This window comes from Barbus barbus (assembly GCF_936440315.1).
Source record: "Barbus barbus genome assembly, chromosome: 29".
Lineage (NCBI taxonomy): Eukaryota > Metazoa > Chordata > Actinopteri > Cypriniformes > Cyprinidae > Barbus > Barbus barbus.
In genome coordinates, this window is record NC_136757.1 from 166,750 (window position 1) to 238,838 (window position 72,089).

A 72,089-nucleotide genomic window follows, 5' to 3' on the forward strand; every position below is an offset into this window, starting at 1 on the left:
CACCCTATCCTCTTCCAGCAGTCCGCTCATCTGAGACCTACAACACAAACACTGTACATTGAGGATATTTATAACAAGTTTCAAATATAGATGTATTGAATTAAAAAAAAAAGACTTAATGTCAAATACTCCACAATAATTTCAGACTTTCTCATCTGATGTGGAGAGACCAGCTTGTCTGAGCGTAGCCTTTAGGAGGCGGATCTCAAGTCTGGCCTTGGTTTGCTTTGGTCAGAGTCAGTTGTTCCTCTGCCAGACGAAGCTGTGCTTCTGCCCTTTCAGTCTCTTTTTGCAGAAGTGCCTTGTAATCATCATCTTTGTTTAATGAAGGGCGCTTCAACACTGCTCATTGCAGAGCAAGATGTGCAATTGAGCGTTTAAATGGAGTTCTTAAGAGGCGCTTTGCATGCCTTAACTACCTGAGAGCGGAACCACAGAAAGCATGCAACATAACCCTTGCCTGTATTGTCCTGCACAACATCGCTACTAAGCGCAATGTCCCTCTCTGTACTGACAATGATGCACCTGAGCCCAGTGGTGTAGTGGTGCCTGAAGAAGTGGGTATACTCTCCCATCCCCCAAGGAAACGCCAACTAAACCTGTTGCCTTGACTTGCCTGTACATGCTACTATACCAGGGGTCTGCAACAGGGTTTGAAAAAAAAACTTTTTCACTCACCATACAATTTTGCAAATACATTTTTAAGTTACCGGCCATTAACAACTTCTACTAGCCAAAAAACATCAGCAACATATATAAAGGTTTTATATAAAGGGCAGTTTTTTTTCTTAACCTTATTAAATATGTCATCAACCTTTGTTTCATAAAAAATCCAGTTAATATAATACGACATGAATAAAATGGAAGAAGCAGAAGTCAATAGCATTTATTTGCATTTACACAGTTTAATGATACTGAAATGTAACATGAATGCTTTTTCCAAAATTACAACTGCATAAATAATGCTATGTGTTTAAATTTTTTTTTTTTTTAATATACAAATATGTTGGGGGAAAATACAGTAAGCTACTTTTAAATATGAAAGTAAACCGCCAGTAGGTGGCAGCAAGTGAGCCATTGAGTTATTTATTCAAATGATTTGATCAGATGACTAATTCATTCAAGAATGAAGCAAGAGCCTCTATGAATGGTTTATTGAATCAATGACTCAAATGATTAATTCAGTAAAGTGTGTTGCTCTGAGATGCGCGACTGCTGTGATCTTTGTTCGGAACTTTTTTTTTTTTTTTGTTAGGCTAACCAAATCGAGTAGAAATGGTCAACATTGACTGTCTAAATCGGGATCCTCAAATCTGGACCATTCCTGCAGAGTTTAGCTCTAACCCTTATCAAACACACCTGAGCATGCGAATCAGAGTCTTCAAGATCATTAGAAAATCACAGGTAGTCAGGGCCGTTGCTAGCTATAGGCAGAGCAGGCGATTGCCTAGGGCCTCAGTCTTTCTGGACCGATCATTCACCAATTTATTTCGAGTTTAAAAGAGCATGAGCGCCGCTGCACTGATGCTACCAAACACAAAGCTTTGAATTTGTGCAAGTAAATGACATCGTGTTGGGAGCTGACTAGCAAAATAGCTACAAAAGTTAAAACAAAGAACTTTGTATTCAAATTAGTGCTGTTAAACGATTAATCGCATAATTGCTTGTATTTATATATACACTATAAATATACACAGTACACACACATATATTATGTAAAAAAAAACTTTTATTTTGAATGCGATTAATCTCGATTAATTATTTGACAGCACTAATTCAAATTCAAAAAGCAAACACACTAGACCATTTTTTAATGTTTCAAAACAGTACCTCAGATGTGTGAAACTTCTAAATTGTGCTGATGTATAGGCTATTTAAGGTGGCAATGCAATAGATAGGCTAAAATCATATTAATATTAATAATATGACAATATCATAGTTAATATTGGTTAAATGGGAGGGAGAAACCCTGTCCATACCCAGCAAGTAAAAAAATATAAAAGCACTGATGTTCATTTACTGAAGTGGTATTCAGGAACTGTGAATAAATTACAGAAAAACTTGCTGCAAAATAATCATAATTTTATCATGGCTATAATAACATCATCAACAAACAAAAAAAAAGATTACCTTAGATAAAGTTTGATTAATATGTACATACAGTAGGCTACTGGTCAAAAGTTTGGACACATTACAGTTTATCATGTTTTTGAAATAAGCTTATGCTCATCAAGCCTATTTGATAAAAAAAAATACAGCAAAAAAAGAAATAAATAAAAAATAAAATATTGTGCAATAGAAAAGTAAAAAATAAAAAAATAAGAGCATTTATTTAAAATAGAAATCTGTTGTAACAATACCATTCAAAAGTTTGGAATTCAATGGGTCAGTATTTTTATTTATTTTTTTCAAAGAAATTCATAAGGATGTGTTAAAATGAAAGTGAAAAAGTGAAAGTGATGTGTGGCCAAGTACGGTGACCCATACTCGGAATTTGTGCTCTGCATTTAACCCATCCTAAGTGCACTAACACACAGTAGTGAACACACACACACCGTGAACACACACACAGCAGTGGGCAGCCATTTATGCTGTGGTGCCCTGGGAGCAGTTGGGGGTTCGGTGACTTGCTCAAGGGCACCTCAGTCGTGGTTTTGAGGGAGGAGAGAGCGCTGGACATTCACTCCCCCCACCTACAATCCCTGCCGGCCGGAGACTCGAACCCGCAACCTTTGGATTACGAGTCAGACTCTCTAAACATTAGGCCACGAATGATGCTGAAAATTCAGCTATGACTCATAGAAATAAATATTTTAAAGAATGGCAAAAATAGAACACCATTATTTAAAGTTTCACAATATTATCGTTCTTTCTGTATTTCTGATCAAATAAATGAAGACTTGATGATCATAAGTGACTTTCAAAAACATTAAAAATGTTCAAACTTTGTTACTAAGTAAAAATATACAAATTTAATGTTGTATAAATAAAAAGGTTAGGAATCACATTTGTTTCAAGTGCTTTTTATTGGGGGTGGGGGGCCTCCAACATGAATTTTGCCTAGGGCCTCCTAATGTCTAGAACAGGCCCTGCAGGTAGGTGAGTTTGATCAGGGTTGGAGCTAAACTCTGCAGCAGATTGGACCTCCAGGGTAAGATTTGAGGAACCCTGGTCTAAATTATACAGCACTTAACGTTAACTACTCATTTGAACTCTTGCATAAAATCAATGCCAAATTTGGAATTGTATTGGTTTTCAGGGGGAAAAATTAACTCTCGTGTTGCTTAACTAGGCATCATATGTTATACATAAAAAAAAAAACCGTCTCGGGTTACGTATGTAACCCTGGTTCCCTGAAGGGAACGAGACGCTGCGTCGAACGCTACGGGGAACGCCCTCAGCGTGACCGCGCTCTGAACCAGAGTGTAAAATGTCCAATGAAAGGGCGAGACGTCATAGGCGGTGACGTCACTGACCGGAAAGCATATAAGCACGTGCGGTGGAGCCGGCGTTTGCTTCCAGGAATGAAGCAACCGCTCGCAGGGATACAGGAAGTATGGCCTAGAGACGCAGCGTCTCGTTCCCTTCAGGGAACCAGGGTTACATACGTAACCCGAGACGTTCCCTTCCAGGAACTCGAGCTGCGTCGAACGCTACGGGGAACGAGATGCCAACGCCACCAGACTTCCAAATACCTGCCCTGTGTGTATCACTGGGAGCACAGCGAGGGCGAGAAAGAAGAGCCGGGAGTGGCCGTAAGATCAAGGTGATAGAACCGAACAAAGGTGAGGGGCGTGGACCAACCCGCAGCTTTGCAGATATCCTGCATAGAAACCCCTGCCAGAAAGGCCTTGGAGGCCGCCATACTCCTAGTTGAATGGGCCTTAAGCCCCAGAGGCGAAGGGATGCCTGAAGATTCATAGGCCAAGGAAATAGTATCCACAATCCACCTGCTAAGGGTCTGCCTAGAAGCAGGCCGACCCCGCTTAGGAGGACCGAAGCAAACTAGCAATTGGTCCATCCTTCTCCACAGGGCAGCTCTGTGGACGTATGCGTCCAGTGCTCACACTGGACACACACAGTTATGCTTTCGCTGGTCAGGCTCCCGAAAGGGAGGAGGACTGAGGGCCTGCAGCACGACAGGCCGTGGTATAGAAGAGGGGATCTAGGAAATAACCCGCTCGAGGGTAGAAAAACGCTTTGGCCAGACCAGGGGCAAAGACGAGATAAGAAGGGTCCATGAAGGGCCTACAAATCCCCACTCTCTTAAGAGACCACAGCCAGGTCCCCGTAGGGACACGTCGTACAGGAGGCCTCAGCCTCAGCGCACCGTGGAGGAAACATGTAACCAGGGGGTGTCGACCCACTGTAAGGCCACCGAGAAGGGCATGGTAGGCCGATAAAGCCGCCACGTAACCTTCAGGGTGGAGTGAGTTACCCCTGCGGAGAAACAGGCCTGCGGGACCTGCAGCACTGTACCAAACGGGCAGTTAACTGGGTCAAGGTGGCGGTCTCCGCACCAAGAAGTGAAATATTTTCACTTCAGGGCATAGTTTCCTCGTAGAGGGAGCTCTGGATTGGAAGATGGTCTCAGCAACCTCGGTTGAGAGACCGGAAGCTATGAGCTGCGCCCCCTCAGAGGCCAGAACTTCCACGCGTAATGCGCGCGTCGCCTCGGCAACGTGCGCTGCAACAGCGAGCACTCACTCAGAGGGGGAAGAACCGCACACGCGGGCTTCCACGAACGAGAGCGCTAGATCTGGGGAATGCAGGAGGAGATAGGGCGAACCCGTCTCCAACCTGTTCACCAGATCCCTGTTGCCATCCAGAACTCCCGGGAGCAGAGCGATCGGGGAAAAACCGTACAGACGAAGCCTCGGCCAGGTCTGTACCAAGCGTCCAGTCCAAAGGAGCTGGAGGAACTAGAGGGGCATAGCGCTGACTCTCGAGTCGCACAGCCAAAAACCTCCATATCTGCTTCACCACCTCGGGGTGAAGCATCCATTCCCCGGGCCTCAGCCCCTGCCTCGACAGGATGTCTGCTTCCACATTGAGATACCCAGGGATATCGATGGCTCTGAGCGAGCGAAGTTTGCCCTGGGACCACACAAGGATCTGGTGCGCCAGCTTGTACAAGGGGCGCGAACGCAGACCTCCCTGGTGGTTGATGTAAGAGACCACCGCTGTGCTGTCGGTGCGCACCAACACATGGTGATCTCTTAGGTCCGGGAGAAAGTGCTTGAGTGCACGAAACACGGCCAACATTTCCAAACAATTGATATGCCACGTTAGATGGCGACCGCTCCACAGACCGCGGGCAGGGTGGCCACTCATGACCGCTCCCCAACCGGTGAGGGATGCGTCCGTCACTAGCATTACGCGGCGACAAGAGGCTCCCAGCACCGGGCCCTGAGACAAGAACCAAGCTTGGCTCCACATGTCTAAGGCACGTAGGCATCGCCGCGTGACCTTGATCATGCGAAGCGGGTTTCCCCTCGGGGAGAACCCCTTGGTCTTGAGCCACCCCTGTAGGGGTCTCATGTACAGCAGGCCAAAAGTAATCACGTTGGACGCAGCTGCCATGAGCCCCAGCAGTTTCTGAAACTGCCTGACAGGAGTGACTGGCCCTCTTTCACTCTCTTGACTGAGGTGAGGATCGACTCGCTCCGAGCAGGAGACATACGTGCCTGCATCGTGGTCGAATCCCACACCACGCCTAGATAAGTGGTTCTCGTTACTGGAGAAAATCACACTTTCTTGACGTTCAGTCTCAACACCTTCATGTGCGCGAGATCGACATCTCGATGCCGAGTCGCCACCTGCTCTGATCGAGCCAGAATCAACCAATCGTTGATGTAAAATGCGGGGTACGAGTGCAGGGCCAACGAGAAGAACCCAATATCGGTAAGCTTTGCCCCTAAAAGCAAACCTGAGGGACTTCCCGTGAGAGGGAAGGATGGAGACGTGAAATATGCGTCCTTAGATCCATCGTGACAAACCAGTCCTCGGACTTGGTCTGAGACACGACTGATGAGTGTAAGCACCCTGAACTTCAGTGACATGACTGAGCGGTTCAACTGACGCAGATCTACCATCCTTCCTTGGAACAATGAAGTACCGGCTGTAGAACCCGGACTCTCTTCCGTGAGGAGGGACCACCTCGATGGCCTCCTTCCCCAAGAGAGTGTCTACTTCCTGTTCCATGATCAGAGCCTGCTGGGGGACCACGCACGTGGGAATCACCCCATTGAAAGGCGGTGGCGGAGCGCCGAACTGAATACAAAAGGCCTTTCTCTACAGTACGCAGGACCCAATGAGATCCAATTGGCAGTAGTTTCCACGCTGCCTAAATGGTCTACTAAGGGAACCAGTCTCTCGAGACTGGCCTCTGATGTACCCAGAGCTGCTGGCACGGTGCCCTGAAGCGGAGGACCGGCAGGGGACGGCCGAACCAGGAGCTCTAGGGACCCCCGCAGGGGTGGCGAGCTTCTCAGCTCCGCTACACTTCGGGGCGGAAGAAACTGAGAACACCGCTCGCTGGAGCCAGCTGCGCCCTGGAACTCTGGCAGGGTTGGCAGACTGCTCTCCCGAGGGCACTGGGGGAGACGGACACCCGATCTGCCCCAGAGGGGTCTGCCCTCGTAAGTCCTAGGCACAGCACCAGGACTGCCTCAGCCTCAGCCCCCTAATGAATGACGGTCCTCAGACCCGCGTCATTCCTAGGAAGACCAAGCTGAAGAACCAGACCCTGCAAGGCAGGACCCAAAGAGACACATCGGCAGTAGTTCCCACGCTGCCTGATGGTCTCCTAAGGGAACCAGTCTCTCGAGACTGGCCTCTGGCGTGCCTAGAGCTGCTGGCTCGGTGCCCTGAAGCGGAGGACCGGCAGGAGACGGCCGAACCAGGAGCTCTAGGGACCCCCGCAGGGGTGGCGAGCTTCCCAGCTCCGCTACACTTCGGGGCGGAAGAACTGAGAACATTGCTCGCTGGAGCCAGCTGCGCCCTGGAACTCTGGCAGGGTTGGCAGACTGATCTCCCACGCCCGTAGGCTTCTTGGCCGAGAACCCCCTTAGACTTAAGAACGGTCCGCAGATCCGGCTTAGCCTTAGAGGTCCCCGACCCAGAGCGTTAGCTGCCACGGCCCCACCTCGGTGGGGTGTGAGTAGCCACGCTCTGTTTTGCGCCTCTCTAAAGAGGGGCTGGCACGCGGCGAGGGCTGCTCCCGCCTAGCAGCCCCCTGAGCTGGAGAAAGGCGAGGGAGAAACCGCTGAAACGCCGCCGCTTGTCTACGAGCCTCCTGGTACCTGTCGACGACGTAATTGACGTAGTCGCCGAACAGGCCAGAAGGCGCAAGCGGGGCGTCCATGAGGAAAACCCTATCTTCTCCTTCATGTCAGATAGGGTCGACCACAGACAGCGTTTCTAGGGAGCTCAGAGACCAATTTATAATTCAATCAAGTTGAGCCCAATCCCTCATCCAGCTCTCTAAGCAGGTACGTCAGCTTGGTGCGCCTGCAACACTCTCTCTTTTTTTTTTTTTTTTTCGGTGTGCAGACACGCACCAGCCTGACCTGCAGCCGCGAGCCTTCAGAGACAACGCCACGCAAGGGGACAGATAGCTCGCGAGCGTCTGTTCCACCCGGGGCATCGCTCTGATATGAATGAGAATAACGCACGCGTCGCCTCGGCAACGCGCGCTGCGATCCCCGCACTCACACTCGCCGCCGTGCCTCAGCAGCGGCGGGAATGTGAGATGTACAGCGGAGAGAAACACAACCAGCCCCCTTTTTTTTTTTTTTTTTTAGAGCTGACTGCGCGCCGTTCTCATTCATAATATGCTTGTGCAAGCACTGTTTCATTGACGCGTCCACCTCCTCGGAGGAAGACAGGTCTAGGAAAGGAAGAAGACACGGGCTCGCCCGTCTTCATTCAAGGCTAGTGAAACTCACTCCTCTCTTTTTCTTTTTCAAAGAGAGCCTTCAGAGAGCAGGCGTAAGAAATGAAAAAGCTCACAAACGGGCAGTCAGCTCCCTCGAGAGCTGAATCTGCGCGCTCTGCTCTGAAGCAGACCACACACAGACTGCGTGCATCCCAAGCAGTGATATAATGTTGTGTAGGGAGGAACACACAGCCCAGAATGCGATCTGCTATCGCCCCAGTGCTTGCACATATTGCTGGAGCCTACTTAAGTGATTGTGCAGGACAAACAACACTAAATAAGACTCACAACATGCAAAGACAATACACACAGACAGAGAAGCGGTTGCTGAATGACAAAAAGCAAACGCCGGCTCCACCGCACGTGCTTATATGCTTTCCGGTCAGTGACGTCACCGCCTATGACGTCTCGCCCTTTCATTGGACATTTTACACTCTGGTTCAGAGCGCGGTCACGCTGAGGGCGTTCCCCGTAGCGTTCGACGCAGCTCGAGTTCCTGGAAGGGAACTGTCTTTTTACCGCAGTATGTTTCATCTTTGTGCAGTTATGTTAATTTGTTTTGATTTCTTAACAATATTCTCTCCTACCGGCTGCGCGAGCCTCACCTGGCGCGTTGTTTTAGGCTACTTTCAGTAGATTTTCTCTGTATTAGAGCTGTTTTGAACTTACTGTTTGAATGCATTCGTATACTGGATGACTGAAACGTTAACAGGAGATCATCAGTTTAAGTCAGGACACTAACTGTTATACTGAATGTTGCGCATCAGAACGGATTTAGAAGTGGGTATACGCAAAGCCAACTGATAAAGAAGTGGGTATACGCCATATACCTGCGTATACCCTCCACTACACCACTGCCTGAGCCCCTTGGAGACCCTAACCAACCTCCTGCATTCTGCCAGAACGAGCAAACAGGACGTGCAACAAGGGACGCAATAGTTAGACACTATTTCTGATTTGGATTTGTTTTGGATTTCAAAAATCAGTGATTGCCATTCTTTGCATTTTTTTGGTTATTCTGTCATCATTGCATGCATCACTAATAAATATTCTAAAAACTAAAATATTTTCGATTGTGATGAATATATATATCAATTAGTGACAGAATAAAATTGATTGTTTTTGGTCAATTTTGACAGCTGTTTGGGGGATTATTTTATGAGGCCAAACTCTTTCTACTTTGCTGTAGGCCTATACTGAAAGGCTGAATACGTTTAAAGCCTACCTAATCACTGTAGCCTGACGGATGAACAAATAAAATTAAAACCATATGAATAAATAGGATATCTTGTAAGATACTGCATGATCCAAATATAGTATTATTTGATACATTTTTAAAGTTTTCATTACATTTTGGGCATGAAATCCACGCTGAATCCACCCTTCTGATGGGATCAGTTTAATCCAGATTTTTTGGATCAAAGTGATCCAAATCCTACAAAAAATTCTGAAAAACCCAAACTAAAGGTTTGATCCGGATCAAAACCAAGATTGGATTACGTGATCTAATCCGATTATGTAATCCATTTTTTCTTTTGAAAAACCCATTTTCAAGATTTATTCCAATCCGTTATCCAAAATCCTAGTGGATTACTTTTAAAAAACCGGGGCCAGATGATCCAAGATCTTGAAGTAATAATCTGATTAATTCAATTTATGTGCATTTTGAACAGTTTATGGGTTATTTTTTTTCTCATTTTAACCCTCTCACACAAGAACGTTTCTCTGTCGCTCTGCGTCTGTCTCCTAACTGCGCGACGCTATCCGTAAGCAAGAGGGGCGGAGCTAAGAATGCACTGCTCCGATTGGTTGTTGCTCATTTCTTAAACTAATTTCAGATATACATATTTATTTATTTACGAAGAATTTACGACATATAGATGGGTATTAATATTCTAGTCAAGCAATCTTATGAACAATATGAACAATTATTTAACCAGGGTTACACTTGCATGTTACTATTACATTATTGATCAAGTTAATATTTAATAAAGGCTACCTTTTTAAGCTTTGTTCAAACATTGAGGAAACTCTACTGACAAAAGTTCATTTTTAAGACTCAACACTCTGGTTCTCAGATTCCCATCCTCCAGACCCATCAAGAGTTTCTGGGTAAAGTCAAATGGATTACAATTTCAGTCTTCTCTGAGCTGAAGAACATGGCAACTGTTGAACTGTCACTAACGGAGAGGAAACGAAGGGATAAATCATCAGCGTCTGGTTCATCAGATTGTTCTACCTGAAGACAAAAACAGAGTAATGTTACTCTAAACTTTCAAAGGCTGAATGCTAATAAGCGACATATGTTTACATCTACCCCAAACCATCATATCCCACACAATCCTTCTGTCACTCCTATTTGCACTAATATTTTGGATCATTTTGAACCTGTAACTTTGCCTTTTTTGCAAGATATCGTAGGTCAGCTTAAACCATCTGGATCTTCCCTGGATTTTCTTCTCCCTATGTTTTTTAAAGAAATATTTGAGGTGATTGGATCTAATGTTCAAATGATAATGGACACTTGCCTTGTGAATGGGTTTGTACCAGACTAGTTAAAAAGCCCAACTTAGATCCAACAGTTTTGTCAAATTTTAGGCCAGTTTCTACCCTTTGTTTTATGTCTAAGATTCTGGAGAAAATATTATTTCATCAACTGCAGAGCTTTCTGAACGGAAACAACATTTTTGAAGCATTCCAGTCAGGTTTTAGAAAATACAATCTATATCTTCCATTATATGTAAATATGAAAGCATTTTAATCTATGTATTTCTGCATGCCCTCTATATGCGCCGTTTTTGACGAGTGCACATGTGCATAAATGCCTAAGGGAAGCCCGGAGTATGATGCTAGAGGGAACCCGCGATGAATCAACCATCAAATAAGCCCAAGATAAGACTGCTTTTGATGAGAATTATTGTTCTGATAGCGTCTGATAGTTTAATACATAAAACAGCCTATATTAGAATATCCGTTTAAAATATAGGCTAACTAAGAAAGAGTTTATTACTGTTGTTACTTTTTATTGGAGCTGTTGTTTTGTTTTGTTTTGTATTTTGTTGGTTTTATTTACTTTTTAAAATTCATCTCTTGTTCTAAAAAAATAAATAATTTGTGATAAAAAATATTTTTAAATGAATAGCTTGTGATCACAGTAATGTCTTTTAGTGGTGACTTGTAAAATTTCTGCAAATTTATGTATAATAATTAGCAAAAGCAAACAATTCAAAATATATCAGACAACAACAAAAATATATACAAAATTACAGAGTTTTAATCTATTTTAGAATGTTTAAATATATATTCACAATATATATATATATATATATATATATATATATATATATATATATATATATATATCATAAAGTTGTGAGGACGAAGTTGAAACATGGAGCAAAATGGACTTGAAATTGAACTGAAAATGAATGAGTCCCTATGGACCTCTGCTGGATATATGTGGTCATTGTACATTCTTTCTTTAACTATAATATCTTAAGACTTTCCTCTAACCTGCAAATGCCAGTATTCTATGCCTAACATATGGGCCAATATCCAGAAACCTTTTATATTTAATTTAGGTCATAATTCAAGGGATTTCTTCATTGAAAAAAAAAAAAAAAGCCATAAACCAATTTATGGCATAGTTGAGTATTTGTGCAGTAAATAGGTAAAAACCTACCAGATTTCCACAAAAACACAGCAGAAATGTGTAGCTGACAAGTAAAAAATATATATATGTATATATATATATATATATATATATGTATAAATGTATAGTTTTTGTCATGACAATAAAGCAAACTTAAAATGTTTTTTAAAAAAATGAGAGAGAGAGAGAGAAACAAACACACACACACACACACACACACACACAGATAAAGACACTCTCACACACACAAACAGAGAGAGAGAGACGTACACACACAAACACACAGAGACAGAGAGACAGAGGGAGACAGAGAGACACTGACACACAAACAGAGAGAGAGAGAGACCATACAGTTGGGTTGAAAACTCACAGAGACACACACACACAGACATTCACACTCAGAGAGAGAGAGATAGACCATACAGTTGGGTTGAAAACTCACAGAGACACACACACACAGACATTCACACTCAGAGAGAGAGAGATAGACCATACAGTTGGGCTGAAAACAGCGCTGAAGAATATCAGAAAGCACTTAGCTGCCAAAAAACAGAAGCGCTGGTACAGATCTGGCCACTGAGGTTGCATCAGCATACTGATTTAATTAGCCCTACTAAAAGTACATTAAAAAGCAACAAATTGAGTGATGCCAAAGTGGTCATTCATGCATGCAGTGTAAAACCAGATAAGTTAAAAATAGATCAAATTAAAATTAAAACTGATTACATCAAAACTTTTAAGTTATTTTAACTCAATTGGATAAGTTAAAGAAACATCCTTTTTTAACTAAATGTTACAAGTCATTTTAAATGATATTAACTTAATCTTGCATGTTACTATTACGCTATTGATCAAGTTAATATTTAATAAAGACTACCTTTTTAAGCTTTGTTCAAACATTGAGGAAACTCTACTGACAAAAGTTCATTTTTAAGACTCAACACTCTGGTTCTCAGATTCCCATCCTCCAGACCCATCAAGAGTTTCTGGGTAAAGTCAAATGGATTGTCCAGCTCTTTTGGGGAACTTAGATCCAAGGCGTACGTTAGTCCAAAAAGCATGACAAATGCATGAGCCGATGTGGGGAAATCATTTACTAGGTTACCCAAGGTACAATTTCAGTCTTCTCTGAGCAGAAGAACATGGCAACTGTTGAACTGTCACTAACGGAGAGGAAACGAAGGGATAAATCATCAGCGTCTGGTTCATCAGATTGTTCTACCTGAAGACAAAAACAGTAATGTTACTCTAAACTTTCAAAGGCTGAATGCTAATAAGTGACATATGTTTACATCTACCCCAAACCATCATATCCCACACAATCCTTCTGTCACTCCTATTTGCACTAATATTTTGGATCAGTTTGAACCTGTAACTTTGTCTTTTTTGCAAGATATCGTAGGTCAGCTTAAACCATCTGGATCTTCCCTGGATTTTCTTCTCCCTATGTTTTTTAAAGAAATATTTGAGGTGATTGGATCTAATGTTCAAATGATAATGGACACTTGCCTTGTGAATGGGTTTGTACCAGACTAGTTAAAAAGCCCAACTTAGATCCAACAGTTTTGTCAAATTTTAGGCCAGTTTCTACCCTTTGTTTTATGTCTAAGATTCTGGAGAAAATATTATTTCATCAACTGCAGAGCTTTCTGAACGGAAACAACATTTTTGAAGCATTTCAGTCAGGTTTTAGAAAATACAATCTATATCTTCCATTATATGTAAATATGAAAGCATTTTAATCTATGTATTTCTGCATGCCCTCTATATGCGCCGTTTTTGACGAGTGCGCATGTGCATAAATGCCTAAGGGAAGCCCGGAGTATGATGCTAGAGGGAACCCACGATGAATCAACCATCAAATAAGCCCAAGATAAGACTGCTTTTGATGAGAATTATTGTTCTGATAGCGTCTGATAGTTTAATACATAAAACAGCCTATATTAGAATATCCGTTTAAAATATAGGCTAACTAAGAAAGAGTTTATTACTGTTGTTACTTTTTATTGGAGCTGTTGTTTTGTTTTGTTTTGTATTTTGTTGGTTTTATTTACTTTTTAAAATTCATCTCTTGTTCTAAAATTATAAATAATGTTTGATAAATAATATTTTTAAATGAATAGCTTGTGATCACAGTCATGTCTTTTAGTGGTGACTTGTAAAATATCTGCAAATGTATGTATAATAATTAGCAAAAGCAAATAATTCAAAATATATCAGACAACAACAAAAATACATGCAAAATTACAGAGTTTTAATCTATTTTAGAATGTTTAAATATATATCATGAAGTTGTGAGGAAGAAGTTGAAACATGAAGCAAAATGGACTTGAAATTGAACTGAAAATGAATGAGTCCCTATGGACCTCTGCTGGATATATGTGGTCATTGCACATTCTTTCTTTAACTATAATATCTTAAGAATTTCCTCTAACCTTCAGATGCCAGTATTCTATGCCTAACATATGGGCCAATATCCAGAAACCTTTTATATTTAATTTAGGTCATAATTCAAGGGATTTTTTCATTGAAAAAAATAAAAATAAAAATCATAAACCAATTTATGGCATAGTTGAATATCTGTGCAGTAAATAGGTAAAAACCTACCAGATTTACACAAAAACACAGCATAAATGTATAGCTGACAAGTAAAAAAAAAAATATATATATATATATATATATATATATATAAATGTATAGTTTTTGTCAAGACAATAAAGCACACTTTTAAATAAAATAAAAAAAAATGAGAGAGAGAGACACAAACACACACACACACACACACACACACACTCTCTCACACACACACACACACACACACGTTTGTTTTTGTGGTTTATGGGGACTCTCCATAGGCGTAATGGTTTTTATACTGAACAAACTGTGTGTGCTATTGCCCTACACCAACCCTACACCTAAACTTAGCCATCACAGGAGACTTTGTGCATTTTTAGATTTTCAAAAAAACACCATTTAGTATGTTTTTTAAGCCTTTTGAATTACGGGGACATAGGCAGTGTCCTCATAAACCACCTTCATATTGTAATACCTCTGTCATAACCATGTCATTATACAAATTTGTGTCCTCATAAACCACATAAACATGCACACACACACACACACACACACACAGACACAGACACACACACAGACACAGACACACACACACACACACACACACACACACACCAACATTCACACTCAGAGAGAGAGAGATAGACCATACAGTTGTGCTGAAACCAGCGCTGAAGAATATCAGAAAGCACTTAGCTGCCAAAAAACAGAAGAGCTGGTACAGATCTGGCCACTGAGGTTGCATCAGCATACTGATTTAATTAGCCCTACTAAAATTAAATTAAAAAGCAACAAATTGAGTGATGCCAATGTGGTCATTCATGCATGCACTGTAAAACCAGATAAGTTTAAAATAGTGATTACATCAATATACCAAGATGGCGGCGCGAACACATCGCGAGGCTCAGCGTCTTACCAGATTTAGGAAAATAGTGTTAATTTACCTGGTTATTTCACTCGTGTTCGCGTGATTCAGCTATGCGAACTACAGCTATACAAAACAGTCACTTTTGGACATCCACAAACAGTGTTCCAACATAGTTTTAGATCATCCTTTCGACTTCAGCGAACTCCCGCCGGAGCTACTGAGATCACCACGGACAAGCAGATCACTCGTACCGGCCGGAAGTGCTCGGCGTCGGCGTCGAGACCGTAAACAAAGATGGGGAAAGCGTGGAGGGCTGCGTGCTAAGCTAAGGCTAAACCCACATCGACCAGCTCTGCCCAGCATCTTCCTTGCCAATGTACGGTCTCTGATGAACAAGATGGACGAACTAAAGATCTGGACCCTCACACAGAAATGGCTCATGGACTGTAATGTTATGTTCTTCACTGAAACATGGCTTTGCAACGATGTCCCAAACAGCGTGGTGCATATGGATGGATGCTCTCTCTTCAGGGCTGACAGAGTAGCAGCAACCTCTGGTAAAAACAAGGGTGGTGGAGTATGCATTTATGTAAATAAATCATGGTGCAAAGACTCTGCCATTGTTGATACCTACTGCTCTGCTGAGCTGGAGTTCCTGATTATCAAGTGCAGGCCATTCTATCTACCACGTGAGTTTACTTGCATTGTTGCTGCTGCAGTTTATGTACCTCCGGACGCTAATGCTAACGTGGCTATGAAAGAACTTTGTGCTGCTATTAGCAAATTACAAACCCTGCACCTGGATGGAGCCTTTATCGTTGCTGGGGACTTCAATCACTGCACTTTTAGATCTGTTCTCCCTAAATTTCATCAAAATGTCTCCTGCACTACAAGGGGACATAAAACATTGGACCACGTTTATACTAATGTGAGTGATGCCTACAAAGTCACACCCCTCCCCCACCTGGGTCAGTCTGATCACCTCTCTTTGTTCCTGCTCCCCAAGTATACCCCAGTCATCAAACGTGTGAAACCTACAATAAGGACTGTTAAAATCTGGCTGGAAGGTGCTGACTCCACTCTTCAACATCAATTCCAGCACACAGACTGGAGTGAGTTTGCTGCCCAGGCCACCACAAACTCTCAGATTAACATTGACATTTATACCAACTCTGTCATGGAGCACATCAACAGCTGTGTGAGCAGAGTGACCACACACAAAAAAAATAACAATTTTCCCCAATCAGAAGCCCTGGATGAACAGAGAGGTTCGCCTCCTGCTCAAAGCAAGAGATGCAGCCTTCAGGTCTGGAGACCAGGAGGCTTACAGCTCAGCCAGAGCCAACCTGAGGAAGGGTATCTGCCAGGCCAAACTCACACACAAACAGCAGATTGAAGAACACTTCAATTCTTCAGACCCCCGGCGTATGTGGCAAGGCATACAATCTATCACAGATTACAAACCATCTAACTCTGTGCCCCCCTCCAGCTCTGCCTCCCTCCCAGACGAGCTCAATCACTTTTATGCTCGTTTTGATCAAAATAATAAGGAGATCTCACTCAAAGCTGAGCATCAACCCAGTGAACTGCCTCTCACACTCTCCACATCAGATGTCTACTCCACTCTGCGTAAGGTGAATGCACGGAAGGCAGCTGGCCCTGACGGAATACCTGGTCGTGTGCTTAAAGCCTGTGCGGAGCAGCTAGCTGAGGTCTTCACGGACATTTTCAATCTGTCCCTGGCCCAAACAACTGTCCCCACTACCTTCAAAACCTCCACCATCGTACCAGTACCGAAACATTCCACTGCCTCGGTCCCAAACGACTTCCGTCCTGTTGCACTCACCCCCATCATTGCCAAGTGTTTTGAGAAACTGGTTGCATCCCACTTAAAATCCTGTCTCCCTGCTACACTAGACCCATTCCAATTTGCCTATCGCCACAATAGGTCAACAGAGGACGCCATCTCAACAGCACTTCACTCTGCCCTCACCCACCTGGACAGTCAAAACACTCATGTGAGAATGCTGTTCATAGACTTCAGTTCTGCATTTAATACAGTAATCCCCTCCAAGCTGATCTCCAAGCTCAGCCAGCTTGGAATCAGCACACCCATCTGCAATTGGATTCTAGATTTTCTGACTAACAGACCTCAGTCCGTTAAGTTAGATAACCTCTCCTCCTCCATCATCACCCTGAACACCGGCGTGCAACAGGGCTGCGTACTGAGCCCTCTCCTGTACTCCCTCTTCACCCATGACTGTGTTCCTGTTTATGGCTCCAACACCATAATTAAATTTGCAGATGACACCACGGTGGTAGGTCTGATCAAGGATGACGATGAATCAGCCTACAGGGATGAGGTGCAGCACCTGGCTGTGTGGTGTGCCACCAACAATCTAGAACTAAACACCCAGAAGGCAAAGGAGATCATTGTGGACTTCAGGCGGACTAGGAGTCATGCACACACACCCATCTACATCAACGGAGCTGTAGTGGAGCATGTGTCGAGTTTCAAGTTCCTTGGCATCCACATCTCTGATGACCTCACCTGGTCCCATAACACCTCCACTCTGGTCAAAAAGGCACAGCAGCGCCTTTACTTCTTAAGGAGCCTTAAGAAAGTTCACCTGAATCCCAGGATCCTTGTGGAATTCTACCGCTGTACCATTGAGAGCATACTCACGAACTGCATCTCAGTATGGTACAGCAATTGCTCTGACCGCAAAGCACTCCAGCGGGTGGTGAAAACTGCTCAACGGATCACCGGCACCCAGTTAACTTCCATTGAGAACATTTATTATAAGCGCTGTCTGGGCAGGGCAAGAAACATCATCAAGGATGCCTCTCACCCTAACCATGGACTTTTCACCCTCCTTCCATCCGGCAGGCGTTACAGGTGCCTACGCTCTCGCACTAGTAGGCTCAGGAAGAGCTTCTTCCCCGAAGCTGTGACACTTCTGAACGCCACACCACCAATCTAACCTGCACCTGCTTATTACTGCACTGGTCACAGTACTTTACACACATGCATTTGCACTACTCATATTTTGCACAGACTGCACATTGTTAAAGTTATTACACTATAAACTGTATAAAGTTGTTACCCTACAAAGCACAGTAAACTATTTCTATAAAATATTGCACTACTGCTATTTTGCATAGAATACATTGTTCTATCAATATTTTGCACACTCATCCAGCTGTATTTATTTATTACCACTGTTCTCACGTTTCTGCTGTTCATAATGTGTATATAATCCTACATTGCTCTGTTTATAATGTACATACAATCCCTACATTGCATTCCTATTTATATTCTGTATATACTCTGCTCAATACTGTATATAGCAATTCCACTGTACATTCTGTAAATCATATCTTCATTTACAAAAACAGAGTAATGTTACTCTAAACTTTCAAAGGCTGAATGCTAATAAGTGACGTGTTTACATCTACCCCAAACCATCATATCCCACACAATCCTTCTGTCACTCCTATTTGCACTAATATTTTGGATCATTTTGAACCTGTAACTTTGCCTTTTTTGCAAGATATCGTAGGTCAGCTTAAACCATCTGGATCTTCCCTGGATTTTCTTCTCCCTATGTTTTTTAAATAAATATTTGAGGTGATTGTATCTAATGTTCAAATGATAATGGACACTTGCCTTGTGAATGGGTTTGTACCAGACTAGTTAAAAAGCCCAACTTAGATCCAACAGTTTTGTCAAATTTTAGGCCAGTTTCTACCCTTTATTTAAAGTCTAAGATTCTGGAGAAAATATTATTTCATCAACTGCAGAGCTTTCTGAACGGAAACAACATTTTTGAAGCATTCCAGTCAGGTTTTAGAAAATACAATCTATATCTTCCATTATATGTAAATATGAAAGCATTTTAATCTATGTATTTCTGCATGCCCTCTATATGCGCCGTTTTTTGACGAGTGCGCATGTGCATAAATGCCTAAGGGAAGCCCGGAGTATGATGCTAGAGGGAACCCACGATGAATCAACCATCAAATAAGCCCAAGATAAGACTGCTTTTGATGAGAATTATTGTTCTGATAGCGTCTGATAGTTTAATACATAAAACAGCATATATTAGAATATCCGTTTAAAATATAGGCTAACTAAGAAAGAGTTTATTACTGTTGTTACTTTTTATTGGAGCTGTTGTTTTGTTTTGTTTTGTTTTGTTTTGTATTTTGTTGGTTTTATTTACTTTTTAAAATTCATCTCTTGTTCTAAAAATATAAATAATTTTTGATAAATAATATTTTTAAATGAATAGCTTGTGATCACAGTCATGTCTTTTAGTGGTGACGTAAACTTTCTGCAAATTTATGTATAATAATTAGCAAAAGCAAATAATTCAAAATATATCAGACAACAACAAAAATAAATACAAAATTACAGAGTTTTAATCTATTTTAGAATGTTTAAATATATATTCACAATATATATATATATATATATATATATATATATATATATATATATATATATATATATATATATATATCATAAAGTTGTGAGGAAGAAGTTGAAACATGAAGCAAAATGGACTTGAAATTGAACTGAAAATGAATGAGTCCCTATGGACCTCTGCTGGATATATGTGGTCATTGCACATTCTTTCTTTAACTATAATATCTTAAGACTTTCCTCTAACCTGCAGATGCCAGTATTCTATGCCTAACATATGGGCCAATATCCAGAAACCGTTTATATTTAATTTAGGTCATAATTCAAGAGATTTCTTCATTGAAAAAAAAAAAAAAATCAAACCAATTTATGGCATAGTTGAGTATTTGTGCAGTACATAGGTAAAAACCTACCAGATTTCCACAAAAACACAGCAGAAATGTATATAAATGTATAGTTTTTGTCATGACAATAAAGCATACTTAAAATGTTTTTAAAAAACTGAGAGAGAGAGAGAGAGAGAGAGATTGATTTTTAGAAAAACTTTACTACACAATAATCATTCACATAAATTGTACACATTATTTCATCTCAATTCATCAGAAAATAGTAAAGCATTGTTTTCAACTTCACAAAGTACATCTCCATAAATCCAGATCTTTTCAAAATCCAGTACATTTTTCATATGAAAATAAAAGGAAAAATCATGCTTAATTCTCGCTTTTACAAGACCTTTAAACACACTCACTATATTACATTCATTTCCATATTCAATTTTCTGTTTTCTACTTACATAAATAGACATTTTTGCTTGACCAATAATAAAATTGAGCAAACGCCCCATTTTTCTCTTTGTTTTTGAATCCTTAAAACCATAAATAAAAACATTTATACTAAATATTTCACCAAAATCATTAAAAATCACTTTCAACAATTCAAACAGAGGCTTCAACCTCTCACAATGTGCAAAACAATGAAATATTGTTTCCCTCTGTTCACAAAAAGCACAATTTTCTTTTACAAGCGGATTAAGAATAGAAATAAAAGCATTAACGGCAATAATGCCATGCATGATTCTCCATTGCAAATCTCCAATAAACTTTGTCAATGGTGGCTTGTATAACGTACCCCACATTGGTTTAAAACTAGAATCCCCACTTAAATGACATCGCCAAGGATTGTCAGAACGATGCATCAATTGTTCCTTATTTAACACTTTTACACACATTTTATAAAAACTCTTTCCACCAATGGACATAATATTTCGGTCCTTCCAAACTTTTGACATTGTTAAAGGACAATTAGTATCTGTATCTGGCAAGTCTGGAGAAAAACTCATTACTGGAAACAAGTCCTCAGCATTTGACTCACTTTTTAATGTTGAAAAGTCATAGAGAAGCGTCCATTCCTCTTCAGATAATGAGTCTCGACATTTTTTCAACATCTGTCCAACTATTCTTTCGGACCGAAGTCCTAGTCTTTGAGTCAGTGCAACAGAGTTACTTAAATTCCATCCAGTCACTTCCACCAAGTCCTTCATTGTTATAATCTTCTCATTCTTCAATCTTTGTTCAAACCATGGTACTATTTCACAAGACAAATTCAAACGAGATCCATTAATCAATGGTTCTAGCATTAACCAATGCAAAGATTTTCCATCAGTGGACCTAGTTATTTTCATCAAACTCCATGATTTTTGAACACCTTCATAAAAACAGGATATTTCTTTCAACCCCATTTTGGAAGAATTTGTCCAAAATAATTCTCTCTTTAATCCAAACTTTCCAACCACACTTAGAAGCTTAAAAGCTATATTTGTCCAAGACAGTTTCTGATACAATACTTTTTTAACAAACTGCAGTCTAAAAGCGGCTTTCCGACTTGCAAGGTGTATTAAACCTTGTCCTCCCTCCTCCACAGGAAGGTACACAACACTCTTTGGAAGCCAATGCAATTTGTCCCAAAAGAAATTAACAAGAGAGGTTTGAATCTTCTCCAACAAGCCCACTGGGGGTTCTAATACTGCCAAACGATGCCATAACATAGATGCCACTAAGTTGTTGATTACAAGAATTCTCCCTCTAAATGACATTTTTCTCAAAAGCCATTTCCACCTCCCCAGTCTTCCTTGATCTCTTTCTAAAACATTTCCCCAATTTCTTGCATTGTGGTCTCATCACCCAAAAATATTCCCAAATACTTAAAACCTTTATTTGCCCATACCATTCCATCAGGCAAAATCGGGTTTTCAGCCTTCCAATCACCCCTTAAAAATGCTGAGCTCTTTGACCAGTTAACTTTTGAAGAGGAAATTTTACCAAAATTTTCAACAATTTCCATTAGTCTGTTAATGTCTTGTTGATCATTAACTAAAACTATTACATCATCAGCATATGCTGACATTTTTACAGTTAAAGCACTATCCTATTTGAAACCACAAATACTCTCCCTTATTTGACTTAACATAGGTTCCAAAGCAATTGAATACAACATGCCAGACATTGAACATCCTTGTCTGATTCCTCTTCCTACCTTAAAAGAAGCACTCAAGCCACCATTGATCTTCAATATGCTTTCGATGTCTTCATAAAGGACCTTTATCATTTCTATAAACCCAGGAGGAAACCCAAAAGCTTTAAAAGTATCCCATAAGTAAAAATGTTCCACCCGGTCAAAAGCTTTTTCCTGGTCCAGTGAAATCCAACGTGATCTCATGAAAATACGTATCTATTTGTATGTAAAATTTATCCACGGAAAACGTATGCATGTGACGTTTAAGCAGACGTCTATACGTACTATATACACGTATTTGAGCTTCAAAAACGTAAAGGGTCTTACGTATTTTCATATAATTAACGTATAAATGCTTACGTATAACCTACTGCATACTTTAGAGGTGATAGGCAGAGCGTGGCAAGATTGTGACAAACAAAAGATATGATAAATATGCGATTGCGCCTTGTAATATCTCTTTTAATAATAATAATAATAGCCAAGTTAAGTCACTGTTATTTATATATCGCTTTTTACAATGCTGATTGTGTCAAAGCAGCTTTACAGTATTAAACAGGGAAATATAGTGTGCTGAAAGAAGCGGTGTTTCGTTCTCCTCTGGCCAGACAGCAGTTTGATTTAATCTCATAGTAATAATCAAGGATATTAATAATCAATATAGCGAGGACTCATACTACTACTACTAATAATAAATACATTAATTGGCGTTCAAATCACGTTCCTTTAATGTGTAGGCTACAGAAGACATATTTTAATCGCCGACGCTAAAGAGCCCTTTAGATCCGATCTAAGTGCCCCAGACCCCCCACCCAGATACAGTTATATGTCAAATAACTTGTTCTGCGTTTGTGAAAATAACAAACAAGTGAACAAACAAGTGCGTGTCATTACTGCATAAAAATAATATATTAATGCAATAGCCTACCTATAATAGCCTATTATTGGTATTAATAGGTATTATTGCATTTGTTAAGCTATTTATTGTTATATTGTTAGTCTATTGTACAGAATAGGCGTGATTTTACGTAAGTAATAATTAATGTAGATTACATGGTTTTTGACGTATTGATGATCATTTGTATTTCAAAAAAAAAAAAACGAGGTAAAAGTGTTTGAAATAAAGCACGAAATGTATACACACACACGCGCGCGCACACACACATTAGTCTTGGCTTTAATTACAGAAAAAATACCATGCTGGGTAATTGCATGTTTTTTTTTGTTGTTGTTTTTTTCTTCTTCATATATCTATCTATATATATATATATATATATATATATCGTTATTGCAGAGCAGTAAAAAAATCTGCATACATTTTTATGTTGTACTTTTAAACGTGCTGTGTTTAGGTACAAAAACAGGTATAAACAACGGAATAACAACGTTTGAAGCTCATATTTCATAACACTTCTCAGCAAACAAAGTATTAAACATGAATTAAGCAGATACGCAAATAAAAGCGTTTTCATAAGCACATTTCTTGTTCAACCTGATCTCACAGAATTCCGTGTAATGTCCACGGAGCCTTAACGCCAAAGTTTATATTTTATATTTGTTTATTTATTGATTGATCGATCGATTGATTGTTTATTTCTTTATTATTTTTATTTATTAATAACACCATCAATCGGTGGTGCTGACGTCATTGTAAGGCGCGATCCCAGGGTGCACTGCGGTTTCCGCTCGGTAAGTAGAAAAGTTAATTAATACAGATGGGAACAATCCTTACATTTACGGAACAAAAACTGTTTAATCAGGTCAAGAAGTTGTGTTGAGAACCTTTAGAATCGCAAGGTAGCAGTTTCGTGATGCAATAAATGACAGCAGATATTATAAAAATATGACATGCTGCACCAAATGTGTAGTAGGCTAGCTAAGATATGTTAGCTAATTAAATTCAAGCTTGTTTATTTTTTCATATAATTATGCAGGATGATATCATAGGAGATTGTGTGATGTGTGTTCAGATACCCATATTACAGTACGTTAGCTCAATCACAATACTTTATCCATTTATAAATGCTCAGATGAAGAACAGTGTTGCCAGATTGGTGTGTTTTCCAGTAATTGATCCAAAACCACACAAAATTATATAGTAAACACACAAATCTTACCAATAATAAACTATACAAATTAACTCATAACTACAACAATATTGTGGCTCATCATATGGCATAATAAAGCAAATTAAGTGTTCTCTAAAGAAGACTACGTTGTAAACTGTTTTCCATGTCTGTCATTTGCCTTAATAGGGTACAACAGAAATATCAAAATGCCACCTGTCCAAGCCCTTTTTATTCCACGTATGACAACTCAAAACTGCACAATCTGCCAACACTGATGAAGAAAATACTGCTCAAAATGTAAGGAGTTCAATATTTTTTCTCTCTCTCTCTCTCTTATCAGGTCTTTTAAATTTGCCAGCTTCCAACATTCTCCTTTATTTTAACCTCCCTCCACACACACACATACACACACACACACACCAAAGGCACTTTTAAGAGCCACGTCCGTCTTGTTAACCTGTACTTGTCTCTCTGTAGCTCACTCTCTCTCTCTCTCTCTCTCTCTCTCTCTCTCTCTCTCTCTGTTCTCATCTCTAGTTGTCGTATCTGTTCATCTTTGTTGTGAGTCTTTCTGTCTGTTTGTGTTTCTGCCCATCACCACGAGTGATTCAGAACTCCAAGAACAATTTATGAAGCTGGATAACCTGGTTGATCATCAAGAACTCAATGATGAACTCCGCAGTCTTGATGACTTGCTTGGTGAGCTGCAGGAAGAGGAGGAAGCAGCTCCAGTAAAGACACCTGAACCAAGGGTGCATTGGAGAAAGAGAGACATTGATGGAAACATTGTCTATGCAAGGCCACGATCAAGCAGGAATCAGTCAAATAAGGGTCAGTATAGTTTTTCATTCATTATCTATTGAATATCTACATTGATTAGGCACTTATGAATGTATCAAACAAGTAATATGTCAGGGAAACTATCAAACCAGAACCAATCATTTGATTTTTGACATGAAAATAAATTGATTACATACAGTATTTGTGTAAAGCAGTATAAACTACACTAAAATATTGGTCTTGGTAAGGCTATGTTTGTTCTGAGTGTGTTGTCAGAAGCCAACCAGCTTGTTTCTTTTTTAAATGATCTGCTTCTACAGCAAGCATTCTTATTTGCTTTCATCATCTATATGACACCTTATAGATAACTGTACTGTCCACATTTAGGTTTGGGAAATAAAAAGTCTGCTAGTCCTTCTCTCTAGCTAAACATTAAACAGTGAGCTTTGGCCATTTCAGGCTGGTTATAAGGGAGGTAAAATTGTGCAACAAGCCTTGGGAGAAGTTGAAAATGTTGTAAATGTTTTTTTGTTTTTTGTTTTAATCTGGTGCAGCTGATCACATTCGGAAAACTGATCCTCCCATCAATGCTCCTGACACTAACTGTGAGGTGACCTTTGCTCCAGAGACTGTTGGTGTGTACTTCATTGTGTAAATTTACATTTTTTAAATTTGGCAGAATACTGGCCTTTTCACAGTCAAAGGCACTCCATGCAGTGCCTTACGTACTTAAAATGGCGCCGCTGATGGCAGCTATTGTGCGTTGCTCCTCAGTGTTTGTATTGTTTTTGTTTGTTTTACCTGTTTTTTGTTTTTCAAATAAGATCAGCTTTACCAGGGATGATCTGCTGAACATTCGGCGGAACACACCACAAAATCTTCTACCGGTTTTTGATTTTTCGGACGTTTTGCTGGACATTGTAGTTGGCGGAGCCGTAGCTCTGGTCAAACGCTACAGGAGGCGCAGACGGGGAAAGCGAGCCGGCGCGCTCGTGAAACTTCGTCAGCGCAGATTTAGAACGGCGTTACCTAGCATCCATTTGTCGAATCTCCGCTCTCTACCCAACAAAACGGACTAACTCCTTCTGCTCTCCTGGACAAACAAGGACTTTTCTAACTCTGCTGCTCTATGTTTCACGGAAACCTGGTTGAATGGCGACATACCGGACAGCGCGATTCATCTGCCTAATTACCAGCTGATCAGAGCAGATCGGGACACAGAATCAACGGGGAAATCGCGCGCCGGCGGGACATGCTTTTACATCAATGACAGGTGGTGTACAGATGTAACTGTGTTAAAGAAGATGTGCTGTTCAGATCTAGAAACGCTCTTCATTAACTGCAAGCCATTCTATTCGCCGCGGGAGTTCTGCTCGTTCATTCTCGTGAGTGTTTACATTCCACCGCAAGCGCACGTGAGCACAGCTTTACAGAAACTCGCTGATCTGATCACAGAGAGTGAGCAACAACACCCGGACTCTGTTTTAATCATTCTCGGGGACTTTAATAAAGCAAATCCCTCCCGTGAACTGCCAAAATACAGACAGCACATCACATGTCCCACCAGAGACAGTAATATATTGGATCACTGTTACACAACAATAAAGGACGCATATCACTCGGTTCCACGAGCAGCTTTAGGACTCTCTGATCACTGTTTGGTTCATCTTATTCCATCCTACAGGCAGAAACTTAAGTCTGCGAAGCCTGTATTAAGATCTGTTAAAAGATGGACTAACGAAACAGAGCGGGATTTACAAGCCTGTTTCGACCTGACTGATTGGACTGTTTTTGAAGCTGCGGCAAATGACCTGGACGAGCTCACAGAGACTGTAACATCTTATATCAGTTTCTGTGAGGACATGTGCATTCCTACCAGGACTCATCTATTCTACAACAATGACAAACCATGGTTCACTGCCAAACTCAGACAGCTCCGTCAGGCCAAAGAAGATGCTCACAGAAAGGGGGATAAAGTATTGTACAAACAGGCCAAATACACACTGGAAAAGGAGATCAGAGTGGCAAAGAGGAATTATTCTGACAAGCTCAGGAACAAATTCTCTTCCAGTGATCCGGCTTCAGTGTGGTTAGGATTGAAGGACATCACTAGTTACAAAACACCACCCCCCAGCACTCTGGAGAATCAACACCTGGCAGACGACTTAAACGAGTTCTTTTGTCGTTTTGAACAATCACTCCACACCCGCCCAGAACACCCTCCACACAACCATTCACACCTCCAGCAACCCCTCTCTCCCCCACACCTACAATTCAAATCAGCGAAGATGATGTGTGCCAGGTCTTCAGGAAGAACAAAAGAAGGAAAGCACCTGGTCCAGACGGTGTGTCACCAGCCTGTCTGAAAACCTGTGCTGATCAGCTGGCCCCCATCTTCACACAGATCTTCAATAGATCACTGGAGCTGTGTGAAGTCCCCTCATGCTTCAAACGCTCCACCATCATCCCCGTCCCAAAGAAACACAAAATTACTGGATTAATGACTACAGACCTGTGGCCCTAATGTCTGTAGCCATGAAATCATTCGAAAGACTGGTTCTGGCTCATCTGAAGGACATCACTGGACCCTTACTGGACCCCCTGCAGTTTGCCTACAGAGCAAACAGGTCTGTGGATGATGCAGTCAACATGGGACTGCACTTCATCCTGCAGCATCTGGACAGACCAGGGACTTATGTGAGGATCCTGTTTGTGGACTTCAGCTCTGCTTTTAACACCATTATCCCGGAAACCCTTCAAAATAAACTAACTCAGCTCTCCGTCCCCACCTCCGTCTGCCAGTGGATCAACAGCTTCCTGACAGACAGACAGCAGTTAGTAAAGCTTGGCAAATTCACATCCAGCACTCGAACCATCAGCACTGGAGCTCCTCAGGGCTGCGTACTCTCCCCACTGCTCTTCTCCCTCTACACCAACGATTGCACATCTAAAGACCCCTCTGTCAAGCTCCTGAAGTTCGCAGACGACACCACACTGATCGGCCTCATCCAGGACGGTGACGAGTCTGCTTACAGACAGGAGGTTAAGGAGCTGGCTGTCTGGTGCAGTCTCAACAACCTGGAGCTTAACACGCTCAAAACTGTGGAGATGATCGTGGACTTCAGGAGAAACCCCCCTGCTCTCCCCCACTCACCATCATGAACAGCACTGTGACTGCAGTGGAGTCATTCAGATTCCTGGGCACCACCATCTCTCAGGACCTGAAGTGGGATATTCACATTAACTCCATTGTCAGGAAGGCCCAGCAGAGGTTGTACTTTCTTCGCCAGCTGAGGAAGTTCAACCTGCCACAGGACTTACTGAAACAGTTCTACTCTGCCATCATTGAATCCATCCTCTGCACCTCAATAACTGTCTGGTTCAGCTCAGCTACCAAATCTGACCTCAGAAGACTACAGAGGGTAGTCCGGACTGCTGAGCGAATCATTGGTACAACCCTCCCCACTCTCCAAGAACTGTACTTATCCAGAGTGAGCAAAAAGGCTGGTAAAATCACTCTAGACCCCTCACATCCAGCACACTCCCTCTTTGAACTGTTACCATCTGGTCGACGCTACAGAGCTCTGAGCACCAGAACGACCAGACACAGGAACAGTTTCTTCCCTCAGTCAATACATCTCATGAACACTCAATAAATAAACGTAGAACACACAACTAATACATTATCCATTCACCACACTCACTTATTTTATTTTTATTTTCTCATTTCTAATTTGCACATACTTGACCTGTACATACATAGTCGCCTATATTATATATTATATATTGTGTATTTTTTTTTTTTTTGCTGCTTTGTACATTGGTTATTGGCTATTTCCTGTTATTTTGTTTCATTACCTGTGTCCTGTCCTGTTACTGTCTTTCTGTTGCACTGTGGAGCTTCTGTCACTACAACAAATTCCTTGTATGTGTAAACATACTTGGCCAATAAAGCTCATTCTGATTCTGATGCAGTACACTTTAATGTATATATTAAAGTGTTGTTTTTAATTATTCCATACTATTTTAACAGTGTTTTCTGCAAGATCTCCAGCACTCACTGAGCAATACCTCAGATGATGAGGCATCACCTCTTGGAACCTCAAGAGATCCTCTCCTAGCTTCCTCGAACTGGAGCACACGACAAAGTCTCTTTTCAGAGAGGTGGAGGACAGAGAGACCCTGTCTGGTGAACACCGCTGCGGCACAAGAAAATGTGGCAAAACGCATCTGCCAACAGTGTGGGAGCAGTCCAGCTGTGGTCCGGTATGGTGACTGTCGACTACGCCCCTTCTTCTGTGCTGAATGTGATGTCAGCATGCACACCAGACATGTTCTCCATAACCGAGATGCCATGACTCCTGGACTCTACCAGCCACTGCCTCCAACAGCTCGTGTTGTAGATAAGGCTCTTTCCCATTGTGGTAAGTTCTGGTTTGTGAGTGTACAACATACATATCATTCTCAGAATCAATAGGCCTCATAAGCTTTACTATTTAAATAATGCCTTTTTGTCTCTTATTGTTTGATATTGAATTGAAGCTTTTTGAGCATCTCTTCTATACTTTTTCAGCAATGTACTTCATTACCATTGAACCATTGCACTGTTATATTTCTCAGTCAATACAAATGATCTTAATTCACGTGTTTGATCTTTTTCAGTACGGCTTGTACCTGTGGAGATTCCTGACAAAATTTGTGGTTGTTCATCAGAGTCATTGAGGGTCAGCAGGGAAAACTGTTGCTGTGATCACAATGAATGGTAAGGGTGTGAAGATAAAAATCTATACATGCTCTACTCCCAAGTTTGGCACAGGCCTGTATGTAAAATCTACATATGACTTCTGAGTAATGTTTAAAAAGTATACAAAGTAATGTAAAAATTGTTTAAAGAATCCAAACCCTCATTAATCATAAGGTTTACGTTAAAGTGGATGTGTTTTTGATTTTTCCAGGACAATATGATCTAAGCATGCCTGAGTTGAGTTGTGAGCCATGCCAAGCCACTTGGGCTGCTGGAGTGGTCGACCTAAATCGAAGTGCCTACTGGCCTGCGACCCTTTACTTTGCCACAATTTATGCCACAGATGTCTTTTTCTCATTTGAAGAAATGAAGATGGCAGCACCAGGACTGTCCTACCAAGCATTTGTAAGAATGCTGGATCAGCGAACTGTCCGCTTTGGTCGTGTGAGTTTTGAATTTATTTATCCTACAGTATTGTTAATCTCTTTGTATTGTGGGATGAAACACTGTTTGATGCTAATATATTTGTTGAACATTATTAGCTGTTGGTTTCCTTAATTTTAATAGACTGGCAAGATCTCTACTGACAGTTTTCTGAAAAGTTTTTTTGAGTGGGAGGCTGTGCGATATGAGGTGGACACAATCTGCAAGGAAGAGCCCTTCATCTGTCCTGCGTGCACCCCAGATATGCTGGCAGTTTCAGTAGATGGAAACCGCAAGCATTACCGTTTTAAGAATGCAGCTAGGTATTTCAAATTGTGTATAATATCACACTGTTGAAACAATATTTATAAGAATAAATATCTCTTTAATGTGCACCAAGTACAATTTGATTACAAAGTATCATAAACTTTTGTGCACCTGTTCTGTATTTTTTATTATTATTATTATAATTTTTTTAGATCTGAAGAACAGGCCATCTTTGTACAGGGGTGAAATTTTTGTCTATCCCCTGTACCTGCAAGAAAAGCTGGCCAGTAGGCAAATAACTTTTTTCTGTATGGATGTTACCTGAAAATATTGGGCCTACCTCCAAAGAGTTGCAAAAAGCTGCCCAGAGCTCCAGCACCTTCTTAACATGAAGCCCTTCCTTTCAGTATTCAATGCCAAAGCCCATGATTTTAAATGCGAGGTAGGGGAACTTTGCTATGTGATTAACAAAACTGAACATCTGCAAATGAATGTCAACTTTCTCAGCATTATGATTTTTTTTATTCCTAATCGGGTGAAATGGAGTGGTGCATATCAGGATGGGGCTGGTTTAACACTAGGGGAGGAGGTGGAACAGTGCAATGCTTTCCTGTCTAGGATTGCAGTGACCACAAAACACATGTCCAAAGCAGGTAAAATGACCACATACTGCACTAGTTACACTATTAAATAATAAGTAGGAGGAATATGGTAACATGATATTCTCTGTTTGCAGGACGCACAGACATGCTTACTCTCATGGCCATGCACTGGAATCAGCAAAAGTTCAACAATTTGGGCACCACACTGACCCGCCGTTATCAGAAGGTGATAACATCAGTAGAATTTGTTTTAGATGTTCAGTAATGTATGTTATTCGTGTTTGAAGCTGTGCATTGAACATTTGGTTCTTGTTTTTGTACTATCTGTGATTGCTTGTCATTGCAGACCACAAAAGCTCTGCAAAACCTAGAGTCTATGAAAGTCGAACTGGCAGTGACAGAGAGCCAATTGGAAGACTGGCTCAATGATGTAAAGGAGTGGCCAGACGGTGAGGAAATGACGTGTGTGTGTGTGTGTGTGTGTGTGTGTGTGTATGTGTATATGTGTTTATATATATATTATATATATATATGTTACTGTTGTAATTTTTCCCACACACTGAAACTCTGTGCTTAGAAACCATTTTGTCTGGTGAGACCACTTGGCCATGGCAGATACCACACAGTGGTATGTATACTAGTCTTCTGACAATTCTTATACATACTGACACATTACCCACAATGCTTCAAATGTCAGTCTTCAACCCCATATGATTTTAAAGATTCTTTGAAGGTTGATGTATGACATAAGTTTTTCTCATGCGTTCCAGACTCTGTCGATCTCAGGACAAAGAGAAAGGCATTCGACATCATGTCATTTAAGGAGATTTCAGGAGGAGCAGAAGATTCTTGTTGCAGAGATGGACAACCACTGGAAATATCTTTCAACGCGTGCTGATACCCTCAGAGAACTGTCCTGCTTGTTTGCCAGTGAGACACTGAAAAGTACGTATTTGTAATATATGGCACAAACTTAAGCATAGGGTTGCCCCTGACCAAAGATTTTGCTGGAAAATGGACTCTCAAAATACTCAGTTCCAGGTCCAGGGCTGAGAAAGAAGTTCTTTAAGCCATCATAACTGTTAGACTATTTTGATTTAACTGTTAGTAAGAGTTTGATTTTTACTAAATGCCATATTCCTGTAATTACATAGAGGACGTGTCCTGTCTAATCATTAAAGTAAAAAGTAGACTATTAATGAAAACATATTTCATTGTATCATCATATGTAGCTGTATGAGCCATCATTACACTTTGCCCAAATCTCTATCCACACTGTAATACAAAAAAGTTGAGCCAACTTAAATTTTTAAGGCAACCAGATTCAGCAGATTTTTGAGTTTTCTCAACTTGTTGTTTTAATTTTATACAACAAAAAGTTGAGAATGTCCTACAAAAATAACTTGAGAGAACTCAAAAATCTGCAAAAAGCTGGTTGCCTTAATTTTAAGTTGGCTCAACTTTTTATTTTTTTATTTATTTATTTTTTTTTAATACAGAGCAATTGGTAGCTGAAAGTTGGGAATCTTGCTTGGAGTTGTCCTTGAAACTCTTTCAATTTTCAAATTTTGAATGTCCTGCCCCACATATGTAATTACAGGGACATTAATTACAAATTAATCCAACTATGACTTTTCTGAAAGACTAACATCTTTGCGTTAGTATTAGGGGGCAGCTCTATTAAACATACACAACGATGACTGTTTATAAAGTTTCTAAGGGAGGCTTAATGTTATTTTGTTATTTCATTCTTTTAAGATTCGCAATGTGGCCTAAGTGAAGAGAGTTTGAAAGGTCTGCAGAGCATCATCCACAGAAAGCAACGTAAAGCCAGAGAAATGAGGGTGCGAGCAAGAGACTGTTACCTGCAAGTTTTGTCTGGAGCAGAGAACATCAACTTCTTAAACAAACTGTCAGCTGATGACTATGACAGTGACTCCGACATTTCTGATGATGAACTGTAATCCAAGAGACAGTGACACCTTTTTCTTCTTGACAGTGACCTTGACCTTAACCCTGAATCTAAAGCATGTAATAAAATCTGCTGTTGATCACCTTATAAATATAACCAAAGTGTAGTGTCTGTCTTTTCACTTGCATACATAAAAATGAATGCCTGCATGCCTCTACAACCAGTCAGCGGTGGTCATGCAGTGCATTATTGTAAGGCTAAGTACTGTACTGTATTAAAGTATAGATTTGAGGTACATGTCCTCTAGATGACTTGTTTCCTCTCATGCCTCTGTGTAGTTGTGCTAGGCTACAGTTCAAACAAGATTTTTTTTTTTTTACTGATCTTGCAACTCATTTTGACATTGATGATCATATGACATTAGGGTTAGGGTTAGGGTTAGGGTTAGGCTATTTCCAGACAGATGACATTTGTATACGTGTATACACAGGCTGTTCAGCACATGCGATGATCTCGTTAGCACATGTGCAGCATGGATTTGGAATGTGCAAAAAAACAGTGCCTTATGACAAAAACATTGGCCTTGGACAGCCGGCTGTTCAGCACATGCACTGATCTTGTCAGCACATGTGCTGCATCGATTTTGAATGTGCAAAAAAACAGTGCCTGATGGCAAAAACGTTGGCCAAAATGACAGCCTGTCGCTACCGTACTATTTCCAGACAGATGACATTTGTATACGTGTATACACAGGCTGTTCAGCACATGCGATGATCTCGTTAGCACATGTGCTGCATGGATTTTGAATGTGCAAAAAAACAGTGCCTTATGACAAAAACGTTGGCCTTGGACAGCCGGCTGTTCAGCACATGCGCTGATCTTGTCAGCACATGTGCTGCATCGATTTTGAATGTGCAATAAAACAGTGCCTGATGGCAAAAACGTTGGCCAAAATGACAGCTGGTCGCTACCGTGCTATTTCCAGACAGATGACATTTGTATACGTGTGTACACAGGCTGTTCAGCACATGCGATGATCTCGTTAGCACATGTGCTGCATCGATTTTGAATGTGCAAAAAAACAGTGCCTGATGGCAAAAACGTTGGCCAAAATGACAGCCGGTCGCTACCGTGCTATTTCCAGACAGATGGCATTTGTATACGTGTGTACACAGGCTGTTCAGCACATGCGATGTTCTCGTTAGCACATGTGCTGCATGGATTTTGAATGTGCCAAAAAACAGTGCCTGATGACAAAAACGTTTGCCAAAATGACAGCCGGAGCCTGTCGCTACCGTGCTATTTCCAGACAGATGACATTTGTATACGTGTATACACAGGCTGTTCAGCACATGCGATGATCTCGTTAGCACATGTGCTGCATGGATTTTGAATGTGCAAAAAAACAGTGCCTTATGACAAAAACGTTGGCCTTGGACAGCCGGCTGTTCAGCACATGTGCTGATCTTGTCAGCACATGTGCTGCATCGATTTTGAATGTGCAATAAAACAGTGCCTGATGGCAAAAACGTTGGCCAAAATGACAGCTGGTCGCTACCGTGCTATTTCCAGACAGATGACATTTGTGTACGTGTATACACAGGCTGTTCAGCACATGCGCTGATCTCGTTAGCACATGTGCTGCATGGATTTTTTTTGAATGTGCAAACAGTGCCTTATGACAAAAACGTTGGCCTAAATGACAACTGGTCGCTACCGTGCTATTTCCAGACAGATGACATTTGTATACGTGTATACACAGGCTGTTCAGCACATGCGCTGATCTCGTTAGCACATGTGCTGCATCGATTTTGAATGTGCAAAAAAACAGTGCTTTATGGCAAAAACGTTGGCCAAAATGACAGCCCGTCGCTACCGTGCTATTTCCAGACAGATGGCATTTGTATACGTGTGTACACAGGCTGTTCAGCACATGCGCTGATCTCGTCAGCACATGTGCTGCATGGATTTTGAATGTGCCAAAAAACAGTGCATTATGACAAAAACGTTGGCCTAAATGACAGTCGGTCGCAATCTTGCTATTGACAGCCGGTTTACAACTGTGCTCTCTCATTAGCACATGTGCTGCATGGATTTTTGAACATGCAAACAGTGCCTGATGACAAAAACCTTGGCGTAAATGACAACATTTCCAGACAGATGGCATTTGTATAAGTGTGTACACAGGCTGTTCAGCACATGCACTGATCTTGTCTTCACATGTGCTGCATCGATTTTGAATGTGTAAAAAAACAGTGCCTTATGACAAAAACGTTGGCCTAAATGACAGCCGGTCGCAATCTTGCTATTGACAGCCGGTTTACAACCGTGCTCTCTCATTAGCACATGTGCTGCATGGATTTTTGAACATGCAAACAGTGCCTGATGACAAAAACGTTGGCCTAAATGACAACTGGTCGCTACCGTGCTATTTCCAGACAGATGGCATTTGTATACGTGTGTACACCGGCTGTTCAGCACATGCGATGATCTCGTTAGCACATGTGCTGCATGGATTTTGAATGTGCAAAAAAACAGTGCCTTATGACAAAAACGTTGGCCTTGGACAGCCGGCTGTTCAGCACATGCACTGATCTCGTCAGCACATATGCTGCATGGATTTTTGAACCTGCAAACAGTGCCTGATGACAAAAACGTTGGCCTAAATGACAACTGGTCGCTACCGTGCTATTTCCAGACAGATGGCATTTGTATACGTGTGTACACAGGCTGTTCAGCACATGCGATGATCTCGTTAGCACATGTGCTGCATCGATTTTGAATGTGCAAAAAAACTGTGCTTTATGGCAAAAACGTTGGCCGAAATGACAGCCGACGCAATCGTGCTATTGACAGCTGGTTTACAACCATGCTCTCTCATTAGCACATGTGCTGCATGGATTTTTGAACGTGCAAACAGTGCCTGATGACAAAAACCTTGGCGTAAATGACAACATTTCCAGACAGATGGCATTTGTATAAGTGTGTACACAGGCTGTTCAGCACATGCACTGATCTTGTCTTCACATGTGCTGCATCGAATTTGAATGTGTAAAAAAACAGTGCCTTATGACAAAAACGTTGGCCTAAATGACAGCCGGTCGCAATCTTGCTATTGACAGCCGGTTTACAACCGTGCTCTCTCATTAGCACATGTGCTGCATGGATTTTTGAACATGCAAACAGTGCCTGATGACAAAAACGTTGGCCTAAATGACAACTGGTCGCTACCGTGCTATTTCCAGACAGATGGCATTTGTATACGTGTGTACACAGGCTGTTCAGCACATGCGATGTTCTCGTTAGCACATGTGCTGCATGGATTTTGAATGTGCCAAAAAACAGTGCCTTATGACAAAAACGTTGGCCTTGGACAGCCGGCTGTTCAGCATCCTTAATACCTACCCAATGTTCAAGGCGTGATAAAAGGATGTCATGATCAGCTGTGTCAAAAGCAGCACTTAAGTCCAATAAAATCAAAACTGCATTTTCACCGGAGTTTTGAGATGGGATGATAATTATTCAAACATTTTACATCAACATTGGGCTTTTTAAGCAGGGGGTGGACAACTGCATGCTTTAAAAATGCAGGGACAGTGCCAGAGACTAAGCAGGAATTGATAATTGTTTGGATGCTAGAACCAATTATATCAAAAGAACCTTTAATGATATCAGAAGGAACAACATCCTGGGGCGAGGTTGTAGATTTCATCTGCATCACTAAGTTCCTCAGATCAAACAAAAACACTGGCTGAAAGCTATTAAATTTGGCTGTATTAACTGGACATTCAAGCAGAGTATTAGAGTAAGAAGGAATAAGGGACGATCGAATGCCATCAATCTTTTCAACACAAAACCTCAAAAATCTCTCACATATGTCAGCAGATGGTTCTGCTTCATTGGATGTACGGGGATTAATTATTGAATTTATAGTACTGAACAGTATTTTAGGGGTATGAGAGTACCCTGCTGAAAAAACCAGCTTAAACCAGCCTAAGCTGGTTGGCTGGTTTTAGCTGGTTTAAGCTGGAAATAGCTGGTTTTAGCTGGTCTCCCAGCCTGGCCAGGCTGGTCAGGCTGGTTTTAGCTGGTTGGTCAGCTGGCCTTCCAGCCTGGCCAGGCTGTTTTAGCTGGTCTCCCAGCCTGTCTAGGCTGGTCAAGCTGGTCTCCCATTCTGGCCAGGCTGGTTTTAGCTGGTCTCCCAGGCTGGTCAGGCTGGTTTTAGCTGGTTGGTCAGCTGGCCTTCCAGCCTGGCCAGGCTGTTTTAGCTGGTCTCCCAGCCTGTCTAGGCTGGTCAAGCTGGTCTCCCATCCTGGCCAGGCTGGTTTTAGCTGGTCTCCCAGGCTGGTCAGGCTGGTTTTAGCTGGTTGGTCAGCTGGCCTTCCAGCCTGGCCAGGCTGTTTTAGCTGGTCACCCAGCCTGTCTAGGCTGGTCAAGCTGGTCTCCCATCCTGGCCAGGCTGGTTTTAGCTGATCTTCCAACCTGTCTAGGTTGGTCAAGCTGGTATCCCAGCCTGGCCAGGCTGGTTTTAGCTGGTCTCCCAGCCTGGCCAGGCTGGTCTCCAAACCTTGCCAAGCTGGTGTCTATTTTACCTAATTAAAAATTAATCAGATTGTTCCACTTACCGACAAGGTTAAATTCAAGGGTAGTTTAGTATCATAGTCAAGCAGGCTAGATGGTACAGCTTAAATGATTCTAGTTAGTGAAGTGAAGTGACATACTGCCAAGTATGGTGACCCATACTCGGAATTCGTGCTCTGCATTTAACCCACCCAACGTGCACACACACATCAGTGAACACACACACACACCGTGAACACACACCCGGAGCAGTGGGCAGCCATTTTATGCTGCAGCGCCCGGGGAGCAGTTGGGGGTTCAGTGCCTTGCTCAAGGGCACCTCAGTCGTGGTATTGAGGGTGGAGAGAGGGCGCTGGACATTCCCCCCACCTACAATTCCTGCCATCTGGAGACTCGAACCCGCAACCTTTGGATTACAAGTCCAGCTCTCTAACCATTAGGCCACGACTTCCCCCAGTTGTTGCTAATGATATAATATAATATAGCTGAGAGGAGTCTAAAACAAAATTATAAAACTGGTTTCACAAATAAATTATAGTATACAATATAGCATAAATCTGTAGCATGCCCTGACTCAAATCAGATTAAATTTTTGTCTGAAGAAATACATTCACCATAGTTGTATGACCAAATATAATTAGTTTTATTTTTAACAAGTGTTTGGGATTTGAATAAACTTGTACACAAAATACAAATGAAACAAACACAGTATTTATATAATAAATAACAATTTTAGTGTCATCAGTAATTAAAAAATACTAGAATTTTGTTTTTACAATATCTTTGACAAGAAATGCATAAAGCATAATCTGATACACAAGTTTATATTGATTTAATTCCCATTCAGACAAGTTACACATACATAAATATAACTACTAGAATGTTTGAGTCATTGAGGACTGATTGAGGACGTTTAGTATGTACAGATTATCATTTTCTTTGTTTTCTGTAACGCTTTGTTCTATTTTACATATACTTCAGTTATTTCCAAGGATATAATTCTTTTAAAACTATAAACACAAGCACCAAAGTTACAAAATCAACTGTGTGATGTTTGTAAAATAATTAATCACTACTTGTTATAGAGAATGTAAACTCACATTTGTTTTTCATTAACATCTTTTCTCTGTTCTGACAATTTTACAGTTAAGGCAAGACATGTTGTTGTCGACTCCTGGCAAATTTCCAGGCTAAAGTAATCACAAGTCAACTACTTCCATTGTTCAAAACTAGGTTTCTCACTAACTGCTAAATACAATTCTCAAAAGCATGGCTGACAATAGCAAAGATCTGAAAGTGTAGGTTGTGTGTGTTGAGTGGATTTTGGGGGTGAGTGAGGGGAGAGAACAGACTGACAGTCACACAGAAACAGCATCACTACATGAAAAAAGCTGCACTGTGACACACCTACGTCTACAATCCCCCCACCATAGACTCCTACACACACACCCACTCTTCCTCATCGACACCCCCTCACCCAAATCTCCCACAGCCATACACCCACAACCCACATCCCACAAACCCGCTCTTGCCACCACACTTTCCTCACCCAACCCACACCCATACACCCTCCTCCTATACCCTCTACACCCATCCACACCCCTCACATCAACTACCTCTCACCCAAACCACTTCTCCCACATCAATATACCCACCTGTACCCTGCACTTACTCCCACACCCACCAGCAAAAAAATAACAACTCACTAATACCCCTTAAACTGACCCAGACACTCACTAACATCCCTACTAACACCCTGTACACCCACTCAAAAACTCACTAATACCCCCTACACTGACACAGACACTCACTAACATCCCTACTAACACCCTGTACACCCACTCAAAAACTCACTAATACGCCCTACACTGACCCAGACACTCACTAACATCCCTACTAACACCCTGTACACCCACTCAAAAACTCACTAATACCCCCTACACTGACCCAGACACTCACTAACATCCCTACTAACACCCTGTACACCCACTCAAAAACTCACTAATACCCCCTACACTGACCCAGACACACCGTTATTGTATGGGTTATGGGTGAGTTTCACATTGCTGGTGGATGTGGGAGTAAGTGCAGGGTACAGGTGGGTATATCGATGTGGGAGAAGTGGTTTGGGTGAGAGGTAGTTGATGTGAGGGGTGTGGATGGGTGTAGAGGGTATAGGAGGGTGTATGGGTGTAGGTTGGGTGAGGAAAGTGTGGTGGCAAGAGCGGGTTTGTGGGATGTGGGTTGTGAGTGTATGGCTGTGGGAGATTTGGGTGAGGGGGTGTCGATGAGGAAGAGTGGGTGTGTGTGTAGGAGTCTAGGGTGGGGGTATTGTAGACGTAGGTGTGTCACAGTGCAGCTCTTTTCATGCAGTGATGCTGTTTCTGTGTGACTCTGTCTGTTCTCTCCCCTCACTCACCCCCAAACCCCACTCAACACACACAACCTACACTTTCTACACTGCTTTAATCTCTCTCATATGAGTTTGGAAAGTCACAAATAAAGACATTATCTGAAGAAAAGATGGTAAAATATTTTTGTCTGACGCTGTTTAATGGGACCAATTGCAGAGGAGACTGACTGTCTCTAACGAGTTTAATATGTGGCACAAAACCAGAGTTCTGAGGAAGTGCGAAGATGGGCTGCGAATCAAATCTCTTGAAGAAGAGAGCAATTTCTGTCCCCACTTCTGCTGTAAATGACACAATGTTCTGTATTTCACCATGGCATCCATTTGTTAATTGAATGCAGCTCTCCCTTCTTCTCTTAGCACGACAGTAGGCCTTGCTGGTGTAAATCAGACCTTTATGTACCATCCTATTATGTATCAGTACAGTTTCCGGCACTTGTCTCTCTGCTGAAATGAAGGCATTTATCTCCTCATCTCTTAACTGTTTAGTTGTGCCACTGTCTAAAACTGTGGTTTCCTGCCACCGCAGATATTTCTGCACTCTCGGATATTCACTGAATTCTCGGCAGAAGTTTAACACACGGTCACTGATCAAATGTTTTGTTGCAAAGCATGCCAAGGCTTTATGCAACAGAAACTTGTTGACAATCTGAACAGCAACACATTTGGTTCCATGGACCAACTTCAACAGACTGCCGTTTGCACTTTCAAAAACAAAAGCAGAGTGTGCCCACAATGGACCCCAGAGTTTCACAGACTTAGCAAGGTGAGTGAGAAGATGTACATAGAAAGTCATGGCTGTCTCTCCATAAAGTAACTGAAATTTAACGACAAATTCAAGAAGCATGACATCTGCTTTGTTAACTTCCTCATAGGTGACAGACTCCTGTAAAAGGAGGAAGACAGCCGAGACCAGTAGACTGAGATGTTTCAAGTACCGAGAATCAAGAACACCTTCAAGACACGGTAAGCAATAAAAAAGCAACCAAGCTCTCCATTCTGATGCCTTCCAGTATCTGAACTCCTCAAGTGGCCTAGGCAAGCGGGTAATGAGATGTGGAGGTTGGATGATTCTGATGCGATTTTCTATTACCCGTATTGTGTCTGGTCTACCAATGTAATAGGGCTGCTCACTACTCTGAAGTAAAAGTTCTGTGATCTGTCTGGTTACACCAAGAAGGACAGCATGCATATAATCAGGTACAAAGCCCCATACAATGTCAAAGAATGGCATGTTTATAAGTTGTGATGGACCTTTAAAGCCTCTGACAGGCCTACCTTCAACTAAGGCTACCTCCATATCTCTTATCATAGACTTTGAGTCTCTGTCATCATGTCCTGAAGCTGACACAGTGTACTTAACCTGTCTTTCAACTAAAACACCGGGATGAAGACAGAAGCCACACCCATAATAACCATTAAATTGAGTGGTGTTCTGCATTGTAGGTCTTGCTTTGGAGTCTACACAGCAGCAGATGCTAACAATTTTGCTATTTACTTGAACACCATTTTTTCTCCACACGACACCTTTAGAGCTGAGTGATTTTGCTTGTTCTGTAAATGGCTTCAGGTATACTTGCATAGATGGCTCATGAGTTCCAAACCACAGACCAGCAAGGATTACATGCTTAAATCTCATTTTAGGGGGCAGTTCATTCAAGTGTAGTTGTATAGGCCATATAGAGAATTTTGAAGATTTGTAAACAGGGGACCCATCAGAATTAAAATTGTATGAAAAATTGTTAGGATTTGAAAGAATCCCACCAGGTTGTGACAACTTTTCATACATAACTCCATCAAAGATGTCTGAGATAACATTCTCAACACTGTGTGGTCTGTCAAATCGATAGCTAAGGTGCTTCTGAATTTCTGGATTTTCCAGAAGGTTCTGAATCTGTGGTGCAACTGGCACATTGATAAAGAAGCTACCATTATTTAAAGAAGTGATCTCAACTGTTTCATTACAGGATGGACATTGTGTTATGTTCTGGTCAGTAACTAGTTTTTGTGTTCCAATGTTACATTTGCAGGCTCGACAGTAAAGATGAAACTCAACTATCTCAGAGTTGTTCTTGAATATCTTATTAAACAAATGTTTGGACCCTGGGACTACTTCATTACCAAAAAGGAAATTAATCAGTCTCAGCAAGTCATCTAGTTGACAGCCAGTAATATTATGTACAGCAGTATGAGTCATTATCAGCAGCAGAGCCTCTGCCTTTGTGATGGAACCTGTTGATTTGAGAAATGTGTCCATTCCTGTGTCTGTGCCAATTTTGTGAAGTGGATCATCTGTTGGCGTTTGAACCTCACTTTCACTATCTGTTGAATCTGTATCTTCAGAAGATGTGCTAAAAGTGTTCTCATCCAATTCATCCCGACCAAACAAATCTGAGACAGCCTCACCCTAGAGAATTTCAAAAAGACGTTTTAGTATGGGACAGGATAAACAACTGCATCTGAATATGTAATGATTTTTAAAGCTGCACTTTGGAAGATTTTTTATTTGGAAGATTATGTATTCTGATTATGCATATATAAGATTATGTATATAGCTTCTGAAAAAAAAAAAAAAAAAAAAAAAATAATATATATATATATATATGGCTGTTGTAGCCTAAAAGTTTATGTGTTATAAATTCTAAGCTGAATCAAATAAAATATTTCTTATACTTTTTGAATTGCCTATTTGATGCTTTTTTTTCATTTAACACAATGACTTTATTTTTTGGTTGTAATTTCTCAGCAAAATTTCATGTGATTAATCTACAATTAATTAGATTAATCGCTATATTGTGTAATTAATTGGATTAAAAATTTTAACTGCTTGACAGCGGCTGCACATTTTTGAGAATAAAAAGCATATCAAGAAACACACAATTAATACCCGTGGCTCCTGATGTCATATTGAGGTCTTGTGAAGTGAAATGTTCGGTCCGTGTAAGAAACTGAACATTATTTACAATATTATTACCTGTAATCCAAAACCTCAGGCAAACTGGGAAAGCTGGTTCTTTCAGACAGTTACATTCAATTAACTGGTTCAATTCACTAGTTTCAATGAAATGACTTAAACACATATGCAATTAACCCCTGGTTTCACAGATGAGGCTTAAGCCTAGTCCTAGACTAAAATGTAAGTCTTAGCTGTTTCAACTGAAAGAAACTTGCACTGATTGATCTTAAAATATATCAGTGCTTTTGTTTTGTCTCAAGATGCACACCAGTGATGTTTTGTTCTAGGCATGTTTATAAAAATTACTTAAATGTCCTAATTGAACTATGGCCTAATCCTGGCTTAGTCTAAGCCCTGTCTGTGAAACCGGGCCTATATTATTAAAGCACCGAATAATGATGTGGAACTTGGATGTTTTACATGTCTAAAGCATATAAAGTGAATACACTAGTCTTCATCAGCTCACCTTTTTACATAAACAATGAGAAACTTTAAAAACATTAATTTCACCCCTTCATTGAAGTGTTCTGTTCACGTATGTGTATATCAGCAGCTCATCTGTCTTCAGTCTGATTCAAACTGTTTCCTCAGTTCAGTGACTGTTGGAGGAACTGGAGCACTAAATCAGTTCATTAATCACGGGATCAGATACGCCAGTATTTTGGCTCAATTAGAGTCGGAGTGACTGTCGGACATCCAAAAGTGAGTGTTGATTGAGTAACTTGTAGATCTGTGCTGCTCGAGCTGTGAACTGTTTCAGATGCTTCAGTCTGATTTGATGAACTGCTCCATCTAGTTCACCAAAAAGAACCGGTTCAAAAGAATGATTAGATCCCGAACTGAACATCACTCCAGACCGTCTGCCTGAGGCTCTGGATTACAGGTAATAATATTGTAAATAATATTCAGTTTCTTACACAGACCAACTGTTTCACTTCAATAAGACATGGTTATTCTGTGCAGCCGCTGAATTACATTTTATGAATCACCAAAGAGCACAGTTTCAGATAAAAATCTTCTTTACTCTTCTACTGAAGAAAAAAAATCACCTACATCATGGATGGCCTGACGGTGCATAAATGAATTGCAAACATTTCAGTTTTGGGTGAACTATCCCTTTAAGACACAACCTGACTGTTTACTTGTCAAGATGGCATTTTGGCATAGTTCTGTGCATATTTGTCAATTCAAGAGCAAGTAAACACAACTTAATTTAAAGCCCTTATTATAAACATGTCATTTGATTATGCACTTTCCCCACAGCAGCTCACTCTGTGGCGTCTGCTATTTTTCAGATTAAAGTACTGTACTGCATATCGATATAAATGGTATTACCTCATACCATATCGCTTATAAAGAATATATCAATATATCGTTCAAACTCGATGTACCACCCTATTAGCAAGAGCAAAAACCTAAATTTAAAAAAAAAGTATATTTCACTTAAAATGTAGGATTACTACTACTTGGTTCTAATACGGGCTATTGCATTAACCCAGGTAAGTAAAAATGTAGGTAAGTAAAGAAAACCCTGCACAGATATCTTTATGCTGGCTGCCACTGGTGAAAAAAAATACCTCTGAGTCTGAGGTAGACATGTGAGAGGGGGCCTCGTCTGTGTCCGCATGGGTCTGTCCTGGGTCCATTGAGGTTTGGTCAACAGTGTGGCTGTTTATCCTTGACTGGTCTCCCACCTATGAAACCACAGATAGGCCATTAATATTATTGATTAGGGCTGCAACTAACGATTATTTTGATATTCGATTAGTTGACTGTTTATTTTCCCCCCGATTAATCGTATTGAGAAAAAAAAGCCCTTTTTTTATTTCCAAAAAAAAAAAAAACACTTCCACATTCTGCCCAATGTCCTTCAAACAAACGTGCCAACTGCATGCTATGAAACATACAGTGCTTAACAAATGTTATTGCCATTTACTGGGCAAATAACAAACTGAAACAAATAAAGTCTTTATTTGCATAATAACAAAAATGGCCTCCTATGCCTTTCATAACAGCTTGCATTCTTGCTGGCATTGTTTAGGTACTTTTTGACTGTAATTGTGCAACAACAAAAAAACCCTATAAAGCGCTTGACAAATTTTTCTGCCTTTCTTTCATAGAAAACAGCAAATATTATATTATAGCATTATAAATAGCCTACTACTGTTACTAAAAAGCTTACACAAACTGGAGGACTAACCAATACAGAAAGCTAAAAAATGATTTTGGTAATCACCAATACTGTTAGTTTAGAGCAGCAGTGGCACAAGCCTTACATAATTTGTTAAACACCTTAAATAAATTTGTTTTAAGAAATGACCAAAAGGAGTGAACCATCTTTGTATTTCTATAGACTTTGTTTTAAATAAAACACTTTCTAAAAATATTTTATATTCCCCTGCATGCCATGTGATCATTAATCAACATCAAAGAAACCATGAACATGCATGTGTGATACTTAATTATTTAAATATTTATTTTAAAATCTCAGGGGTACTTAAAGCAAATAAATTTAGCGAATAAGGTTTAGATGCCAAAAAGTTTTGGAATGCCTGCATTCATTGCATTTGACAAAGAAATAACGTGAATATGTGCATTTTAATTAGTTACATTAATTATATAATTAATTATAATTAATATACAGAGTAATAATTCAAATAAAAATGAATGTGTTCATCAGTAGTTGATGCAATGTTGAAACCCTTCTTAAACCTGAAATGATTTTTGTAACTCCAGTGGTCAAATGCTGTCGCCAACCGACTAATGACTGATCTCTGTGTTAATGTCCACAAAACTGGACTATATACAGCTGCATCTCAAAAAATTTGAATATCGTGAAAAAGTTTTTTTTACTGTAACTTATTTCAAAAAGTTAAACTTTCATACAATCTAGATTCATTGCAAAGCAACGCATTTCAAAAGTTTTTTGGTTTTAATTTTGATGATTAGAGCTTACAGCTCATGAAAGTCAAAAATCAGTATCTCAAAATAATAGAATATTCACATTTGAGCTTCATTAAATGATCATCCCTACAGCATAAATTCCGGGTATCTCTTGTTCTTTGAAACCACAATAATGGAGAAGACTGATGACTTGGCAAGAATCCAGAAGACAATCACTGCTACCCTTTAACAACTTTTTGGAACAATTTTTTTTTACAGCGTACATGACAGATATACATGCACTGTATAGGAGACTGTGAATGTTTCAGACAGTGTACATTTGATTCCATTGGGTGAGAAGTCTGGTTTAACATCAGTGTCACACAAATCTCTGCAGAGACAGGGTCACCGAGAGTGGATCATATGGAAAAGGCACAGACCACATCGCATATTCGATTAGATCTCAAATCTCCTGCTGTATTTTAAAGAGCTATGAAGGAGATAAACTTTGTAAAAAAGCTGTTTTTGAGAGGGTAAAAAGGTGTTTTTACACTACCAATGAGAAATTTTAACCAAACTATGTTACAGACTTTTCATTAAGAGTCTAAAGAATAACATCAACTTGTGGAAAATGGGCATTATATAACCCCTTTAATGATTTTTATATTTCACTTACCCTGTGCAAAATAACCGTAAACATTATACTAAGAACTAAACTTGTCCGACTTACACTCTGCACACTATGGCATTTAAGGTCACGGTATTGGTATTGGTATTGGTAATCGGCAATTAATGCCCTCTTTGCGGATGGGAATCGCAATATGATTACTCAATCATTTTTGTCACTTCAACACCTGATGGCAGTTTATGATCACACATAGATCAGTGGGATATAGTGTAACTACCTCTGAATCAGAAGACAACTCATTTATTTCCAAAAAGGACTCATCTGTATCTGAACAGGTCTCGTCTTTAACCAAAAGGGCTGTGTTTGTCTCCATAATGCTTTCCACCTAAAAAAAAAAAAAAAAAAAAAAAGGATTTTAAATTGTTAAAATGTGATGTTCCTTATGTGTGTCTAAAAAGAAATTTGACACTTGCACTCTACGAATTTACATGCATTTGAAAACAAAATACCAAACAAAGTGTCATCTGTAAGCAAATTATTTTTCCATGTTTTTCCATTATTTTTTACCAACTGGTTCCAAAATAATGCTTAGTATGAAGTATCACAGATGAAGTTAATAAAATTAACTATGGACATTTTCGACTAACATTTGACAAACCGAAAGCCACAATATTTTCAGTAATTTTGAATATTAAATCTGTTGTTTTATAATGTTTCTCTTTGTAGTGTACTTTTTAGGTTTGATACCTTGAAAAGTAAAGTAATTAGTAATATGATTACTTTTTAAATGCAGTAATCAGTAATGTAATCAAATTACAATTTTAAAGAAGTAATTAGTCATTTGTAGTCGATTACTTTTTTTTTTTGTAATTTAGCCAACACTGATTATAATTATGAAAAATTATTAAAATAATCCATAATTTTGGCTACCTCTGAGTCTAAACTCTAGGAGCAAAAAGCTTCAGAAGGGTACCATACCATGTCAGCAGGGGTCTGGTATGAATGTGAGGTTTTTGCCCATGATGGATCTCCCGCCTATAAAACAATATAAGGGCTTTGGAATTATGCACTACTGTAACAGTTTATAACTTTCTTTGTTTTATTTATTTATAGAGCACAATTAAAACAACACAGGGTTGACCAATGTGCTGTACAATAGCAACTAATAAAAAGGAGACCAACATAAATAGGTATGTTTATTTCATATGAAGTTGTTATTTGGATAATTAATAGAAACATGTATAGTTACCTCAAAACCAGCCTTCTCAAGCCTTTGTCTGGTTTTGGCTGGTATGATGGACACACTGCCAGGCTCCAGGTATTTTTTATATTTTCGTTTCGGCATCTATACAGAGACATTTTAGTTAGCAATCTTGTACATACACAAAAACACACACACACACACACACATATATATATATAATAAAAGCATATTATAAGAATTGTCCAAAATTATTAAAACTAATTAAAGGGATAGTTTACCGAAAAATAAAAAAAAAATAATAAAAATGTTATGTTAAAATATTACTGTCACGAATCTGGTCCATGCTCTTCCGGACAATCACCACCAGATGTCACTCACTCACCACATTGACTCTCACACCACACTTCTCTGGACTGCAATACCCACAATCCATTGCACTGACGACACGCAGCTGATTACACTGATCACACAGCTGAATTCACTGATCACCCCATCACACACACTATTTAACCTGGGACTTGCTCTAGCTCAGGGCCGAGTATTGTTAGCGTTTATCACTAACCCAGCGATAGCAACTCTACAGAGCCATTATTCTAGTCCTAGTCTTGCCTTGTTTTCCTGCCGTGTCTGACCCTGCCCGTGTTTCCTGGATTTACCCTTTGCCTCTGCCGTTTGGACTCTGTTCGCTCCCTGTTTGGATTATTGCTCTCGTCTCTGGATTATCTCTCTGCCTTGCCCCTTTGGATACTGTTTGCCGATCATCGACCCACGCTTGCGCCCCGGATTGCTCTGTCTTGCCTCTGCCATACCTGTTTGCCACTGTCTGACCCTGCCTGTTTTCTGACCATGTTTTTTAATAAAGCTTTGCACATGGATCCGCACGTCTCACGTCTCGTCAGCCCCGTAACAGAATACTCGGACACACAAGGATCCAGCGGCTTTTCAAGAGAACATTGGCCAGGTATGGACTCTGCACGGCTGTTATTAACCCTCGAGCAGGGCTCGCGACCGCTCGAGGATTATATTCAGGAGTATTTAGACCTTGCCTATTTTTCTGATCTGCCGGACTACGCACACATAGACTTTTTCTGTGAGGGCATTAATCAGCCGCTCAAGACTCATTTAATCCGCGAGGGTCCCCGTTCATCTCTCAGTCAATTTATGGACTATGCCTTGCTGTGTGTGGGCTCTCCGTTCACTGTGGGTGTCGCGGAGGAATGCAACACCGCACTCACTCACAAAATGGCGGCAACAACAACACCCCTTCACGTCATGCCTGCCAAGCCAGAGTCTGCTCACGTCATGCCTGCCAAGCCAGAGACTGCTCACGTCATGGCTGCCAAGCCAGAGTCTGCTCACGTCATGGCTGTCAAGCCAGAGTCTGCTCACGTCATGGCTGTCAAGCCAGAGTCTGCTCACGTCATGGCTGTCAAGCCAGAGTCTGCTCACGTCATGGCTGTCAAGCCAGAGTCTGCTCACGTCATGGCTGTCAAGCCAGAGTCTGCTCACGTCATGGCTGTCAAGCCAGAGTCTGCTCACGTCTCCGCTGTCAAGCCAGAGTCTGCTCACGTCTCCGCTGTCAAGCCAGAGTCTGCTCACGTCTCCGCTGTCAAGCCAGAGTCTGCTCACGTCTCCGCTGTCAAGCCAGAGTCTGCTCACGTCTCCGCTGTCAAGCCAGAGTCTGCTCACGTCTCCGCTGTCAAGCCAGAGTCTGCCCACGTCTCCGCTGTCAAGCCAGAGTCTGCCCACGTCTCCGCTGTCAAGCCAGAGTCTGCCCACGTCTCCGCTGTCAAGCCAGAGTCTGCCCACGTCTCCGCTGTCAAGCCAGAGTCTGCCCACGTCTCCGCTGTCAAGCCAGAGTCACACCACGTCTCAGTGCTCCAGCCAGAGTCTGTCACACCCAAGGATTCAAGGTCAGTCCTTCGATTTCTGATATCCAGTATGATGGACCCACAACTGATGTCGGTGCGAGTAGCTGGCATTCCCAGGGCCTCAACCCTGTCTGTTACAGAGACTGTTCCCCTGACCTCAGTACTTCCCGTTATGGCGGTTGCCATTTTGAGTGTGTGGGCTGCACACTGTGCTCCTGAGGCCTCTCCTGTCCACGAGTCTGCTCCAGTGCCTCCAGAGGTGGCGGCTTCCGCTGCAGAACCTCCCGAAGTGGTGGCACCCGTCCCTGAACTCGCTGTTTGCCCTGTCACGGCCATGGAGACCGTTCCTGAACTCACGGTCTGCCTTGTCACGGCCACGGAGGCCGTTCCTGACCTCATGGTCTGCCCTGTCACGGCCATGGAGGCCGTTCCTGAACTTACGGTCTGCCCTGTCACGGCCACGGAGGCCGTTCCTGAACTCACTGTCTGCCCTGTCACGGCCATGGAGGCCGTTCCTGAACTCACTGTCTGCCCTGTCACGGCCATGGAGGCCGTTCCTGAACTCACTGTCTGCCCTGTCACGGCCATGGAGGCCGTTCCTGAACTCACTGTCTACCCTGTCACGGCCATGGAGGCCGTCCCTGAACTCACTGTCTGTCCTGTCACGGCCAAAGAGGCCGTCTGTGAGCTCGCGCCCTGTCCTGTCACGGCTAAAGAGGCCGTCTGTGAGCTCACGCCCTGTCCTGTCACGGCTAAAGAGGCCGTCTGTGAGCTCTCACCCTGTCCTGTCACGGCTAAAGAGGCCGTCTGTGAGCTCTCGCCCTGTCCTGTCACGGCTAAAGAGGCCGTCCGTGAGCTCTCGCCCTGTCCTGCCACAGCCATAGAGACCGTCCATGAACTCTCGACCTGCTCGGTCATGGCTCCTGTGACCATGAAGACTCTCCCAGTGTTGTCTGTCTCTGCTCTCCCTGTGTTGTCTGTCTCTGTTTCCCCCAGATCTCAGACTCTGCCATGGTTTCCTGCCCAGTCTGCTTCCTGGCTAGGGTCTTCTGCCCGGGTCTGGTGGTCGTCTGCCCCGCCATGGTGGTCTTCTGCTCGGGTCTGGTGGTCATCTGCTCCGCCGTGGTGGTCTTCTGCTCGGGTCTGGTGGTCATCTGCTCCGCCGTGGTGGTCTTCTGCTCGGGTCTGGTGGTCGTCTGCTCCGCCGTGGGGGTCTTCTGCTCGGGTCTGGTGGTCGTCTGCTCCGCCGTGGTGGTCTTCTACTCCGGTCTGGTGGTCATCTACTCCGCCCTGGTGGGCTCCTGGTCCGTCTGCTCCGCCCTGGTGGGCTCTTGCTCTGTCCTGGTCTCCGGTTCCGCCGGGGTGTCCTGTTCTGCCTCAGTCCCCGGTCTTCCCACTTCCTCACGGACCTGGCCCTCCGTCCCTCCCCCTGTTCCGCCTCCGCTCCACCGCCCTCCTGGATTATTTGGAAGCGTCTGGAAGCCGCTCCTTGGGGGGGGGGCTATGTCACGAATCTGGTCCATGCTCTTCCGGACAATCACCACCAGATGTCACTCACTCACCACATTGACTCTCACACCACACTTCTCTGGACTGCAATACCCACAATCCATTGCACTGACGACACGCAGCTGATTACACTGATCACACAGCTGAATTCACTGATCACCCCATCACACACACTATTTAACCTGGGACTTGCTCTAGCTCAGGGCCGAGTATTGTTAGCGTTTATCACTAACCCAGCGATAGCAACTCTACAGAGCCATTATTCTAGTCCTAGTCTTGCCTTGTTTTCCTGCCGTGTCTGACCCTGCCCGTGTTTCCTGGATTTACCCTTTGCCTCTGCCGTTTGGACTCTGTTCGCTCCCTGTTTGGATTATTGCTCTCGTCTCTGGATTATCTCTCTGCCTTGCCCCTTTGGATACTGTTTGCCGATCATCGACCCACGCTTGCGCCCCGGATTGCTCTGTCTTGCCTCTGCCATACCTGTTTGCCACTGTCTGACCCTGCCTGTTTTCTGACCATGTTTTTTAATAAAGCTTTGCACATGGATCCGCACGTCTCACGTCTCGTCAGCCCCGTAACAATTACGTTCTAAAGCTTTTTTTTTTTTTTTTTTTGGAATGTCTATTTAATGCTTTTCTCATTCAAAACAATGGCTTTAAATTATGTTTTGGGGCTGATTTCTCAGTCTTACATATATATATATATATATATATATATACGCAAAATACGATGGGACCATTGACTGGCTCTAGAAACCCGTTTCAAATCTATCTGTCTGTATCTATCTATCTATATATATATATATATATATATATATATATATACACACACATATCTAAATGTATATGTTTTTTATATATCTAAATTTTTATATATATATATATAGCCTATATATATAATTTATTTATTTGAAACAGGTTTGGGTGATAACCGTGCGCGTGCTACAAACCTGAGGGCATAAAAGAGGGCTCTCGTGCCAACAGGATTTTAAAAATAACGGTATTTTACCTCAGAAATGTTTGCCTATGTGCGGTATTCGGACGGGCACAAACAAGTCGTTCCCATAGAAGACATTAAAAGATTTGACCCTAAAAATTATAAACAGGATTTTTTGTATCTTGTTCGCTGGGAAAATACATATTATCAAGCTCAGGTACTTCTGATAAAAGGTACGTTTCGATTAAGTAACGTTAATTTTGATTTCGACTGACGAAAATGTCTGTCTGCGCTAACGCTACGTTATCTAACGTTACTTACATTATCTGTGGTTTAATTTATCACCTCCAGAGACCCGTGAAGAGATGGAGGAGGAGTTAGCCAACCCATCCAAGCGGATAAGAACGGCTAAAATCCTTAACGTTAACCGGGATGATACCAGGAACGAAACGGCAACTGAAAAAGAAAAAGGAGCGCTGAAGAAGAAAAACGTAACGTTAACGTTAATGACTTAACTCCTGGATGAACGTTTACCCTCCTTGCGCTCACTGTTTAGTAACTTCCGGTTCGCAAATTAATCACTTTTGAATTAATAGATTTGAATTCAACTCTCTGAATCGCTGCAGTTTTTTTTGTTGTTGTTGTTTTTTTGTTTTGTTTTTTTAAATCAATGTCGCAAATCGGTTCTTTAGAACTCTTCAATGAACCGGGCTTATATATGCGCATCAGAGTTTGTTTTTAATTCATAGACTTTTAATGCTAATTGTATATATAATGTATTCTTAATATTTTAAATAATTACTTTTAATTAAATTATCAACACTTATGGAAACACATATTTCTGAATTTTAGTCCTACTTATTTGTTATAACTTTAAATAATATTAAAAAGTATTAAAACATTTTCATCAAATTTCTTTACTAAGTTTAATGTCTTGTGTTTTTGACCCTATAATGTATTGAATACCATTATAATGAATAGCATGTAGAAATATAATGCATTATAACTTTTGTTAAAAGAATGAGAATATATAATGCATTGTGTATTATAAAAAAATAGAAATGCCCTTCTCATGGATATTATAGTTTGTAAAGTTGTCAAGAAAAGTCTTTAAAAGGATAGCTCTAAAATGCCTGTAATCATTTACTCACTGCTTCCAAACCATATGAATTTATTCCTTTCAGTCTTTTTTTTTTCTCCATGAAATGAAAGCAAATAGTGACTAAGTCCATCAGTCCTTAACATTCATATATAATATAGCTGTATTTTTTGGTGACCTACATTTAAATATTTGACAATGTAACATTTATCGAAAGCTGGTGATTTATTACAATTTTGTAATAACGTATTTATTACATTTTTATCAATAATCATGCTTTACAGAAAACACTGAAGACTGTTGAAGCATCTGAAAAAAGAAAAAGCCTTCTGAAAATTCTTGAAGAAAGAAAGGCAAGGAAGAGAGAAGCCCCACTTTTCAGAATCAGAATCAGAATCAGAATGAGCTTTATTGGCCAAGTATGTTTACACATACAAGGAATTTGTTGTAGTGACAGAAGCTCCACAGTGCAACAGAAGGACAGTAACAGGACAGGACACAGGTAATGAAACAAAATAACAGGAAATAGCCAATGACCAATGTACAAGCAGCAAAAAAAAATAAGAAATACACAATATATAATATATAATATAGGCGACTATGTATGTACAGGTCAAGTATGTGCAAATTAGAAATGAGAAAATAAAATAAGTGAGTGTGGTGAATGGATAATGTATTAGTTGTGTGTTTTACGTTTATTTATTGAGTTTTCATGAGATGTATTGACTGAGGGAAGAAACTGTTCCTGTGTCTGGTCGTTCTGGTGCTCAGAGCTCTGTAGCGTCGACCAGACGGTAACAGTTCAAAGAGGTTGTGTGCTGGATGTGAGGGGTCCAGAGTGATTTTACCAGCCTTTTTGCTCACTCTGGATGAGTACAGTTCTTGGAGAGTGGGGAGGGTTGTACCAATGATTCGCTCAGCAGTCCGGACTACCCTCCGTAGTCTTCTGAGGTCAGATTTGGTAGCTGAGCTGAACCAGACAGTTATTGAGGTGCAGAGGATGGATTCAATGATGGCAGAGTAGAACTGTTTCAGTAAGTCCTGTGGCAGGTTGAACTTCCTCAGCTGGCGAAGAAAGTACAACCTCTGCTGGGCCTTCCTGACAATGGAGTCAATGTGAATATCTCACTTCAGGTCCTGAGAGATGGTGGTGCCCAGGAATCTGAATGACTCCACTGCAGTCACTGTGCTGTTCATGATGGTGAGAGGGGGGAGAGCAGGGGGGTTTCTCCTGAAGTCCACGATCATCTCCACCGTTTTGAGTGTGTTAAGCTCCAGGTTGTTGAGACTGCACCAGACAGCCAGCTCCTTAACCTCCTGTCTGTAAGCAGACTCGTCACCGTCCTGGATGAGGCCGATCAGTGTGGTGTCGTCTGCAAACTTCAGGAGCTTGACAGAGGGGTCTTTAGATGTGCAGTCGTTGGTGTAGAGGGAGAAGAGCAGTGGGGAGAGTACGCAGCCCTGAGGAGCTCCAGTGCTGATGGTTCGAGTGCTGGATGTGAATTTGCCAAGCTTTACTAACTGCTGTCTGTCTGTCAGGAAGCTGTTGATCCACTGGCAGACGGAGGTGGGGACGGAGAGCTGAGTTAGTTTATTTTGAAGGGTTTCCGGGATAATGGTGTTAAAAGCAGAGCTGAAGTCCACAAACAGGATCCTCACATAAGTCCCTGGTCTGTCCAGATGCTGCAGGATGAAGTGCAGTCCCATGTTGACTGCATCATCCACAGACCTGTTTGCTCTGTAGGCAAACTGCAGGGGGTCCAGTAAGGGTCCAGTGATGTCCTTCAGATGAGCCAGAACCAGTCTTTCGAATGATTTCATGGCTACAGACGTTAGTGCCACAGGTCTGTAGTCATTAAGTCCAGTAATTTTGTGTTTCTTTGGGACGGGGATGATGGTGGAGCGTTTGAAGCATGAGGGGACTTCACACAGCTCCAGTGATCTATTGAAGATCTGTGTGAAGATGGGGACCAGCTGCTCAGCACAGATTTTTAGGCAGGCTGGTGACACACCATCTGGACCAGGTGCTTTCCTTCTTTTGTTTTTCCTGAAGACCTGGCACACATCGTCTTCGCTGATTTGAATTGTAGGTGTGGGGGAGAGAGGGGTTGCTGGAGGTGTGAATGGTTGTGTGGAGGGGTGTTCTGGGCGGGTGTGGGGTGATCGTTCAAAACGACAAAAGAACTCGTTTAAGTCGTCTGCCAGGTGTTGATTCTCCAGAGTGCTGGGGGGTGGTGTTTTGTAGCTGGTGATGTCCTTTAATCCTAGCCACACTGAAGCCGGATCGCTGGAAGAGAATTTGTTCCTGAGCTTGTCAGAATAATTCCTCTTTGCCACTCTGATCTCCTTTTCCAGTGAGTATTTGGCCTGTTTGTACAAGACTTTATCCCCCTTTCTGTGAGCATCTTCTTTGGCCTGACGGAGCTGTCTGAGTTTGGCAGTGAACCATGGTTTGTCATTGTTGTAGAATAGATGAGTCCTGGTAGGAATGCACATGTCCTCACAGAAACTGATATAAGATGTTACAGTCTCTGTGAGCTCGTCCAGGTCATTTGCCGCAGCTTCAAAAACAGTCCAATCAGTCAGGTCGAAACAGGCTTGTAAATCCCGCTCTGTTTCGTTAGTCCATCTTTTAACAGATCTTAATACAGGCTTCGCAGACTTAAGTTTCTGCCTGTAGGATGGAATAAGATGAACCAAACAGTGATCAGAGAGTCCTAAAGCTGCTCGTGGAACCGAGTGATATGCGTCCTTTATTGTTGTGTAACAGTGATCCAATATATTACTGTCTCTGGTGGGACATGTAACATGCTGTCTGTATTTTGGCAGTTCACGGGAGAGATTTGCTTTATTAAAGTCCCCGAGAATGATTAAAACAGAGTCCGGGTGTTGTTGCTCACTCTCTGTGATCATATCAGCGAGTTTCTGTAAAGCTGTGCTCACGTGCGCTTGCGGTGGAATGTAAACACTCACGAGAATGAACGAACAGAACTCCCGCGACGAATAGAACGGCTTGCAGTTAATGAAGAGCGTTTCTAGATCTGAACAGCACATCTTCTTTAACAAAGTTACATCTGTACACCACCTCTCATTGATGTAAAAGCATGTCCCGCCGCCGCGCGATTTCCCCGTTGATTCTGTGTCCCGATCTGCTCTTATCAGCTGGTAATTAGGCAGATGGATCGCGCTGTCCGGTATGTCGCCATTCAACCAGGTTTCCGTGAAACATAGAGCAGCAGAGTTAGAAAAGTCCTTGTTTGTCCGGGAGAGCAGAAGGAGTTCGTCCGTTTTGTTGGGTAGAGAGCGGAGATTCGCCAGATGGATGCTAGGCAACGCCGTTCTAAATCCGCGCTGACGAAGTTTCACGAGCGCGCCGGCTCTCTTTCCCCGTCTGCGCCTCCTGTAGCGTTTGACCAGAGCTATGGCTCCGCCAACTACAATGTCCAGCAAAACGTCCGAAAAATCAAAAACCGGTAGAAGATTTTGTGGTGTGTTCTGCCGAATGTTCAGCAGATCATCCCTGGTAAAGCTGATCTTATTTGAAAAACAAAAAACAGGAAAAACAAACAAAAACAATACAAACACGGAGGAGCAACGCACAATAGCTGCCATCAGCGGCGCCATTTTGTAGACATCAACAAAATGGGGGTTTTGAAACAGACCCCCAAAAAAAGAGAGAAGAGTTTTCCGACAGTGAAGACGAAGATGATGGAGGAGTTGTACCTCAAAAAGCACATGAAGATTTGCAAAGAAAACACCGATACATAAAGAAACAAAAGCAAGACTTACAGGAAGAGCTGGGAGAATTCAAACATAAGTAAGAGTTTATGAATAACTAACAATTTCCATTTGTTTACAAGCATAGCCTATAAGAAGAAATTCTTAATAATGAAAATATATGATACATTTCAGAATCTTAGTTTGAAAATCTGATGGAAAAACTTTTTTCTGTTTCTTGTTCTCTACAATACTAAAGATTAGCTGAATTAGAAAAGGAGAAAAAGGATCTGGTTGCAGAGCTGGCTACATACAAAAGCCTTAACATTGCACTGCAGCAGAACTTAAATGAAGTGCTACAAAGAGCCTTCTCAAAAACAGGTATTGTTCCAAACCTTGATGGATGGCCATTTTAAGTTCTCTCCAGTGATGTTAGATTGGGTTCAAATCCAGGCTCTGACTGGGACATCTATGGACATTCACAGAGTTGTCCCTACACTTGTGTTGTCTCTGGTTTTTGTTTTGTCATTATGGAGTATCTAGAGTGTGGAACTTTAAGGCATTTTAGCATATGAATGCAGCATAAACATATGTATTGTAAGTAAAAAAAATTACAGTATTCACAGAGAATATATATAGAGAGAGAGAGAGAGAGAGAGAGAGAGAAAGAGATGCATACTGCATATACAAGTAATGAAGGGATATAACACTCAATTAGGATATGAATTCACCTTTTATTTTAAAGTATTTACATATTTGTCACTACCATTTTTTGGTTGGTTGCAGGTCCATCTCTTCTTAACAGACCTTCTGCACCTTTTGAGAGCACACCTGACGGAAGATCGGATGAGCTGCCCAATAATTCAGAGGGCAACAACCCACCTCTGAATACAAACAGCTCTGAATCACCTCTGAGCCTTTATGAAATAAAGGATGGCAAGGTACATTAGAGTAATTGTCAAGCCTTTTTACACCATTTGTTTTCACACATCAAGTTCACTTTCCCCCCAATAATGGTAATAAAAATACTTATTAAAATATAATTATATTATATATCATTATATGATATAATATATAATATAATATTATATATTATATGATATAATATAATAATATGTCAATAAGTATATTACAATTATTATATATTATATTAAATATAATTATATTATATAATATATAGTAAAAAATATATATTTAACTTTTTAAATATTAATTTTTTTATTTTAATTAAAAACTTGTCATAGCACTTGCATATTATTGTTCTTTTGTTGGTTTTGTTTGCTTCTATTGTCCTCATTTGTAAGTCGCTTTGGATACAAGTGTCTGCTAAATGACTAAAAGTAAATGTAAAAAAAAAAATCCAATTAAGAAAGCATGTTGTAATCTAGAATATTTAGATTGTATAACCTTTTGAACTGACTGTATGCCTATCCCACATAGCCTAATTTTTTATCGCAATTGCGAATATGGCATCTACCCTGATTAAGGTTGCTGAAAGGTTCCTGTTAAGATCCAATGACTAGAAATCTTGGTATAGTAAAATTACATAATCTTGTTTTTAATATTAAAATCTTTCAAAAACAAATTCAGATCTTATGTGGTAGCCAAAGTACTACAGTCAAGGAACAGCACAACATTTATAGCTATCAACGGGAATAATAGTATCTTCTTCCTCTGGTCTTTAGGAATAATGGTATTTATACCATATCAGGACCTTTGCTACTGGTGTGAAGGGTGGTAATTCTATGGGCCAACAAAAACTTCCCCCATCCCTGGTCAACAAAGATCAACCATATCCTTTTACATTCCAGCTGATTTGTGCTACCCTTAAAGAAATATTGAACCCAGAGATGAAAATTCTGTTGTCATTACTTACCCATATGTTATTTTAAAACTTGTATAAGTTTCTTCTGTGGTAACCAAAAGAAGATATTTTGAAGAATGTTTGAGGGTCATTCCGCGTCAACTACAGGTTACAACTATATATATATATATATATATATATATATCCTAGCAAAAGAAATACACACAGTGGAGATCAAAATTAGAAAATAATCAAATACATGATTTTTTCCTGAAATATTGTTAATCTTCATAGCTCAATAATTGAAGGGATACAGTAGACTTTGTAGCTGTCTTTGTTGCATCATATGCCAATGTTGGCCATACAAAAATGGAAAAAAAAATCACTTCTTGTGGTTTTTGTTTTGTTTTGTTTTTTCCTGAGGTTTTGCATGTCTATAACTCAGGAAGTATTAAAGATGTCTCAACATCCTTCTCACTGAATTTAGCACTCAGACATATGTTTTATGCAATTGTTTTAACAGAGAATACAATTCTAGTTTCAACATTATTCTTCAGACATTTATATTTAAAAGAAAAGTATCAATTGAATGCGAAGTAACCTACACTCCTGAAACCAAACTGGGACACCAGTATTGCTGGAATGGAATCATACAGGGTCTTAAAAATGAAGATACTGAAAGAAAAGATTGATAAGACACAAAATCTTAATCTTGGAGAAAAACTTGAACAGTGCAACTGTGCACTGTCACCATATAATGCAACAAAGATTGCTAAAGTCAACAGATTTTACTAATACATCTATCAATCTCTGTGTAAAAATAACATAATGCTGACATCTGTCTGAAGTCATCTTTACCCCCCTGTAATCTGTCTTAGAATCTCGGGTGAAAATTGTCATTTTGACTTCCTCTACAAAACAGTTGACAGCCAACAGAAGGATACAACACAGGTAAATTAAGGTTTAACAGAGCTTTATTTAAAGGCTTTTGGAGAGAAGTAAGCGATGACCACAGGTGAGACAATAAAGCAGATAATCTTGCATAGAGATTTAGCTGAATAGTAACTGTTGGTTACTTTGCATGGTGAGGCTGAGACAACGTGCCGGGTGAAAATGAAAGTGAAGCAGATGGCTGATGATCTGGAGGGATGCGAGGACCGTAGTCAGGTAAGTTGCTGCAAGCTAGTGAACGAGAACAGACACTGTGGTGGTGGTGATGGGAAGGTGGCTTTATACTGTAACTTGATTAGTTTTGACAGGTGAAATGTATCAGAATTCATGTTATTGTGATCAGGTGGGTGGAGCTGGAGGATACTGGTGACTCTGTGGCAGTACACTCCCTTCCACAGGCGGCTCCAGATGCCCGCACGATGGCCCCTGGGTGTAGGACGGTTAGGATGCTGAGCGTGGAACTCTGTCAATAGGGCTGGGTCAAGGATGTCATTACGTGCAACCCACGATCTTTCCTCTGGGCCATATCTTTCCTAAGGAGCCGAGGATGGTGTTGATGCAATAGATGAGCTGTTCATCTGTAATCTCACCAGAAAGAGGAATGCCAGATGATATCATTTACATTTACATGTATGCATTTAGCAGACGATTTTATCCAAAGCGACTTACAGTATATTACATGTATATTCAGACTATACATTTTTTTTTTCCGTATGTGTGTTCCCTGGGTATTGAACCCATGACCTTTTGCGCTGTTAACGCAATGCTCTACCACTGAGCCTGAGCACTGAACTTGTTTGAGAAGGGAGATGTGAAAGGTAGGTGCTATGTGATAGTAAGAGGGGAGGTTGAGTCGGTAAGTGACATTGTTTATCTGCCTCCTGATGGTGAGGGGACCTATGTAGTGGGAACTCAGTTTACGACAAGGCAAGCAGAGAACTCTTTTGGAACCAGTGGTTCACAGCTGGAACAACGACTCACCTGACCAGGGAAACAGGAGCAGCAGGAAACCAAATATGCTCTGGAAGGGTGTCAGGCTGGTAGTACTTTGGTACTTATATCTTCGGGTAGTCCAATGTTTCAGAACAGGTAAGGTTTTCCATAAGGTAGGTTTGGGAAGTCTAGGAGATGACACAGACTGAGCAGCTCTTGACAAACTGTTCCAATGTCATAGTTTTGGTCCACCGGGGAGCTACCGGTTTTCGATGTCATAGTTTTGCTCTGCCGGGGATAGTTTCTTAGGGTAGAAGGCACATGAATGGAGGATGGGAGGTTTTCTGTGGCGCTGGGACAAGACTGCTCCAACCCGACCATGGATGCATGTACCTCGTCTATGAAAGGGACTTGTGGAGGTATGCCAGGGTAGGAGATGTGCAAAAGGCTTCCTTGAGCTGATGGAAGGCGTTGATGGCATCAGATGTTCAGGACAGAGACTTGACTTTATCCTTGAGGAGTGAGGTGAGAGGTGCACAGGTTTTGCTGAAGTTGGAGATGAATCAGTGATAGAAATTGGCAAAGGCCTAGGAAACTCCTTGGAGCTCCTTGATGGTGGTAGGTTGAGGCCAATCTCTGACGGTTTGTTTCTTCCTCTGGTCCATATGAATGCCATGATGGTCGATAATAACGGAGGAACTGGATGGTATCACGTGGAACTCACACTTCTCCAGTTTGAGGTACGTGTGGTTCTCTCTCAACTCCTGAAGAACCTGTTTCACATGGTGGCGATGTTCAGCCAGGTTCATGGAGAAGATGAAGTCGTCGATGTACACAATCTGTACATCTGTGACATTTACTGTTTTGGCTTTCATCACTTTTTATGTTTGTCCTTCTTCAGAAAAAAATGTTAACAAAATAAAAAAAATGTAAGTGGGTAAGTTGCAGAAATTTAGTTGCTTTGACACGGACTGACCCTTGAGAGGTTTTGTTCATACAATTTAAGTCAACGGAAATAAAAAAAATTACTAAATATCTTGTCTTTTAAGTGGCCTTTAATTTAAGATGTGCCTAAAGCAAATGCTCATTTATTTTCTGTTTTGAAGATCCATGTAGGAGACAATATTTGGATTAGAGAAGAGGTGTGGAGGAAGATTACGTCAACCACAAAGGATTCTCTCTTCGTAAAAGAGATGGCTGTGGCATTGTGGGGGACAGCCACTTTACAAAGAAGAAGTGTGTCAGGAAAGGAGTGTCCTACAAACAGAAATTCACCAAAGCCTCCCCTGACACCCTCCAAGTTGCAAGTTTTGAGAAGTAATCTAATTTCTCTATTAATTCATGCATGCATTGTATGTAACCATTAACCACCACCAATTTAGTTAAAAACAGTTGAAAAATAGCTCATGCTAAGATATTCTCATTCATATTCATCCATTTATACTCATTTATCAGTCAATAAAATATCTAGAACATAATTAAACACCTACATAATTTCATTGCTATGTCTGAAAAAAGCTAAATGTGCAACTAAGACATGATACTTGCCTTTTTAAGGAGTTTTACAATTTGAAAATTCACAAATTAATAATCTAAATTATTTCTCTTTCAAGTCTGTTTCAGCAACTGGTTGAAACAAAAGGAGCCTGAAAGAGGAGAGAGAGAGAAGAGGGAGAAACAAGTGGGGTATTACATATCCCAAAAAATACAAGATATCATAAAAAAAGAAAGGAAAAATTAAAATGTATAATATGTCTATAATTCTGTTATTGTTCACCTTCATAGTTAATTATTGATATAGTTTATTTAGCATTAATCATTTCGTAAATATTTTGTAAATATTTGTTAGAACATCAATGTTTTTTTTAAAGTGCCTACAAGATCAAATAAAAAATAGTTTGAATGGTTGCTTGTGGTCCTGCAGATTATTCAAAGTAAAATTGGAATTATTTACATTGTCACAACACCCACTGTCAGGAAAATTGGGGCAAACAATCAATCAATCAGTCAGTCAGTCAAAATCAATCAATTTGACCAGCTAATACCAGCCAACCTGACCATCTTAAACCAGCTAAAACCAACCTGACCAGCTAAAACCAGCCTTACCAGCTTAAACCAGCTAAAACCAGCCAGCCTGACCAGCTTAGACCAGCTAAAACCAGCCTGACCAGCTAAAACCAGTCAGCCTGACCAGCTAAAACCAGCTAAGACCAGCCTGACCAGCTAAGACCAGCCTGCATGACCAGATAAGACCAGCCTGACCAGCTTAAACCAGCTAAGACCAGCCAGCATGACCAGCTAAAACCAGCTAAGACCAGCCTGACCAGCTTAAACCAGCTAAGACCAGCCTGCATGACCAGCTAAGACCAGCCTGACCAGCTTAAACCAGCTAAGACCAGCCTGACCAGCTAAAACCAGCCAGCCTGACCAGCTAAGACCAGCCTGACCAGCTTAAACCAGCTAAGACCAGCCTGCATGACCAGCTAAGACCAGCCTGACCAGCTTAAACCAGCTAAGACCAGCCAGCATGACCGGCTAAAACCAGCTAAGACCAGCCTGACCAGCTTAAACCAGCTAAGACCAGCCTGCATGACCAGCTAAGACCAGCCTGACCAGCTTAAACCAGCTAAGACCAGCCAGCATGACCAGCTAAAACCAGCTAAGACCAGCCTGACCAGCTTAAACCAGCTAAGACCAGCCTGCATGACCAGCTAAAACCAGCTAAGACCAGCCTGACCAGCTAAAACCAGCCTGACCAGCTAAAAAAGTGGTCAAAACCCCTCTAAAACCAGCCTGATAAACCAGCTATGACCAGGCTGGGAGACCAGCTAAAACCAGCCTGACCAGCTTAGGCTGGTTTAAGCTGGTTTTTTCAGCAGGGTATTTACTGATAATATCAGAAAATAATTTAGCTCTTGCCTTTCTGGCTGCTTTCTGAAAGTTCACCAGGGAGTTCTTAAATATTTCAAAAGAGACCGTAAAATGATCTTTTTTCCATCTCTTCTCTGCTTTCCGACAGATCTGTCTAAATGAACGGGTGGTATCATCTAGCCATGGTTGTGATTAAAATTTTGGGGATTTGTATTTAAAAAGGGCTACAGAGTCCAAAATAGCTGAAGAAGAAGAGTTAAAGAGAGAAATTAAATTAAACGTGTAAAAAAACACGCTGATGTGCTTCCATTCATATGATAATCATACAGATGGGCCATGTAATCAATAATAGCTGATCAATGAATCACAATGATAGCCATCATAGAGTCGGTAATAAAGACGCTGATGTCCGTCCATACATATTATAATCATGCAGATACGGCCACATTCCCCACACAATACACACACACACATATAAAAAATGTAGAAGAAAAAAAACAGTTTTTTATGGATAAAGCAGATCGCTAAGTTACGCCCCGCTCAGATGACAGCTGCGTCACAGCGTGCGTCACGCGCTGGCAGGAGGGAGCGCCAAATTCAAATAAACTACATTCCGCTTTTCTGAGACTTTATTTTCCGTGGACGGTCTCATTCTGTTTGTAAAACCGTATGCTACAGCACCGTGTTGTTTTTTTACCACCAAGACGCTGTTTTTGAGCGTAATTTATTCCATAACGGACGCGAACAATAACTCTCCCGAAGAAATGAAATGTAAACAGAGGAATATTCATCCTTATTACGACGTTATTGTTTCGCTGGACTAAAAGTGCTCGCTGGGATGTTGTTCTGTGGACCCTTACCTCTCTAACTAAACTGGGATTTCAGCAGTGGACGCGTTTGTGACTCGTTATTACAATGATAAAGGTACGTACTGCTTTTTTTATTCTGCCAGTTTTGATGTGTACTGCTTACACAAATGTAGCAAATACATTCCTTATAAGCTTTCCATCGGAAAACAGCGATCTGTCGTCGATGCTTGAGGCTTAGACCTTCAGAATGATATATAGTTTGTCAAGATTAACGATATTCTTTCACGTTAAATTCATTCATAAACATTAAACTAGTGGGGAAAAAAACACTTCAGTGCGCTGTCGCTCTGGTAAACGTTAACAGGTTAAACTTGATGGAGGAAATGTGGGAATTAGGTTAAACTGAAACAAGGAATGTGGTGTATAATTGTGTGAAATGTATAATGAAAATTGGCCAGCAATTTCGCCAAGCAAATATCAAGAAATAGTTGCAGCAGTTTGTCTTTTGACTACACTTGCAAAGTCTCCTTCCGCTGCGCCGCATCGAGGCAGCGGTCTGGCCGTTTCTCTGACACCATAGGTCAGTCTTGAGAGACTGATTCCCTTAGCAGATCGTTTGGCAGCGACTGCCGAATGTGTCTCCTTGGGTCCTGCAAACCATAGCGAATGGATATCGCATTCAGTTCGGCGGGTCATCCCCGCCGTTCAACGGGGTTGTTGTGACTGCGGTCCGCCCCGAGCAGTCTCTGGTACTGGAACAGCAAGTCGATACTTTGCTGAGGAAGGAAGCCATCGAGTTGGTTCCTCCTCACGAAGTTCACACCGGCTTCTACAGCCGGTACTTCATTGTTCCAAAGAAGGATGGGGGGCTGAGGCCCATACTGGACTTGCGTCTGCTGAACCGCTGAGCCAGAAAGCTGAAGTTCAATATGCTCGCTGTCAAGCAGGTCGTGTCACAAATCAGGTCTAAGGACTGGTTTGTCACAATAGACCTCAAAGACGCCTATTTCCATGTCTCCATCCTTCCTTCTCACAGGAAGTTCCTGAGGTTCGCTTTCGGGGGCAAAGCGTACCAGTATCGGGTTCTTCCCTTCGGCCTAGCATTCTCACCTCGCACTTTCACCAAGTGTGTGGATGCGGCACTGGTCCCGTTGCGACTGCAGGGCATCCGCATACTCAATTATATCGACGATTGGTTGATCCTCGCTCAATCAGAGCAGTTGGCGATTCGGCATCGAGATGTCATTCTCGCCCACGTGAAAGACTTGGGGTTAAGACTAAACGCCAGGGAAAGTGTGCTTTCTCCAGCTCAGAGAATCACTTATCTAGGCGTGGTGTGGGATTCGACCACGATGCAGGCGCGGTTATCCCCTGCTCGGATCAAGTCGATCCTCACGGCAGTCGATTTCTCTCGGAAAAAACATTTTTGAAGCATTCCAGTCAGGTTTTAGAAAATACAATCTATATCTTCCATTATATGTAAATATGAAAGCATTTTAATCTATGTATTTCTGCATGTTCTCTATATGCGCCGTTTTTGACGAGTGCGCATGTGCATAAATGCCTAAGGGAAGCCCGGAGTATGATGTTTGAGGGAACCCGCGATGAATCAACCATCAAATAAGCCCAAGATGAGACTGCTTTTGATGAGAATTATTTTTCTGGTAGCGTCTGATAGTTTAATACATAAAACAGCATATATTAGAATATCCGTTTAAAATATAGGCAAACTAAGAAAGAGTTTATTACTGTTGTTACTTTTTATTGGAGCTGTTGTTTTGTTTTGTATTTTGTTGGTTTTATTTACTTTTTAAAATTCATCTCTTGTTCTAAAAAAATTTGTGACAATAAATTTTTTAAAATAAATAGTTTGTGATCACAGTCATGTCTTTTAGTGGTGACTTGTAAAATTTCTGCAAATTTATGTAAAATAATTAGCAAAAGCAAATAATTCAAAATATATCAGACAACAAAAAAAATACATGCAAAATTACAGAGTTTTAATCTATTTTAGAATGTTTAAATATATATCATAAAGTTGTGAGGAAGAAGTTGAAACATGAAGCAAAATGGACTTGAAATTGAACTGAAAATGAATGAGTCCCTATGGACCTCTGCTGGATATATGTGGTCATTGCACATTCTTTCTTTAACTATAATATCTTAAGACTTTCCTCTAACCTGCAGATGCCAGTTTTCTATGCCTAACATATGGGCCAATATCCAGAAACCTTTTATATTTAATTTAGGTCATAATTCAAGGGATTTCTTCATTGAAAAAAAATAAATAAATCATAAACCAATTTATGGCATAGTTGAGTATTTGTGCAGTAAATAGGTAAAAACCTACCAGATTTCCACAAAAACACAGCATAAATGTATAGCTGACAAGCAAAAAAAAAAAATATATATATATATATATATATATATATATATATGATGTATAGTTTTTGTCATGACAATAAAGCATACTTAAAATGTTTTTTAAAAAATGAGAGAGAGAGACAAACACAAACACACACACACACACACAGATAAAGACACTCTCACACACACAAACAGAGAGAGAGAGACGTACACACACAAACACACAGAGACAGAGAGACAGAGGGAGACAGAGAGACACTGACACACAAACAGAGAGAGAGAGAGAGAGAGAGACAGAGAGACCATACAGTTGGGTTGAAAACTCACAGAGACACACACACACAGACATTCACACTCAGAGAGAGAGAGATAGACCATACAGTTGGGCTGAAACCAGCGCTGAAGAATATCAGAAAGCACTTAGCAGCCAAAAAACAGAAGCGCTGGTACAGATCTGGCCACTGAGGTTGCATCAGCATACTGATTTAATTAGCCCTACTAAAAGTAAATTAAAAAGCAACAAATTGAGTGATGCCAAAGTGGTCATTCATGCATGCACTGTAAAATCAGATAAGTTAAAAATAGATCAAATCATCCCCGGGCGCCGCAGCGTTGGCTGCCCACTGCTCCGGGTGTATGTTCACTACTGTGTGTACACTTGGATAGGTTAAATGCAGAACACACATTTCACTGCTGGTTATACTCTGTATAATTGTGTATGTGACAAATAAAAAAAAACAAAAACAAAACAAATTAATTAAAATTAAAACTGATAACATCAAAACTTTTAAGTTATTTTAACTCAATTGGATAAGTTAAAGAAACATCCTTTTTGTAACTAAATGTTACCAAGTCATTTTAAATGATATTAACTTAATCTTGCACGTTACTATTACATTATTGATCAAGTTAATTTTTAATAAAGACTACCTTTTTAAGCTTTGTTCAAACATTGAGGAAACTCTACTGACAAAAGTTCATTTTTAAGACTCAACACTCTGGTTCTCAGATTCCCATCCTCCAGACCCATCAAGAGTTTCTGGGTAAAGTCAAATGGATTGTCCAGCTCTTTTGGGGAACTTAGATCCAAGGCGTACGTTAGTCCAAAAAGCATGACAAATGCATGAGCCGATGTGGGGAAATCATTTACTAGGTTACCCAAGGTACAATTTCAGTCTTCTCTGAGCAGAAGAACATGGCAACTGTTGAACTGTCACTAACGGAGAGGAAACGAAGGGATAAATCATCAGCGTCTGGTTCATCAGATTGTTCTACCTGAAGACAAAAACAGAGTAATGTTACTCTAAACTTTCAAAGGCTGAATGCTAATAAGCGACATATGTTTACATCTACCCCAAACCATCATATCCCACACAATCCTTCTGTCACTCCTATTTGCACTAATATTTTGGATCAGTTTGAACCTGTAACTTTGTCTTTTTTGCAAGATATCGTAGGTCAGCTTAAACCATCTGGATCTTCCCTGGATTTTCTTCTCCCTATGTTTTTTAAAGAAATATTTGAGGTGATTGGATCTAATGTTCAAATGATAATGGACACTTGCCTTGTGAATGGGTTTGTACCAGACTAGTTAAAAAGCCCAACTTAGATCCAACAGTTTTGTCAAATTTTAGGCCAGTTTCTACCCTTTGTTTTATGTCTAAGATTCTGGAGAAAATATTATTTCATCAACTGCAGAGCTTTCTGAACGGAAACAACATTTTTGAAGCATTCCAGTCAGGTTTTAGAAAATACAATCTATATCTTCCATTATATGTAAATATGAAAGCATTTTAATCTATGTATTTCTGCATGTTCTCTATATGCGCCGTTTTTGATGAGTGCGCATGTGCATAAATGCCTAAGGGCACCCCGGAGTATGATGCTAGAGGGAACCCACGATGAATCAACCATCAAATAAGCCCAAGATAAGACTGCTTTTGATGAGAATTATTGTTCTGATAGCGTCTGATAGTTTAATACATAAAACAGCCTATATTAGAATATCCGTTTAAAATATAGGCTAACTAAGAAAGAGTTTATTACTGTTGTTACTTTTTATTGGAGCTGTTGTTTTGTTTTGTTTTGTATTTTGTTGGTTTTATTTACTTTTTAATATTCATCTCTTGTTCTACAAAAATAAATAATTTGTGATAAATAATATTTTTAAATGAATAGCTTGTGATCACAGTCATGTCTTTTAGTGGTGACTTGTAAAATTTCTGCAAATTTATGTATAATAATTAGCAAAAGCAAACAATTCAAAATATATCAGACAACAAAAATATATACAAAATTACAGAGTTTTAATCTATTTTAGGATGTTTAAATATATATTCACAATATATATATATATATATATATATATATATATATATATATCATAAAGTTGTGAGGAAGAAGTTGAAACATGGAGCAAAATGGACTTGAAATTGAACTGAAAATGAATGAGTCCCTATGGACCTCTGCTGGATATATGTGGTCATTGCACATTCTTTCTTTAACTATAATATCTTAAGATTTTCCTCTAACCTGCAGATGCCAGTAGTCTATGCCTAACATATGGGCCAATATCCAGAAACCTTTTATATTTAATTTAGGTCATAATTCAAGGGATTTCTTCATTGAAAAAAATAAAAATAAATCATAAACCAATTTATGGCATAGTTGAGTATTTGTGCAGTAAATAGGTAAAAACCTACCAGATTGCCACAAAAACACAGCATAAATGTATAGCTGACAAGCAAAAAAAAAAAAAAAAATTTATATATATATATATAAAATATAAATGTATAGTTTTTGTCATGACAATAAAGCATACTTAAAATGTTTTTAAAAAAATGAGAGAGAGGATTAAGTCACCTTTATTATTACAATTTACAAGCTATTATTACAAAAGATTTACAACACCACACACATGAATGGGGAAGTCGTGGCCTAATGGTTAGAGAATTGGTTAATCGAAAGGTTGCGGGTTCGAGTCCCCGGCCGGCAGGGATTGTAGGTGGGGGGAGTGAATGTCCAGCGCTCTCTCCACCCTCAATACCACGACTGAGGTGCCCTTGAGCAAGGCACCGAACCCCCAACTGCTCCCCGGGCGCCGCAGCATGGCTGCCCACTGCTCCGGGTGTGTGTTCACGGTGTGTGTGTGTGTGTGTGTGTGTGGATTTGTTCACTACTCACTGCTGTGTGTGTGCACTTGGATGGGTTAAAGGCAGAGCACCAATTTCGAGTATGGGTCACCATACTTGACAATACGTCACGACTTTACATTTTTTAATTAAATGAATAATTTCTCCCCCCCCCCCTTTTTTTTTTTTTTTTTTTTTAAACCTCAAAACCAATTCATTATCATACAGTGTACATAATACTTCATTTATTCCCCATAATTCTCTAAACTTTGGTAGAGATTCCACCAACTTGTAGTATGCATACTCTACCCTAATTCGAGAAGCTACCAAACCTAAAAACATAGGCACAACGCTTATTGACCTTTGCCCCAACAGTCTGTTTTTCCTTGTCTTCCAAATAGCCAATTTTGCAGTGCCAGATAAAAATTTTATTAAAACATCACATTTTTCTTTTGAAATGAATACTTTGGCCCAAAAATGAAACATTGAAAAGAAAAAACTTCACCCAAGGACAAAAAACAATTACTTAAAAAAATCAAAAAGATTAACCAATCGTGAACACTGCACAAAGAGATGAAAAATTGACTCCATCTCAAAACAAAATGGGCAACCCACCCCAACACTAGGATTGAGGTGTACCACATGTCTGTTTGTGGCTATTGCCCCATGTACAATCCTCCACTGGAGGTCACCTGTCCGCTTGTCAATCGGACATTTGTACAGGGTACGCCAGCAGCCTTTAGGGGAAGAGTCAGATCCAAAGAACTTTGTCCATCTTGTTGAAGAAACTCCATTCAAAAATTGCATGTTGGAAACTTTAACACATATCAAATAAAGAGATTTCTTTCCAGCAGAATCAAAACTTTCCAGAACTGGTGTTTTCAGAGTCAGTAAACGGCTTTCATCTTCTACCCAGTCTTCCACAGCCGGGCTTACATTGATTAACCTGTTAACCTTCAACCCCATTTAGGGCCTCGCAGGTGAAAATAACCTACCTGAATTAAAATGGTAACAGTTTGTGACAAAGTGTGCTTACACAAACAAATTAGGTATCTTTGGAAAGAAGAGACTCTGGGCTTTACTATCTATCATCCAGAGTTGATAATGCTCAAAAAGATAAAAAGTTATAGACACTGACGTGCCTTGAAAAATATTTTTCCACACTGAATGTTTTTTTATTTCATATACAAATACATGAAATAAGTCCTGGAGCAATCCAGAAAAGTAATGGATCGAAAGCCATGTGTCTCATCAGTTCATATTTCAAATTTGAAGAAGATACCATGAAAAATGAGATTCCTGCAATATTTTTTCTGAAACTATTTATAGTCCCCCCACCCCCCTGTTTGAGGAAAAATAACCACCAAATGGATTGCAGAATTATACAAGCTATTTTAGTCATTATACATGTTCCTGCATAGTTTTTCAATTATAAAATAATAGACAGATTTATTTGAGCACTAAAAAATACAAAAATAATTATTTGAGTAATAAAAAAGGAAAAAAAATAGAAAAAAATGCTTTGTATATAGTATGTATACTGAAGTATTCTTCGTTATTCGTTATTACAATGATAAATATCACTGCCAGACGTGAAGTGATATTGCCAGACATGGTCATAGAGTCAGTAAACACACGCTGATGTGCTTCCATTCAGATTATAATCAAACAGATGGGCCATATAATCAATAATAGCTGATCAATGAATCACAATGATAGCCGTCATAGAGTCGCTAATAAACACGCTGATGTGCGTCCATACAGATTATAATCATGCAGACACGGCCACATTCCCCACACAATACACACACACACATATAAAAAATGTAGAAGAAAAAAAAAACAGTTTTTTATGGATAAAGCAGATCGCTAAGTTATGCCCCGCTCAGATGACAGCGTGCGTCACAGAAGCGTCACTGCCGGCAGGAGGGAGCGCCAAATTCAAATAATCTATATTCCGCTTTTCTGAGACTTTTTTTTCCGTAGACGGTCTCATTATGTTTGTAAGACCGTATTCTACAAAATCGTTTTGTTTTTTTACCACCAAGACGCTGTTTTTGAGCGTAATTTATTCCATAACGGACGCGAACAATAACTCTCTGAAGAAATGAAACGTAAACAAAGGAATATTCATCCTTATTACAACGTTATTGTTTCGCTGGACTAAAAGTGCTCGCTGGGATGTTTTTCTGTGGACCCTTACCTCTCTAACTAAACTGGGATTTCAGCAGTGGACGCGTTTGTGGCTCGTTATTACAATGATAAAGGTACGTACGGCTTTTTTACTCTGCGTGTTTGGATGTGTACTGCTTACACAAATGTAGCAAATTTGTGCCACTCATTCCTTATAAGCTTTCCATCGAAAAACAGCGATCTGTCGTCGATGCTTGAGGCTTAGACCCTCAGAATGATATAGAGTTTGACAAGATTAACTTTGTCCCGTTTCATTTATTCTATTAGAAAACAATGACACATGCAAACAAAGAGCGTTCAGTGCGAGGTCGCTCTGGTGCAGGCTAACAGGTTAATGGAAAAAGTTGACCATACCCCTCAACCCACTCATTTAGGGCGTCTGGGTCTTTCAAAAAAACTTGATAATCTGTGCTCAAGTCCTTGAAAATCTCTGAAATGCACTGTTGTAAAAACCGGATTGATTTCA

General features: G+C 40.7%; 1 long non-coding RNA gene across 1 annotated transcript; it reads left to right on the forward strand.

Moving 5' to 3' along the window:
- The first annotated feature begins 30,757 nt into the window (after positions 1 to 30,757).
- Positions 30,758 to 31,307, forward strand: LOC306849384. Its single transcript, XR_013782312.1, has 3 exons — positions 30,758 to 30,909; positions 31,037 to 31,084; positions 31,205 to 31,307. It is a non-coding gene; the product is annotated as an uncharacterized lncRNA (long non-coding RNA).
- The last annotated feature ends 40,782 nt before the right edge of the window (positions 31,308 to 72,089 follow it).